At 33.7% G+C, this 60,948-nt stretch overlaps 2 protein-coding genes and 1 pseudogene across 2 annotated transcripts; 1 reads left to right on the top strand and 2 right to left on the bottom strand.

The window, feature by feature from the left end:
• Positions 1-3,453: 3,453 nt before the first annotated feature.
• Positions 3,454-9,108, bottom strand: LOC120163142 (annotated as a pseudogene).
• A 2,025-nt stretch (positions 9,109-11,133) lies between these two features.
• Positions 11,134-27,314, bottom strand: LOC120163055 (protein YLS7-like). Its single transcript, XM_039173080.1, has 3 exons — positions 26,722-27,314; positions 25,775-26,049; positions 11,134-11,955 (listed from the first exon to the last, which is right to left on the bottom strand). Exons 1-3 carry the CDS (start codon positions 27,242-27,244, stop codon positions 11,149-11,151), a joined length of 1,605 nt encoding a protein of 534 aa, XP_039029011.1. The 5' UTR covers positions 27,245-27,314; the 3' UTR covers positions 11,134-11,148.
• Positions 27,315-50,891: 23,577 nt separating this feature from the next.
• Positions 50,892-53,556, top strand: LOC120163039 (ATP-dependent Clp protease ATP-binding subunit CLPT1, chloroplastic-like). The gene is made up of 6 exons (XM_039173066.1): positions 50,892-51,129; positions 51,201-51,236; positions 51,393-51,502; positions 52,189-52,368; positions 53,176-53,303; positions 53,395-53,556. Exons 1-6 carry the CDS (start codon positions 50,936-50,938, stop codon positions 53,425-53,427), a joined length of 681 nt encoding a protein of 226 aa, XP_039028997.1. The 5' UTR covers positions 50,892-50,935; the 3' UTR covers positions 53,428-53,556.
• The last annotated feature ends 7,392 nt before the right edge of the window (positions 53,557-60,948 follow it).

Genomic DNA, 60,948 nt, shown 5'->3' with positions numbered 1-60,948 from the left:
AGAGGGGGGGTGAATTGGCAATAAAATTTTGGTGGAAGCTTTTGCAGAAAATTGAAAGAAATTGCACAGCGATTTAGAGTGGTTCGACTTTCTCAATCAAAGTCTACGTCCACTACCTTAGCTATCCACACTAAGGATTTTCCAACAAATTCACTAATTTGTTCTTTCTTTTGAGGCCAAAGAGATAACCTTACAACACCCTCAAGAATATACCCTAATTCTTGAGAACACTCTTTCCCAAAGAGAAGATTACAAATTTGCAAACTTACAAGGAAAACCTCACAAGGTAAGATGTTTGCACAATTCTAGAACAAGAAAAGAACACTCACAAATAATTACAAATGAGCACAAATGGTGTTCTTTGAAAGCAAAATGAATATTGAAAGGAAAATTGGCTTGATTTGCACAAACTTGGTGTTTGATGCTTTCACTCTTGTTTCTCTATAATTTCTTGTTGATCAAAGGCTTCAGAACTTGTTTAAATACACCTTGAATCACTTCTGAACGTTGGGGATTATTAGAGAAGATAATATAGATGTTTTAGTGTGAAAACAATTAATAAAACAGCTTGGAGCGTGGGGGGAATCGGTACCCCCTATGGGGAATCGGTTCCCTAAGTGTAAAATTCAAATATTTCGACCGTTATACAAGGGGGGAATCAGTACCCCCTGGGGGTGAATCGGTTCCCTCCGAGCATACTGGAATTCTCGGAGCCAAACCATTCAGGGGGAATCGGTTCCCTCTGAGTAATCTGGAATTTTTGGCTTTGAAATGATTCGAAATACTTTGTAAAATTATTTTGAAATTGTTTTAAGATTAAAACTTAATTTTACACTTGAGTAAGGATTAAAAATGATCTTTAAAAGATTTGGAGTAATGTTTTGATATTCGAATAGTTATATTGAATATACTTAGAAAATCATTTGGAAAATCTTAAAATTCATTTAACTTAATTTGTTATATCGAAATATCAAAATGTTTTCAACAATTTTTTATTTTTATTTTTTATTATATTTTTATTCCTAATTCTTAAATCATTTCACTCTAGTATTTTAAGTGTTTTTTCCCTTAAATTATTTCACCATAACATTCTAAATTCTCAATTTTCTTATATTATTTCACCTTAACATTCTAATTTTTTTAAATATTTATTTTAACTTCAAAATATTTTAAATTTAATTATGTTTATTTATTTCAATTTTTAATAAAATTTATCTTTCAATTATGTAATTTGAAATTTTAAACTTTTATGTGTAGAGTATTTATTATATTTTTTGAATTTTAAATTTTTTATGTGATTTTAAAAAATAATATAATTTTAAAAAATAAATTAAAAAATATGAATTGAGTACCCGTGATCCGGAAGTACGGGTGCCCGATTTCTACAAGTACTCAACTTACGGGTATCCAGACTTAACGGACCAAGTCATGAGTCGACATTTTAGTATATGAAAATCCCAAGTACTCGATATTTTTGATACCCGATTTTTGAACCCCACTAAACTTATAATCATGTAATCATAAATATAGATATAAAAAAAAGGTTTCATACAAAAATAAGTGACTAAACTTTATTTCGAAAAACGTTTTAATGCCTAAAGAAATTTTCGTTAAAAATAGTTGCCTAACATTTTTATCGGAGAATTTTAGGTGCCTGGACCGTGACGGTCGTTAAATTTGATCGTTAAATGACACACATCATGTTCTGGTAATTTTAAAAATTTATTTTTAAAAAACCCACAACCCCGTGTCAACCTCCTTTCACCCTTCTCTTTTCCTTCCCCTTCCCATTTTCACTTTGTATAGTTGTCAGTCGACCATCTATGATCGTCACCATCACCGCCACCTTCATCAGTACCAGCATCGGCCCCCGATCAAACCCCCGATCAAACCCCCATTGACTTTTCGTTATAAAGTGCCACCTTTTGTTGTAGAGAATCGTTCAAAGTTTCGTCGGATTTAAGCCACCGCCGTCACTATTTTTGTCGATTTCGACTGATTCCTACGTCCATAAGCCACACCGCCTCCACCATTCGAACCACTGTGCAATTTTGATCAAAACCCAAGTGTGACGACGATGGTGGCCGCAAATGGCCGTCGACCGTTGGTAATGGGGTTTAAATGAGATATTTTAGTTTTTGGAGTTTTTTTATAATTTCATTAAAAGTTTGGATTTTTTTTAAATAAATTAAGTTTTTTTTAAAAGTTTTTAAAAATAATATTTTTATTATTAAAAAATTTAAAATATTAAAAAATATGACGGTAGACACTTAAAAGTGTAACTAAGAAAACGTTAGACATCTATTTTTAATAAAAAAATCTTTAAGCACCAAAATATTTTTCGAAATATTATTTAGGCACTTATTTTTGTATCAAGCCTAGACAAAACATGAAAAGATGACAGGAAATAAAGGTAAATAAAATGTAATTTGATTTAAAAAATTTAAAAAAAAATTAATTAATGGTTCTGATTTTGAGTTAGAATTAAGCATGTTAGATTCACGTTGGATTTTATGCGCCATGTTGTTTCCAACAATCTTTACGTTTTTTTTTTTTTGTCTTCACTGATGATTGTGATGATCTTGAGTATAGATGGAGGGTCAGAATCAAAAATTTATTAAGGCAGTGTTAAAGTATTTTTCGTTTTTTATAAAAATAATTTTTTTAATTAAGGACCTGGTAAATAGGGATGGGTATAGGTTGGGGTTGGTCGAAACCCGAGCCGAGTTAACCTGAAATTTTACATCCCTCATCCGATTCTACCTGAAAAATATATACCCTCCACCTGAATTGAACCCGACTCGATTTTTTGAGATAAAATTCGAACCCGATCCGAACTAACCCGAAAATAAAACAATGATTTAATTAAAAATATATATAGAGGGATATTATTGTAATTATTCCTAAATATATAAGGTAAAATTATATTTTTTCCTGGTTGGGTCGGGTATTTTCACCATAAACCCGAATTCAACCCGACCCGAACATCACCTTTAAAAAACCCAGCTCGATCAGGTCGGAACCCATCGGGTTCAAATCTCATGCCCATCCCTATAGGTAAATCTTTATTTAATATTTTTCAATATTAGTTAATATTTAAAAAAATATAAGGGGCCAAGGCTCCTCTTAGCCACCACGAAGGTCCGCCCATGCATAAATATTCAAGATTATGAAATTTCTCTCTTATTAAACATGATCCCCTAAAATATTCAAATTTTCATATATTTTAAATATTTTTATTGAAAATTCATTATTTAAACTTGTATAAATTCATCTCCTAAAATATTACAGATTACTTCCTAAAATAAAATTATGCATCAATTTACCTAATACAAGAGTGGTCATTGGAGAGTAGAGAAGTTAGAAATGTGTATTTCATGTTAAGAGGTGCAATCTGAAAAAGCGTTGCTGGTAACTCATGATTTGATACTTATCATTCCGATGCAATCGTACAAGGCATAGCATAAAGAGTCAAATTATAATTGACTTTTGCCATTACAAACCGGAGATGAAAAGCAGCTAAAAGGTAAGATTCAAGCGTCAATTCAAAGGTTTCTGATTCATGATGCTGTAATTTGAGTCTTAGAAATCAGAAACACAAGCCTTCTTTCCTCGAAGGTCTGTTCAATCTCTTCGAATGGCTTGGTAATAGCGGACCGCATAGGTGCTGGCGTTATGGCTGTCTGCATCGGAACCGACACTGTGGAAGATGTGCATGGCATCGGCAATGGCATCATCACCTTCGGAGTCCCATTCTCTTCATCCACCAAAGAAATTGTCTTCAAAGGAGTAGTGTATGAGAGATCACTATTCGGATGAAGCATCCTGTGTAATGTGTCACCATTATCTTCAACTTCTAGTATGTTTGTCATATTGGTTTTCAATACTGCAGAAGTGATGGGCGAGAATGGCTTTCGAACTAACAACAGCGACTCCGGTTCATTAGCATTTACGACAGTGGGAGCTGAGTGCTTTCGTACTGGAGTGTCAGCAATGTCCAGGCCTCTCCAAACTGAAAATTAGTGGAAGGGTAAGAATACTAATATAACAAAACGCAGATTTCTAGTTATCCTAGAGAGTGATTGAGATGTTTCTTAAATGTAACAAAGCAGAGACAGAGAACTTACCAGCTGAGAAAGGTGGAATGGCATCATCCTGCCGATGATTTTGATGGTCATTTTGAAACATTCGCTCATTTTTCTTACGTGTTGTTTTCGGAGTAGCCTTTGAAGTGTGAAGTGAATCGGGTTTATGAGAGGGAATCATGGCTCCCCCTAAGGAGACTCTTCTGTTACTTGCACCTCCAGTTGAATACTGAGGACCATTTTTCACACTCTGGGGCTTCGATGGGCTTGGTTTTGACCCATAGAGTGCCTCCTGCTCTGCTATCAGCTGTCCCTGAAGTTTCTTCTGGTCCTGGAGCACAACAATAATGGCACACAACTATATTAGCTCCAATGAAAATGTCCATAACCACTGATTGCATTTGCACTACTATTGCGAAATAAGGTTAGTACCATACCCGTAGCCTACGCCGTTCTTGCTCTTCTCATGTCCTAAAATAGTGTACTCTTCGAGCATAGAAAGAAGAATCTGGGTAGAGTGCAAGCGTCAGTTAGATACCAAAAGTTTAAGCATATATGGAAACCAAAGTTTCTGAGTGTTCATTATTAGAGTCCTCAAGCCATCATACAAAAATTTAATCTCTCTCTCTTTCTCCCATGCCATTGTCTTTGAAGCCAATGCCTCCACCATTCCTGGTTTAAAATGATAAAACAACTTCAGCAGTGTTGAGTGATTGTAAGCAAAACAGGTAAAACATTGGGCTGCATGATGTGAAATCATAAGTAGGAAACCAAGCTTTGTAATGTAAGTTTACATTTCTCAACCTTTTATTGTTTACCTGGAAGTTTATTAACCAATGCACGGGCTTTCTCAGCACGCTTGAGTGTAAGATGAGCACCTTTTCCGGCATTATATCGGTTTTTATCCTGTGGAATTACAGACAATTAAGCAAGTCATACTAGAAGAACAAAAACAACTATACTCTGAAGCGATGACAAAAATACCCACCCTGTTGTACTCCTCAAACCAGCACTCCTCATCACAAGCGGTCAACCATTTCTCAACCTTTTCAAGTATTTCTTTCCTGCTAAAAGCTTCCTCTTTGACCTTAGCAATCTGAAGCTCAATTTGTTATAGTATGGTAGCAGCATCAACAAGCCCAGAATATAAAAATGTAAGATGGCAGTCAGTAGGAAGAAGGCGGCAGAGTGAGATATCATATTAAAAGATAGTATGAATCTTCATCAAGTACCAGACTCAATAGCTTCAATGGCATCCTCAATTGCACATTCTGAATCTGGAAGCAGGTGAGTCTTTCCACAGATCTCCTCTAGCTCTAACCTCTTCTTGAGGACAAGCTCTTTCATTTTGCATGACTTCAACTGTTCCAACCGAGAAACTTCTGCCTCGACCTACACGATATATCATGTTTACTTCTCTATCGGTATGGAAGAAAGCACGTTCTACCTTTAGAAATTTATAAAACCAAGAGAGGATCATGTTTAAACAAGCATCACTTACGTAGTTTATGAAATCCACGGAAATAGTGTAGGGTTCAGTAATTTCATGTTATGAAGTAGCTACATTACAGGTAGGGCTGAGCAATGAAACCGAGAAAACCGAAAAATCGACACGAACCGAATAAAACAGTTTGATTCTGTTCGGGTTTACCTTTTACGATTCGAATTTGAGTTGATTTAAACACTCAATTGTCTTAATTCGGTTCGGTTCAGATTTTTCATATGAAACTCATTTGTTCCATATTGAATCGAATAAACAAATTCAAACTAACGTCCAACCCATTTATTTAATATTTAGCTCAATTAAAATAAATACAAGATAAAACCCTAAATCTAAATTAAATCTTTTCTTCCTTTAGTTTTAGATTACAATTCCCGCTTCAGCCGTTTTCCACCATTTTCATTTGTGCCTTTCTTCGACATAGCTTCAAGTTCAAGCTTTTAACACTCAACCAGCTTTAAGACTTCAACAGATTGCTCTCTCATCCTCACTTTCCCTTCATCTTGGTATCTCGACTGTGATTTCATACGGTAAATAGTATTAAAAATATTTTGGTGGGTGAATTTTGGGGTTTGAATTTAGGAGTTTTTATTGTGGGTTTCATTGCTTATTGCTATTTTGATTGTTCTTATTCTTTTAAGTGGTATTGTTTGATGTGTGAATTTGTTAGGTGATATATCTCAAGAGGAACTAAGTGTTGATTCTCAATCTAATGTATCTAGGGTTGAGAATGATGAGCTGCTTGATTTGTTTGCTTATTCCAATATCAAGTACAAAAGAAGAGGGATGAAAGTGTGTTTAGTGAAGAAAAATCTTAACATGAAAAGTATTTGGAGGACAAAGTAGAACATGATGATAAGAAATTTGATTTGCTTGATGGTGGAAGAACAAAAGTAAAGTCTATCCTATAATTTCTTTAATAGCTCGAGATATTTTGGTAATTCCTATATCTACAGTGGCTTCAAAATCTGCTTTCAACACCGGAGGTCGTGTTCTTAACTCATTTCGGAGTTCTTTAACTCCAAAAATTGTTGAGTGTCTCATTTGTGCATAAAATTGACTGTGAGCATTACCTGTAGCAATCCAAAAAGAAGAACAAATTGAAGAAATGGATAACATTGAGAGTGATAAGTAATAATTATATAAACACTAGTAAATATATTCTCATTTCTGTAAATATTCTTATTTCTAAATATTTTTTGACTTTTAATAGGTTTCAAAGATTTAAGGCTAAATGAAATAATGATGATCATTGATGATTGATCGAAGATGGAACACTTACAAGGTAATTAAGAAATGCATGATTTTTTGTTTATAAAATGCAACAACCTGACTATAGATTGTTTTCAAGGATTATAATTGAATGTGTTAATGTTTAATAGGTTTCAATTTATAATTGAATGTGTGTTACTGTTTTCAAGGATTATAAGAAATGCATGATTTTTAGTTTATAAAATGCATTAGCCTGATTATAAAATTTATAGTTCCATTCTCATTCAATGCAGTATGCCCAAATCAATTTATTGCTCTTAGATTAATGCATTTATTTTAATTTTCAGTATGCAGCAGCATGATAAGAATATTTATGCTCTTATTTTAATTTTTAACTAATAGTTTATTTTTCTTATCTTAAGTTCAATAATTTATTTTTATTTGTTTGTAGGGTGTATACATAATGTCTACCGTTTGGAGAAGAATTCTTATTGTTCAAGAGTTGAATTGTGGATGAAATTTAAGAAATCATGATGATTATAGTTTCAAGTAACTTTTTGTTTAATTTTGATAGTTGAATTATAATTTGATTTGGTTGTTTAATTTGTAGTGTGAACCGAACAATATGATTATGTTTTTTATTTCAAGTAATTTTTTGTTTAACTTGGATTATATAGATGGACTTGACTTCGATGATTGAGTTATATATATGTGGATTATAGTTTTTGTATGAATTTTACATGTGTTTAATATTTTGAATATCTTATAAGGGGAAAAAGTGAATTTTTCATTTACAATCAAAGCAACCAATGATTTTTTCAAGTATGTCTAATAATATTTTCGGTTTATCAAAACCCGCATTATCGAACCGAACCGAAAAATTCGGTTTCACATATTTCGGTTTTATTCCATTCAGTTTCGGTTTTAATTTTAAAAAATCGTTTATTGCGGTTCAGTTCAACTTTTATTAAAAAATGAACGGAACCGAACCGAATACACCCCTAATTACAGGTAACATTCTGAAACATCTGTTGCTTCTCAATAGGTGTATCCATCAGATTCCATAATCCCAACATGGTAGTTGCAAGATCTTGTAGCTGCCAAGAGTCGAAGGATCATTATTACAGGAAGAGAGAAGGGGAAGTAGTGAGGAAGGGGAACGTTGCAATACACAAAATTCTAAACATAACATTTTTACCCTTTGCATCCTCTGTAGCTTAACTTCCCGTAAATTTTTTATCAATGTTGCCAACTGCTCAATTGTATTATTGCTGATACTCCTAAATCCATTGGGGTCACCTAAACTAGGATGGACCTCATTAACTGTGAGCTTGAAATCCATACCCATCACAGAGCAGAATGTGTTCAACGTGTTAAGGTAGTCCTGAACCTGCTTCAGACGATCACTCTGCACAAGAGAGAGATCAGTTAGTGACAGAAAAGATAAGCATCAGTTTCAAGAGGTGGGAGTGATAAAGACATGGGGAAGTTGACCTTCTCTTTCTGAAGTTCATGGAGCTGTCCATGCAATTCTTCAAGCTTCCTTAAGGATATGTCTGTTTCATCCACAACAGTTTTGGAAGAAATAGATACGGAGGATCCATATATTTCATTTGTGATCTTTTGTATTTCCTCTAAAACTTCTACAAATTGATTTCTTCTTTCGATCTTCCTTTTCTTCATTTCCTCCAATTGTGGAAGAATCTTGCTGAGCTCCTCCTTTAAGCTTCCAGCGTTTTGATCAGACTAAAAGAAAAACATATAACCATAATTAAATGGTTCAATCTACTCAGAAGAAATTTTCATCCAGAATTTGTTTTCATTTCAGACCTGCCTAATATGCACTGGCCTTTACCCCATTGCCGAGCATATGGCAGCAAGTTCGGCTTCGGAATCAGCAAGTGTCTGCTGTAGCTGAGCTCTGCAGCAATTTGCCTGATCCACCTTTCTTCTGTATACTTCCAGGCACTCTCTTTCGAGCTCGAGCAATATTTTATCCCGATCAGTATCTGTCTCCCCGACTTCATCCCAGATTATCCGATTTTTTTTCAAGGAATCATTAAAGGATAAATGTTATATGATTGTTCCCATTTTAAAAATTAAAACAGGACAGCTAGTAGGCATATACTCTGGCCAACAAAAAATAAGGAAGACTCGAAGGAATCTATTGTATGGAATATTCACCAGTACCTGTAGTTCATACAAAAGGGTTCCACATGTTGTTTCCACTTGAACAAGTGGATCAATTTTTGGAGTAGATATGTTGAATAATTCCTGCCGAAACCAATATCTTGAGAAATCAGAAGATACCCAAAGTTATAAACACAATAAAGCAAGCAAGGGAACGAAAAAATTATAGAATTTCCAGATGGGTTCAGATGAATTTAAGCTGGAATGAGAAGTGAGAACGAGGGAACTGGAAAAACAATCTGCAGCATACATTGAAATTTGTTACTATTTTGGGCAAATATAGTGTACGTGACTAGGAATTTAGACAAGATTTCTCTAAACTAAATATAAAATGAAACTAAAACTAAGAATTCATTGCCAAAAGCAAAGAGAAAACAACCATCAGAAAACCCTAATTCCATCAAATTCTTACTATAAAACTCAATATCGAGCTCCAAAGCATAAACCTAAGTAGGTAAATATTAAGGACCAGGGAATAAGAGAATCCACAAATCCTGGTTAATAATCATAAAAAATGTTCAGAATGAGCAATAACCTTAACCTAAAGAAGTAAAAGAATCTTCGTGATAATAATAAAAAAATAGAAGAAGGGAGCTTATGCATAAGCTTTGAGCTCCTCCTCTTGCTTCTTCCTCGTCATCCAAATTTAGCAACAAAAAGGAAAACATAGAATAAAAAATGGAGAGAAACCTGAAACAATTCTTCCACTGAAATGCTTGTTTTTCTTGGAAAGACTGACGATTTTGCCTAAGAAAATGTAGAAATTTTATCCAAAAGAATTTTGGATTTGCAACAGAAAGGAGTGTGAAGAATAAAGGACCGTTGGCGTTTATAGATTTGTTCTTGTTAACGATCCGCCATTTGAATTTCAATTCTCCTGAGGGGTGTGAAATGGAAATCAGAATCGCGTTCAATGGGTCAAAAAGGTACGAGCCGAAAAATTTAGACTTCATCAACCGACGGATGCGACAACAGACTACTGTAGACACGGTAACCGACGAACTCGTCCGTTAAGTTTTTAATAACAAAGTATTAAAATAAACAAAAATTAAACATTAAGTATGATTTTGAAAAAAAAATAAAAGTTAGGTACTAAAATGAAACAAAAGTGATAGTTTAAATATTAATTACGTAATTTACCCTTTAATTTATTGCTTAACAAAGCGACCAAATAGGATTTTGACACGTCACTGTCAAAACAATGGGGACCCTTTGTCGCATGGCTTCTGATAATTACCAGGATCAATGGTAATCTATAATAACAGTAAAATGGTTGATAGATAAAATAGTTGAAAAAAATGGAAAATAAGCTTTTGTTCACATATACATTAAATTGGTATCACAAAGGAGATGACAACAAATTATTAATATAATTTTCAGTTATTGATAATACATATACATTATATAGACATAGTTACTCGAATTCGATATTTTTAAATAGAATAATATTGTTTTAGTTCTAATTGACTATTATTCATCTTTTTAATTCTTGTAATGAAGTCTTTTTTTTTTATGAATTAATTATTATTTTGGTCATTTTAATTTATGATTTTATTCAATTTAGTCTTGTTTTATAGATTAATTATCATATTCACCCTTGAAGTTCTTTTTCTTATAATTTAGTCCTTTAATATTTTTATTTATTATTTTTTAATTATTATTTAACAATTATTATTATACTAACATATGTTTTTATTTATTTATTTTAACGAGACAACATAATCATTTATTTATGAACTAGTTTTTTTGATGTCGTGGGGGTGCTTAACATTTTCTACGTATAACCGACTTTTGAATATGAGTTTGATTACAATATTAAGCGCATTCCAAATTTATGGGTATTCAGTCATACCTAACCTAAAATTAACAATTTTTTCTTAATGATTACTATGTATTATCGGTAAATTAAATTTTGACACATCATTATAAAACCCTAAAGCTAAGTTCGTGTATTTCAATCATAATATTTTAATTTTTTTTTGTGATTTGTAAAGGTACATAAAATTATATATTATCAATGTATCAAATAATCACACTAAAATAAAAAGATAAACTACACACGATGTTACTAATATCCCTCACTCTACCCATACATCTCGCTCAATATATTACTGTTTCAGTAATTCAATTACAGAAAAGCACAATCGTGTCATGTAATCCTCATGGCGAAAAGTCTCGGTTGCCTTCAAATTCTCTTCTTATAATTTCAAGCACAATTTCGTTCCAGGTATCAACAGCACCCGGCATGCACCAGTGCAAGCAATCTTGCGGTGGAGGTTTCCCATCGGGGCCACGTTTTGTTATCTTATTTGGATCACGACTACGGTAGGGACCTGGATGAGCGTCATGCCGATACCCGAAAACTTCAATAATATCCATCAACCTCAACTTGGACCTCTTTGTTGCCTTCTTCAAAGCACGCTCGAAACCCATCACCTGTTTCTTGTGCATCACGTTTGTGAACCCATTCTCCACTAATTCACCAGCTGCAAGCGGCTTCACTTTTCCAGTGCATGATCCACCTGTATTCCAAGCTCCGCCTTCGTAATGATCCGGAGAAAAGGAATGTAGAACGGTCAGGCCAGTGTAATTAGGATGTGTAACAAGTGCAGACAGAATTGTCTCTGTAGATATTCCAAATGCGTCAACATTATTGACCTTCATAGGTTGAGAACGATCCGGCCACCATAATTGTCCTCCTACAATCTCGTTGTTCAGGATATAGACAGAGTGTTTGGCGAACCAGTGACCAGAAGAAAGAACAATCACATCAAACTGTGGGATGAATCCCATTAAGCCATCATCAGAAACATCAAGATGCAATTTGGTAACACCCTCTGAGGCAAAGTCAAACTTTTCAGTAGTGTGACGGACAAGCCAAGATGACCATATCCGAACAATCATTACAGATGATTTGAAATAATATCGATGCATTTTTCGGTTTCCTCGATTTTTCGGAACTTCAACCTGAAATAATCCCTTAAGTTCTGTCATGACTCATGAGAGAAAAATGCACAATACAAACCTAGTTTTTCTAACACTTACTAAAGCTAATAATTATGAAAACTCTAGCCTCATAAGCTTATCACAAAGCTATAGCCTATGTTGCTCCAACATGGGTATAGAGGTATGTGTCACGATGGAAGGAGAGTTAGGGTTTGAAGGTCTTAATTTGGGGAAAAATCGAAGAAGGAAATTAGGGAATCAACAGTAGAAAGGGGGAGAGGAGAGAAAGGAATTGGGGATCGAAGGGCGATTAGGGATTGAAGGGTTATCTGAAGAGGGAAAGGCTGAAATAATACAGGAGATGGGTCACACAGGATTGGGTATGGGTCAATAGAGTAACTGGGCTTTAACACTTAGACCCAATTAATATATCAGTAGGCTTATGAGTTAAAGGATTGGTATGTATGAATCTAAATCAGAAGTGAGAAGGGTGGATGGGTGAGTTATCATTTTAGACGGTTATTTTGTTAGATTGCTTAATTGCCAGCTGGAGGTACTGTAGATATATAATTGTACCCAGAATCTTTGAGGATTATCTTATGAAATGAAAATGCACGTTTTCTGTAACCTATTCTCTCTATTTTCTTAAATCCCTAAAAATTTCTTCTATCATTCTATCCTAAATCATAACAAATTGGTAATCAGAGCTGAGTTCTGTGATCCAAACCATTTTTCACCCTGGGAAAGACAAGAAAGATGTAAAAGACTGGAACCATTGAGATACCAGAACAAGCAGTAGAAGTGAAGGAAGAGACCTTACCATCTTGGTGGGTGGGGCAGAAAGCAGAGCTGGAGGGAAGGATACAGACCTTGGAGGAAAGAATGACTGAGAACAGGGGTTATTTGCAGAGAATCCTACAGCTGGTTAATCAAGCAGCTGAGGAAAAAGACTCACCTCAGTCAGCAAGGAGTCATCTACCAGCAGCTGAAAAGCAAAACAGAGGTGAAGGTAAACAACCATGTCTAGTTACGGTTCTTAGTGAGCATGAGAAGTATACTTTTAGACCTAACGAACCGGGGATATTAGCTGATAAACCTGCGGGGTCTACTGGTCCTCTACATTTTAATCAGAAATTGCAAGAAGAAAATATGATGGGCAGTTCTAGTGAGGTTAAAGTAGACAGTAAGGGTTTATTTGGGAGTTCAGGGCTTATGTTACCTCGACCTAAATTAGAACTACAGATGTTTAATGGTAGTAATCCCAGAGGATGGGTGAGAAAATGCCAAAAATACTTTAACCTTTTGGGAGTCCCCGAGGAACAAAAATTGGATGTGGCTGCAATGTATTTGATGGGGAAGGTTGAGACATGGTTTGATGGCTATATTATGCAAAAGCATAGAGTGACTTGGCATGAATTTGAGGCTGATTTGTGTCATAGATTTTGTGACAGAAACTATTCAGATATCATTGAAGAATTTAATAAGTTAATGCAGAAGGGTAGTGTAGAAGAAAATCAAGAAAAGTTTGAAGAGTTAAGACCCTATTTGCTACAACAACATATGTATTTAGGGGAATATTATTTTGTTTCCAGTTTCATTAGTGGTCTGAAAGAGGAATTGAAACATAAGGCAAAAATGTTGGAGCCCAGAAATCTGTCTGAGGCGTACAGGCAGGCCAAACTTTATGAGTTGGCTAATGAGATAGAAGGAAAGAAATATAAATATTCTCAAAAAAAAATTCCTTATACTTCTTCAAGTGGTCAACAGAACAGTGGGACTAAAAGTTTACAGCCTAAGACAAATCTTCCAAATTCAAATACAAGACAGAGTTTACTGGAATATAGAAGAGCAAATAATCTGTGTTTTAAATGTGGGGAAAAATTTGCTCCTGGACATCAGTGCAAAGTTAGACAGTTGAACAGTATGTGTTGAGTTAATCGATTGACGAATATGGCCAAGAGGGGGGTGAATTGGCAATTAAAATTTTGGTGGAATCTTTTGTAGAAAATTGAAAGAAATTTGCACATCGATTTAGAGTGGTTCGACTTTCTCAACCAAAGTATACGTCCACTACCTTATCTATCAACACTAAGGATTTTCCACAAATTCACTAATTTGTCTTTCTTTTGAGGACAAAGAGTAACCTTACAAACCCTCAAGAATTATACCCCAAATTCTTGAGAACACTCTCTCCCAAATAGAACAATACAAATTTGCAAACTTACAAGGAAATCCTCACAAGGTAGATTGTTTGCACAATTCTAGAACAAAGAAAAGAACACTCAAGAATGAATACAATTGAGCACAATAAGTGTTCTTGAAAGCAAAATGAATATTGAATGAAAAATAGGCTTGAAATGCTCAAACTTGAGGTTTGATGCTTTCTCTTTGATTCTCTCTTGATTCTAGTTGCTTGATATTTCTTGTTATTGATCAATGGCTTCTAAGCTTGCTTAAATACACATTGAATCACTTCTGAACGTTGGGGATGATTAGTGGAGTCAATATAGATGTTTAAGTGTGAAAACAATTAATTAAAACAGTTGGGAGCGTCAGTGCATCGATGCATACCCATGGTGCATTGGTGCATCAGTGTAAAATTCAAATATTTTGACCGTTGGACCCTTAGTGCATCGGTGCACTAAGAGTGCATCGATGCATCAAGTGCATTTGATGTTTCAAAATAGCCAGAGTGCATCGATGCATGGTTGGTGCATCGATGCATCAAATACATTTGATGTTTTCATAAAATCCTCAGTGCATCGGTGCATGGTATGTGCATCGATGCATGAAATGCATTCGATATTCAATTTAATTCATGGTGCATCGATGCATAGATTGGTGCATCCGTGCATCACTCTGAAAAATTGATTTTAAGCTTGATTTTGGTTCAAAATACTTTGTGAAAATTGTTTCAAAATATATTAAGTATAAAACACAATTTTACACATTTAGTAAGGTTTGAAATTGATCTTAAAAGACTTGGAGTAATAATTTGATATTTTGAATCGAATATATTTAGAAAATCATTTGTAAAATCTTAAAATTTATTTAAACTAATATGTTATATCGAAATACAAAAAATGTTTTCAACAATCCCTCTTTTTGATATAACAAAACATTTGTGTTATTTTAAGATTTTCTAAAAATTTGAAATCAATTTCAATTTAGAAAAATTACTCCCCCTTACTATAATACTTCTCCCTTTTAAAACATTTTAACACTTAACATTTTCCCCCTTTTTGTTAAATCAAAAAGACTTAAAATCGATTTAAACAAGGTTTTGAAAAATATAGCCAATTGATTAAATATCTATATATATATATATATAGCTTAAGCTGCTAAGATCACAATCAAAAGAGAGTTAGTCATTAGTTTCATAATCAATATTCATAATAAAAATGTGAAATGATAAATTGGTCATATTTTAACTAAAAAATAAATGATTCATATGTTGTAATAAACCAAAATATATATAAAATATCAAACAGACATCCAACAATCAAAGAAAGATAATCCAAAATGTTTTAACAATTCAAGTTCAACCCAAAAACAATAAAAGAAAGATAAGTCTATTCATCCATTGAAGGATCGGGAGGAGGAGGAGGGTAACGAGCTCTCATCTCAAGCGAGAGTGCATCCAAACGATCATTCATATCTTGTTGTCGAGCTCTCAAGGTAGAGAGCTGGGACTCAATGAATGTGAAGCGCGAATCTATGGACGCATACCGTAAATCAAATGTCTAAAAAAACGAACGAAAATACGGAGGCATTTGTTCTTCTTATGGAGCTGGTTCCGGTGCAGGCTCGTCATTAGGTACGTGATCATCGATGTCTTGCATAAGTTGTTGAAATTCAGGATCATCGTCATCAGCCGAAGCTGGAGGAGGAGGAGCACGAGAGGAGCTAGGAGCAGCTCGTGAGGAACTAGCTCCCGGAGTTTGCTTTTCGGGTCTAAAAACCCATTGACCGATAACCTCGTCTTGTTTCCAATCCTCTTTCTTCAAGGATGTGAGATTGATTTGATTTTGAAGTGGGATAGGATTGTCAAGAGAGACGTCTAGACCAAGTTTGATAAAGAGGTTACTAAGAAGACATCCATAAATCAATGTTTCAACATGTTTTGAAGGAACAATATTTATGATGTCCACTAGTTGACTGAATATAATGTGGGTCAGATTTATTTTGATTTTATTTTTAAGACAATCATCCACCATAAATCCCTAGCACGAAGTGTGGAGTACCTACCTCCGGATGGTCTAAACCACCAAAAGATCATCAAATGGAGAAAACGATCGTGATGAGATCGTAGAGTACTAACACTTGAGTTTGGAACATAGGGATATTCCACATTTTCACTTTCATTAGATACACCACTATCATCTAACCCAAATCGGAAAGCTATAGTCTCAGGGTCAATATTAATATATTGGCCTAAAAGATAGGATCTAATGGCTATAGTTTCACATTGAGTTTCATTTTGAATACACACCGCATTGGAATAGAAAATGCAGACCAATTGTTGATAGACGATAGGTTTAAGCTTAAACAATTTATCAAACTTCCAAGCTTTAAGAATCGAAAGGTATTCGAAATCAATGTCAACCATAGCTTGAAGCGAAGGAATACACTGTTCACGGATTCTATAAGTTTGGAAAGAATTTCTGTACCTAGAGTACAATTCGTCTCTACGACGCTCAGGCATGTTAAAATAAGATCCTAATAGAGATGAAGTTGGAGGAGGAACGAGATTAGGAGGTTGAGGAACGGGAGGACGGTTTTGGTTTGACCGACTCGAAGATGACCTAGGTTGTTTAGGATTTGACATGATTAAAGTAAATCGGAAAAAGGAATATCACCTACAATTTGAAACACATGTATGCATAATCAATCCCAAAACTCAAATGAGTCCTCAATAATTCAAGGTTCTCTAAACCATATCCTAATGGGCATGTTTTGAAAACTTTTTAATAATATTTGATAATCATAATATAGTTTTCATGAAAACAACACAATTAAATCAAAAATATTACTAATTTTCGAAATCTTGAAAATTGTTTTTTTTGACGAAATTGGTAGTAAAATCTAGTTTAGAACCAACAAACAATCAATGCCCGATATAATGTTAATCTTAGAACTAATCAAAACTAGTTCTAAAATTAAAAATCAATAAAATAGAGGTTTTTGAAATATTACCTTAAAAATTCGGATTGAGAGGGATGAGGAGTTGTTTTGCACGATTTAATGATATAAGCAGGTTTAAAAGTTGAAAAACTTGAAGATTCCAACGAAAAACCGTTGATTTTGAGCAAGAATGGAGATTTTTAGAGACAGAGGGATGAATGACGGGAGAGTTTTAGTTTTAGGGTTTGAGAAAATAAAGAAAATGAAGCATTTTAACCCAAAACCTGACGGATGCATCGATGCATGACCATGTGCATCGATGCACATTCAAGGCATGCATCAGTGCATCAACATGATGAATCGATGCACATTCAAAGGGATGCATCGATGCACTAAGCACAGAAATGACAAAAATCCGTTTTAAAACACTCAAAATACTAAATTAATTGGCTCTAGTGATATTGATAACTCATATATTGAAAAGTAATCATGTTCAATCAATCAAATTAATCCTTAAACAACTTTTGAACATAAAATTAATTTTCATCAAGCAACATAAACTCCCCCTAACTAATATTTTGGCAAATTATTTTCACAAAGCATGGTTCTAGCCATTTCTTCTAAAGTTTGATTTTTCCTCTCAATAACTCCATTTTGTTGAGGGGTTCTAGGTGCTGAAAAATTATGGCTAATACTCTTAGAATTACAAAACTCAATAAATCCAAGATTTTCAAATTCAGTGCCATGATCACTCCTAACACTAGTTATAGAGTAACCTTTTTCATTTTGGATTATTTTTGAAAATGTGATGAAATGTTCTAATGCTTCATCTTTAGTGCTTAAAAATAGAACCCAAGTATATCTAGAATAGTTATCTACCAAGACAAATGCATATTGTTTTCCACCAAAGCTAGTAGTCTTAGTTGGCCCAAAAAGATATATATGGATCAATTGTAATACTCTACTAGTTGATACATCATTAATGGATTTAAAAGAAACTCACTTTTGTTTTCCTTTAGCACAAACATCACAAATTTTATCATTATCAAATTTAAGCTTAGGCAACCCTCGAACTAAATCACCTTGAATTAGCCGTTGCAAAACACTCATACTAGCATGTCCTAGTCTCCTATGTAATAACCAACTATCATGTTCATCCTTAGCAACTAGGCACAAATTAGTCATATCAATAGAATCTAAATGCACCATGTATATGTTTCCTATTCTATGACCAACAAGAATAATCCGATTAGATGCAATGTCAATGACTTTACAACCATTAATATCAAACATGACATTGAATCCCTTATCACACAATTGACTAATACTCAATAGATTATGCTTTAATTCATTCACATATAACATATTTTTAATTTGTATGGAAGAGTTATTACCTATTGTACCTATACCTTCAATGTGACCTTTTGAATCATCACCAAAAGTCACTTCTCCTCTATTTTTGGTGTTAAGCTCTATGAACCGGTTTTTGTCCCCGGTCATGTGTCTCGAGCATCCACTATCAAGGTACCATGAATTTAGATTTGTTTCTCATGCCTTGTAGCAATGCTCCTTTTCCTACAAACATAGATTAATTTTTGATTTTTGGTACCCAAATTCTTTTGGGTCCATATTCATTAGTTTCCAAAATCCTAGTCCCCTTAGGTATCCATTTGTGTAAGATATCCTTATCTTTAGTAGTAATGAGTTCTTTAAGAACCCATATACTTCTAACGATTTTTCCATTAGAGGTTCTTTGGGGACCTCTATGATTGTAGTTTTTAAAACTTTTTCTAACAAAGTTAGATTTTGATTTTTCTCCATTTTCAAAACGTCTTGTTCCAACTTTATCAAAAGAAGCTTTAAGATCATCAATTTTCTTTTGATGATCATCATTAACCTTTGAAAGTAAATTTTGCAAATCCAAAATTTTCTTTTCAAACACTTCTAGTTTGATTTCCAAATTTTTAATTTTACTTTCAAGATCGTTGTTGGTTTTGGATATGAGTTTATTTTCATTTTTCAATTTTGAAACATCATTTTTATATTTTAAAAATAATTTCTCATAATCCGAAGCCAACCCATTATATTCCTCTAATAACTCATCATAGGATAAATCATCAAAATCAGATGAGTTAGAGGTTACCTTAGAATCTTCCCCTAATGCCATCAAGCACAAGTTTGCTACTTCTTGTTCCTCTTCATCGGAACCTTCTTCATCGCTCCATGTAGCCACATGAGCCTTGTGCTTATTATTTGATTGAACCTTTCTCTTCAATTGTGGGCAATCATATTTGACATGCCCCGGTTTTTTGCATTCATAGCAAATGATTGGGTCTTTCTCTTTTGGTTCATTTTTGAGGCCTTCATTTCGTTTGAATTTTCTTCCTCGGTAAGGTCTCATCATTTTTCTGAATCGTTTGGCAAATAATGCCATTTCCTCGTCATCGTCATCTTCATCCAAATCACTATCATCTTTCGTGGATTTGAGAGCAACTCCAATGTTTTTCTTCTTCTCCTTCTTCTTTGGTGTCTCTTCAATCTTATCGAGGTCCACCTCATCTTCAAGCATCATTTCATGAGTGAGGAGTGAACCGATTAACTCTTCAAGAGTTAAGGACGTTAGGTCCTTAGACTCGATGATTGCCGTCTTCTTTGATTGCCATGATTTTGGAAGGGAGTAAACTAACTTCCTCACAAGCTTTTCATTTGAAATGATCTCTCCATATGATTTGAGACCATTGACAATCGTTGAGAATCTATCCGTCATAGCTTTGATATCTTCATTTGGTTTCATCCTGAAATTTTCATAGCTATGCGTTAGAATACTAATTTTGGATTTATTTACCTCATCGGTACCTTCATGAGTGACTTGAAGTTTGTCCCATATTTCTTTGGCGGTTGTACAAGATGAAACTCTTCCGTATTCATCTGGTTCAAGAGCACAAAATATGATATGGATGGCGTTGGAGTTGAGCTGGAACATTTTTGTCTCTCATTCACTCTATAATCTTGGATAAGCGAGAGGCTTGAAGTATCCTTCTTCTACGACATTCCATGCTCCCATATCACTTGCTTGAATGAAGTACATCATCCTATTTTTCCAATAGGCATAGTTAGCCCTATTGAAGAAATGAGGCTTGTTGACGGGCATCGAATCAAGACTGGAGTCGAAGTTTGAAGTAGAGGCCATTGATGACTTTGATTATCGATGTAACTCTTCCCGAATCGACTCAAGAGGCGATTAAACCTTCAAATGAGTTAGGCTCTGATACCAATTGTTGAGTTAATCGATTGACGAATATGGCCAAGAGGGGGGTGAATTGGCAATTAAAATTTTGGTGGAATCTTTTGTAGAAAATTGAAAGAAATTTGTACATCGATTTAGAGTGGTTCGACTTTCTCAACCAAAGTATACGTCCACTACCTTAGCTATCCACACTAAGGATTTTCCACAAATTCACTAATTTGTCTTTCTTTTGAGGACAAAGAGTAACCTTATAAACCCTCAAGAATTATACCCCAAATTCTTGAGAACACTCTCTCCCAAAGAGAACAATACAAATTTGCAAACTTACAAGGAAATCCTCACAAGGTAGATTGTTTGCACAATTCTAGAACAAAGAAAAAGAACACTCAAGAACGAATACAATTGAGAACAATAAGTGTTCTTGAAAGTAAAATGAATATTGAATGAAAAATAGGCTTGAAATGCTCAAACTTGAGGTTTGATGTTTTCTCTTTGATTCTCTCTTGATTCTAGTTGTTTGATGTTTCTTGTTATTGATCAATGGCTTCTAAGCTTGCTTAAATACACCTTGAATCACTTCTGAACGTTGGGGATGATTAGTGGAGTCAATATAACCGTTTAAGTGTGAAAACAATTAATTAAAACAGTTGGGAGCGTCAGTGCATCGATGCATATCCATGGTGCATCGGTGCCTCAGTTTAAAATTCAAATATTTTGACCGTTAGACCCTTAGTGCATCGGTGCACTAAGAGTGCATCGATGCATCAAGTGCATTCGATGTTTCAAAATAGCCAGAGTGCATCGATGCATGGCTGGTGCATCGATGCATCAAATGCATTCGATGTTTTCATAAAATCCTCAGTGCATCGGTGCATGGTATGTGCATCGATGCATGAAATGCATTCGATGTTAAATTTAATTCATGGTGCATCGATGCATGGATTGGTGCATCGGTGCATTACTCTGAAAAATTGATTTTAGGCTTGATTTTGGTTCAAAATACTTTGTGAAAATTGTTTCAAAAAAAATATTAAGTATAAATCACAATTTTACTCATTTAGTAAGGTTTGAAATTGATCTTAAAAGACTTGGAGTAATAATTTGATATTTGATTAATTGAATCGAATATATTTAGAAAATCATTTGTAAAATCTTAAAATTTATTTAAACTAATTTGTTATATCAAAATACAAAAATGTTTTCAACAGTATGGAAGAGGAAGAAGATTCTGTTGATCAGGAATTAATAGAAGGAGAAAATGGAGAAGGGAATGATGTAGCTAAAGAAGCATTGAAAATTTCTATCAATGCTATTACAGGTAATGTGGGGTACACTACCTTGAGAATTCAGGGTTTTATCAGAGGAAAACCACTTAATGTGCTAATTGATAGTGGAAGCACACATAGTTTTGTGACTCCTAGGTGGGCCAAAGGAGTGGAACTTGTTCAGACTCAACCATTAGTTATTAAAGTAGTTAATGGGGAGAAGCTATTCAGTACTGCCAAAAGCAATCAAGTGAGTTGGAAGATGCAAGGCTATGAATTTCAGCATGATTTTAGAGTTTTGCCTTTAGGGGGCAGTGATATGGTACTGGGAATGGACTGGATGGAAGAGTTTAGCCCTATAATGATGGATTTCAAGGCCAAGACAATTAGTTTTGAAAAGGATGGAAAGACTGTTATGATTAGAGGAACTCAGAAATTGCCAACCATCAAACCCATCTCAGGTGAAAAATTACAGAAGTTAGTGGAGAAGGATACTGAAGTAAATGGAGAAATCTATTTGTTAAATGCTGAAGTGGAGGAAAGTAAAATTCCTCTACCCTTACAAGATTTATTAGAAGAGTTTCAGGAAGTGTTTGAGGAACCTAAGAGGATGCCTCCTAGCAGAAGACATGATCATGCCATTGTTCTGAAACAGGGGACACAACCAGTCAATCTAAGACCTTATAGATTTGCTCATCATCACAAGACTGAAGTTGAAAAACATATTGCTCAAATGTTAGCCTCATTTATCATACAAGTAAGTAAGAGTCCTTTTGCTTCTCCTTGTTTACTAATTAGAAAAAAAAGATGGAACTTGGAGGTTTTGTGTGGACTATAGGCAGCTTAACTCTTATACAGTTAAGAATAAATTTCCTATTCCTATAGTAGAAGACTTATTAGATGAATTACATGGGGCTAAATTTTTTTCAAAGATTGATTTGAGATCTGGTTATTGGAAAATTCGAATTAAAGAGGAGGATGTTCATAAAACTGCTTTTAGAACTCATCAAGGGCACTATGAATTTAAAGTTATGCCTTTTGGCCTGACTAATGCCCCAGCTACTTTTCAAGCTTTGATGAATGACTTGTTTGGAGCATATTTGAGGAGGTTTGTTCTTTTATTTTTTGATGATATTCTGATTTACAGTTCCAATATGATAGAGCATAAAACTCATTTAAGAGTGGTGTTGGAAATTCTGCCGAAGAATAGTTTGTATGGCGAAAAGAGTAAATGCTTTTTTGGCCAACAACAAGTAGAGTATTTGGGACATTTAATTTCAGCTAAGGGAGTAGCAACTGACCTTGAAAAAAATAAAGGCTATGCAACAGTGGCCTTTACCTAAAAATCTAAAAGCTTTGAGAGGAGTTTTGGGTTTGACAAGGTATTCTAGAAAATTTATCAAAGGGTATGGAGAATTGAGTAAACCCCTGACTAATATGTTGAAGAATGAAGGATTTCATTGGTCTCCAGAGGCTAAATTAGCTTTTGAGAATCTAAAAAGGGTTATGTGTGAAGCTCCAGTTTTAGCTTTACCAAATTTTGAGCAAATTTGTTTTGGAAACTGATGCTAGTTCCAGAGGTATTGGGGTTGTTTTATCTCAAGTAGGAAGGCCTATAGCTTATTTAAGTAAGGCTTTGGGACCAAAGCATGCAGACCTTTCTATCTATGAAAATGAATACTTGGCCATTCTAATGGTAGTATCCCATTGGAGGCATTATTTGAAAAGTAGCTCATTTGTGATTAAAACAGATCATGAGCATCTAAAACACTTATTAGAACAAAAGCTGACTACTACCATCCAAAAGAAAGGTCTGACTAAGTTACTTGGATTGGATTATACAATTCAGTACAAGAAAGACAAAACAAATAAGGTGGCAGATGCACTTTCTAGACAGCTACTGGATTCTGGTTAATTTTTGTAAATGGGGGTTACTGTTGTAATTCCTACTTGGAGACAGGATAACTTGGAGACAGGATATTGAACAGAGTTATGAAGGGGATCTACTAGCTCAAGAGAAGATTCTTATTTTACTTATTCAGCCCTACAAGATTGAGAATTGGAAGAGAATTAAAGGAGTCTTATACTTCAAAGATAGAATTTATGTGGGCAGCAGAGAAGATCTCAGACAAAATTATGGTGGCTTCACATGATTCACCACAAGGGGGTCATTCAGGTATTCAAGCTACTTATCAGAGGATTAAAGCTTATTTTTATTGGCCAAAGATGAAGCTTATGATTAAGGAATATCTACAACAATGTGAGGTTTGTCAGAGAACTAAAATTGAACACATTTTCAAGCCAGGTTTACTACAACCTATTCTAGTTGCAAACAATGCATGGGAAGTTATAACAATGGACTTTATTGAAGGATTGCCACCTTCAACAAAGTACAATTATATTTTGGTAGTGATTGACAATTTTACTAAGTATGCTCATTTTATGCCACTGTCACATCCCTACACAGTGGTACAAGTTGCTAAGCTATATTTGGATCAGGTTTATAAGCTTCATGGTCCTCCTAAGATAGCTATTTCTGATCGGGACAAGTCTTTTACTAGTCTATTCTGGCAAAAGCTACTTAAACAATTGGGGACAACTACACTTTTCAGTACTGCTTATCATCCAGAGACAGATGGGCAAACTGAGAGACTCAACCAGTGTTTAGAACAATATCTCAGATGTATGTGTTTTTTAAAACCTACATCTTGGTCAAAGTGGTTAGCCCAAGCAGAATGGTGGTATAACACTAATTACCACTCTGCTATACAAATGACCCCATTTGAAGCCTTATATGAATATAAGGCACCTATTCTGAGTTGGTCAGGGGACTCTAGAGTGGATGCAGTACAAACTATGATGCAAGATAGAGAGCAATTTAATGCTTTACTACGTGAACAACTACTTAAAGCCAGTAACAAAATGAAGCAGATTGTAGATAGGCATCGTACAAAAAGAGATTTTCAGGTTGGAGATGAAGTTTACCTCAAACTTCAGCCTTATAGACAGACATCACTTGCTTTAAGGAAAAACCTAAAGCTTGCTGCTCGATATTACGTTCCCTATAAAAATACAGAAAAAAATTGATCAGGTTGCGTATCAACTGGAATTTCCACAGGATTCTAAATTACATCCAGTGTTTCATGTTAGCTTATTGAAGAAGAGAATCGGAAAACAGAGACTTATCTCATTGAATCCTCCTGAGACGTCTTTAGATGGCCAGTTGAAAATTTACCCAGCAACCGTGTTGAACAGACGCGTGGTGAAATGACAAAAGCAAAATGTTACTCAACTGTTGATTCAGTGGATGAACATGGGACCAAATGATGCAACGTGGGAAGATGCTTCGGTGTTGCAGAACCAGTTTCCCGATTTCGATCCTTGGGGACAAGGATCGTCTGATGGAGGGGGTATTGTCACGATGGAAGGAGAGTTAGGGTTTAAAGGTCTTAATTTGGGGGGAAATCGAAGAAGGAAATTGGGGAATCAGTAGCAGAAAAGGGGAGAAGAGAGAAAGGAATTAGGGATCGAAGGGGGATTAGGGATTGAAGGGTTATCTGAAGAGGGAAAGGCTGAAATAATACAGGAGATGGGTCACACGGGATTGGGTATGGGTCAATAGAGTAACTACGCTTTAATACTTAGACCTAATTAATATATCAGTAGGCTTATGAGTTAAAGGCTTGGTATGTATGAATCTAAATAAGAAGTGAGAAGGGTGGATGGGTGAGTCATCATTTTAGACGGTTATTTTGTTAGATTGTCGAATTGTCAGTTGGAGGTACTGTAGATATATAATTGTACCCAGAATCTTTGAGGATTATCTTATGAAATGAAAATGCACGTTTTCTGTAACCTATTCTCTCTATTTTCTTAAATCCCTAAAAAATTCTTCTATTATTCTATCCTAAATCATAACAGTATGATCCTCCAAAGATCCTTCAAATACATGGGAAAACTTGGAAAGAATTGAACATACCCATGCCATATACATACCTGGGGTCGACTCACACCCAAATCCGAGTGACATAGGCTACAGTCAATTCATTCATAAACTGCTGGATGTTAAACAACAGGTTAAGATAATCAAGAAGGCCACGATATCCTTTGCAAAATTATGATGCAAACTTTGGACCAATTTTAGAGTTTACTGCAAATCATTTGTTTAGAAATAAATTGCACTTTAAGAAATGCAGATGCTTGCCTGCCAGAGAAGACACAATAGTGATTCCATCTGATTTCGAGCAACAGAATCACCAATGAAAGCAAGTGTTTTTCCTCTCATCAACTCTAGAAACTTCTTGGCATCGAATCTGGGGAGGTCACATTTTGAGGGTTTCCAACGCCAATTCTCATATTCCTTGTCAAGCCTTCCATTACCCTGGCAATTCTGCATCTGTGTTATGACTGGACAAGAGTTGTTTGTGTATGATGGTCCTTGTGGATCATAGAACCAATTTCCTTGGTACAGGTCACAGCCTAGAGAGAAACCAATGAAAACGAAAACCAGGACTCAACAAGGGAGCCGACAGAAAATATAACATGCAAAACAATTAGGAGGAACAATTTAAGCCATCATTGTTTCTTACATAGACAAGAGATCAAATAAGGATCAATACAGGAGATAGAATGTTATGGATCTCTCTCTCTCTCTATTCTCTTTGTAAATTATCAGATATTTCCAGTGGCAGCTTATCAGCAAATCAAGAAAATTACAATTAATTTTTTTATTTAAAAAAAACCATTATCAGATACTTCTAATAACAGATGACTGATTTTGGACCATCCATTTCAGGACATTGTTACGTAAAACAGATAACTGACCATAATGGCATCATGCATTTGTTCCCTCTGCTAGAAGGAACTTTGCACACAATCCGGGGATCAAATCTAAGCAAGATGTAAGGCTTGAAGAAATTTGGCACTATTCTTGACAAATAAAGCTAGTAACAGCAAGCTACCATGTTGGAGACCTAGCATTAACCGAGTGAGAAAACATATAAACCAAAATCAAGAAAGTCCTATATATTTCCGGTAAAGGATGCAGATTCCAGATCTTCTATAGCAAAAACGTCAAAACAAACATGTCGACAAGTGATACTAGATCTGAATCACATGTTCTATGAAACAAAGTGTAAAAAGAAATAATACCTGAATCAGATGAATTGCTCATAGACGCATTGCTAGATGCAAAGCTGGAAGTGCCCACCACCTTTTCTGTTACTCTAGATGACGAGTCTGGAATCTCTACAGGTTTCTTCGGCATCTTGTTAATTTTTGAATCAACCAAATCTTTAGGACTAGAGGGCAGTTCCTTGTTAGACTCAGTTGGTAGGAAGTCCTTATAAGTGGAAGATCTAATGGATGCCTTATCAACAACTGATGTATTTGAACTCATTGTGGGCAGTTCTAAATTTAACCCAGATGATGAGTTCTTGTGACTGTAATTTACATCCTTATCAGAACTTAGATCAAAGGTAGAATCAAGCAAAGTTATTTTCCTATCAACACCAAAGAAATACCCTCCAACAGCTGAACCAAAGGGAAATGGAACCAGAAGCAAAGAGGCAAAAATCAAGAATGTTGCTAGTACTATGACGGAGGCTGCAATGGAGGAAACGCTACGAGGTAAGGCAGTCATTTTACTAGAGCCTTTTGGGGAAGCCAATGTCATGGTTTCCTAAATAGGTAAAGTCCTAAAAAATCATCTAACCCAGAAACTATGAAGACCAATCAATCAACCAACTTCGTGTTATTGAAATGTTGATTTATTGAATATAAGAACTGGTATTTTCGGAAATGATCCGCCAACAAAAGATTTCTAAATTGGTAATTAAATGCATACGAACTTGTTCACATTCTCAACAATGCTCAAACCGACTTCTCCTTCCCATAGAAAGAAGGGAGATTTTTTTCTTTCTTTCTAAAAGTTTATTGAAATTATTTTCACTTATTGAGACTAATCTCAGAACAACAACACAATTGATTGGAGAGACTTGAATTCCTCCTATCCCGAGAAAACAAGATAAACCTCATACGTTAAATGGAAGAAGAAGAAGAAAAAAGAAATCAGAAACAAAGAAGCGTGATTGCTTAAACTTGGAAAGTCAAATAAAAAAAGGGAAAATCTTCAATTCATAACCGAATAAAACAATCTCTGAAGATACTTAGAAATTAGAATCTCTGATGTTTGACGATAATCACATTATGAATAAGGTAACCATTCGTTGAACATCTAAAAGGAGCTTCATTAATGACAATGCAAAATCAGAATTGGATTTGAATGTAGATAAGGAAACTTTTACAAATTACAAAAAAAGAAAAAAAAAAAAGAAAAGAAAAAAGAAAGAATCGGAAACGGAACTTCAAACTTACACTGTTCATAGAATACAAGGCGAGGAGGATTGGGTGAAATCTTTTGACGGGAAATTAATGGGAAATCTGAGAGCTGGGGATTTGATGCTTGCTTCTCTTGTCCCCTGAAAATCCCAACGAGAAGGTAATGGTTTATTTATTTATTTTTCCAATAGCCGCCGAAATGTTATATTTTTGCTTCGAATTTTTTACTCTAATTAACTTCCTATTTTATTATTTATTCCATTAATTAAAGCGCAAAGGACACAAATGACCCGACTATAAGATACTATTCTTTTAAGTCCCCATCTTTTAAAAGTTATAAAATAATCATCTGATTATTCATATATTCCAAACTCATCATTTTTTGATAAAAAATTGATAGTCATATAAGCTAGACATTAACATGTTGCCTGAGATATGATAGTCATTTGAGATTATTGGATCAAATTTTAGCATATTTCAGTCAATAGGTTAACGTCCAACTCATAATGTTGTCAATTTTTAACAAAAAATGATGAGTTTGGAACATATGAATAATCGAGTAATCATTTTATAATTTTTAATATTCAAGAGACTTAATAAAGTAATACCCTATCATTAGGGATCATTTGTGTACTTTACCCTTAATTAATAGGGCTAATTAAATTATTATAATATTAATAGGGTAAATTACAAATTTCATCATTGAACTTTACTCTCTCTCCTATTTTGCTCTCTAAACTTTACAATTTTTTAATTTTCTCATTAAACTTAGTACATTGGGTTTTTTTGTCTCTCTTTCGTTAAATAGTTAAATGTGTTAAAACAACATCATTTAAAAATACAAAATTTTCACCAAAACGATTTCGTTTTGCATCTATAGAACAACTTATTTATAACTTCGTTAGTGAGAAAATGATTGAGTGGTAAAAAAAACAATGTATTAAATTCAGTGAAGAAATTAAAAAAAAATTAAAGTACAATGAATGAAATAGGAGATAAAATAAAGTTTAGTTACCAAATTTATTATTTACCCATATTAGTATTAAGTTTAAAGGAATAGTAATCATTTGTTTGTTGAATATAACGCATAGCGAATGAATGTTGTATTTGGTGTGGGGTCCACACCGCAACGGTGTGAAGTATCCATTGAAAGAGCTGAGCTCCGTTTCAAAGTTTGATACCTAAAGTAGGTGAAGTCAAGCGTCCAATCAGTAGGCCCCAACTTTATCCGCGTAAATCTTAGATTATATTTGAGAATAAAATTATTAAAATATAAAATTAATATAAAAATATTGTATTGTTTTGTTCATTTCATTTAGTAAGAATATAAAAATAATAGTGTTTGATTAGAGGAATATAATATTAATTTCATGCATATTTTACAAAACTATATTTGTGATATATGTTTTTTTTTCAACAAGTAACACTTTAATATTAAATAATAAATATTTGAATGAAAATTTATAGAAATATTTTAATGGTTACGCTATCTAACTTTTTAGGAAAAAAATACATTTAGTATATAATTAATATATCAAACTTATACTTTTAAATAATTTTCATGAGTATCATATTTATTCATATAAAATATAATATAGTATAAAAATAATATTATGCTCTCGAGTAAATAAAGATATTATTTTTTTATATATAAGATATGTTTTTTAACAATTCAAAATTATATATTATTTTAAATAATTACATATTTTATAATAATATATTTTTACATCATAAAATTATAAATGATTAATATATTCAATATTAAAAATATAAAATAATCTTAATTATTCAGATTTATTAATATTTTATTAAATCAAACTTGTTATACATTATTATTGTTATTATTATTATTGTGTTTATAATTTTGAGGAAATCAAGAAGAATAAAATGGAGAATGATCCATATGAAAGAAATTTATTGTTCTAGGGTTAGGATTATTATAATACCTAAGAATTTGAAGGAAATGTCATTCCCACAGCTTTAACAAAAAAAATACTACTATTGATAATAAATTATTACCTTGTAATGATCTTTTTCGTGAACCAAACGTGTGAATGCAATTCCGAAAAAATTATTTCCTTTGATAATGATTCTTTTCAAACCAAATGCCCCCCAAAGGTCATTTTTTGATTCACTTTCTTTTAATTTTAATCATTTAATTTTATTAGATATGAAACTTGCTTAACCTATTTTAGGATGCTCATGTTGTCTCTTTTTTGGGTAGATTCGAGTGTTGACGTTTATTCTTAAAATGCAATATCTAGGGATGGGCAAGAGACTCGAATCCAACATATTCTAACTCGACCCTGTTGAGTCGAGTTTTTTTTATCTATGTTCGTGTTGGGTCGGGTTCAAGTTTAGGGTCGAAAATACTCGATATGACATGAAAATAGTATAAATATATTTTACATATGTAGGGATAATTGCAATAATACCCCTCTCTATTTTACTTTTTCAATTAGATCCTTATTTTGTCAAATAAAATTAAAATTTATAATATATGTGCATGTGCGTGCGTGCATGCGTTCGTTCGTGCGTGTGTGTGCAGGTTTTTATCTCGAAAGGCGAGTCAGGTTTTGAGTAAGGTGAAATCACCTTAAACCCGATCGAATTTTGGGTGGAAGATGTGATTTTATTTGGTTAAGTTCGAGTTTAAGATGAAAAATACAGGACCCAATCGGGAAAAAATATGTATTGCTTATATATTTAGGGATAATTGTAAAAACACCACTCTCTATATTAATTTTTCAGTTAGATCCTTAATTTATCAAATAAAATAAAATTATATCTAAATCTATGTGTGTGTGTTATCGGGAAGAATAGGGTCGGGTGCATATTTTATCTCAAAAAGCGGGTCGAGTTTTGGGTCAGGTGAGACTGTCCTAAACTCTGGTCAGATTGGATTTCGAGTAAAAGGTTTAATTTTATTGGGTTTAGTCGAATTAACCGAAAACCTGACTGAACTTGATTCATACTCATCCCTAATAATACCTCTTTACTTAATTAAAAAAATTTAAAATTTTAAAATTTGAAGTTGGATTTAATATTAATATTTGAATTATTTATTTGTTTCTAACAATCAAGTATCGATATTAGACTAAGCATTAATATCATAAATTTAAATTAGATTTTTCAGAACATCAAACCTTAAATTATTATTATTACCTTTAATTGATATTGATAACAGTCTAAGAGTATTGATAATTGATCCTTAAATAGAGTAAAATGCTATTTGGTGTTCGATAATTGTATGATTTACTTTCATATCCTCATATTTGTTGTGTTTTACAATCTAGTCCTTTAATGTATGATTAAGTGACATGCAATGTTTATAAAACCATAATTTGAATCTAATTCAATCTAATTTCATTCTGTTTTCTGAATGCAATATCTTCTGCTTATATCACATTCGGATCCTATCTCTATCTCTATATTATATGTATTAAATTATTAAATTTGTCCCTAAAAAATATGTATAACAATTTGTTAAATTTGATTGTAAAAAAAAGTGTATAACATTTTAGAATTTAGAAACCACTTAAATGTTATTTATTAAAAAATATTTAAGATCCATTATTATTATTATTATTATTATTATTAAATGAATGAAAATCCATTTTTCTTTGTTATTTCTGATTTCAAGATAAAAAAAAATATGTGTTTTACATGTTTGGCTGTTCATCTTTTTTGAGTTGAATATTTCAATAAGTTATCAAACATTCAACTTTTAATTTCATTTTGCTTGAAAGTAATTTTTTAAAAATATTGTTCAATTCAATTTATATTTATGATTTTCTTTCAAATGTCTATATTTATTATGTGGTTCATGAATTTTTATATCTAAAAATAAAACTTAGACACAATTCTATATTACTGTTGATGTATTTAGTTTCAATTTTTATGGAGACATATGAATTTTAAGGATTTATAATTTTTTATTAGTATGATATTTTGATATATAATTTACATCGATAAAAGTACTAAAACATTTTAACTAATATATATATATATATATATATATATATATATTAAAATGATCCCTATAAACTAATATTGAATTCCACAACTAGTTATACTTGTATGTGTGCATTTATCTAGCTTGTTGGTTTGTTTTGTGATTTAGGGCCGTTTTCTTAGGAGGTTTTGTAATTTATTTTGTTTGTTTTTCGATTCAAGGTTGCACTTTGTTATAAGAACAAGTACACTTCCACTATAAGAATTTAGGTTTGTTATTTAGGAACTTGTTCAAAATTAATACGATGATTTGCCATTGAGTATTTGATCAAATATAATTTTAAAATAAGTGCTTTTAGTAACATGGAGTGATTATAATGTTGGATTAAAATTTATAATTATGGGCACATATTTTTAATGTATATTGTTATCATAAACTATGATATAAATTAAGTGACCAATTATGTTATAAAGTCATAAGGTATTAGAAGTATCATGAAAATAAAAGTATAAATGCTATTAAAGTTGTATTTATAATTTGATGAGGGGTATAGTTATAAACATAGACAATAACTTATTCTTAAGTCAGTTATATAAAGGGGTTGTGGTATCCAAGAAATAGACATCTCGTATTTCTCTTATTCTCATCAGAGAGTTTTATACTCAAGAGAATTTTATCATCTTGGAAGATTACAATCAAAGATATACTCAAGGATTTCAACCTATAAAATAATTCAGGTACGCTTCTGCATCTAGTATTTTTATTATTGATGATTTGTCATGATTAAATTCTGGTTTAATTTTCATATTTATTATGATTTGGTTCTAACAAGCGGTATAATCGCCTCGTCATATTGAATCATTGAGAATCAATCGGTTTTTTATTTTATTGATACATTCATAAAGTTTCATGAATATTTTATTTTGTTTTTGTATTTGAATAAAATCTTGATATTAAAATTTTAGGTTATGTTTCCTTATGAAAAAAATAGGGTTAAAATATTTTTTCCCCCTTTTTTGGTTATCATCGCCGAGGCGTTTATGACATGAAAATCTTTGTTATGGTATAGTCATAGCAGTTTAGACATGAATCTTAGGCTACGCTTTGATGATGCAGTTGTTTCGGAATTTGCTGCACTGATATCGAATTTAACTCACGCAGTTCTAAAATCCCTTATTTTTGTTGTAAAGTTTATAATTGACATCACGAGTTTATCTACTTATGGTACTGGTTGAGAAAGTTTTGTTTATTTGGGTTGTTATTGAAGTTATTTTTTCCATAAATTTTGTTCTTTTTTTTAGTTTATGATAATATAGTTTAAATTTGATTATGGTACAACTGCAAATGTTATTATACGATTATTTTGTTATAATATGTCATTAAGCGTATAATATATTAAAATAGCATGTATCGTGTTTAAGGTTTCGATATTTACATTAATATAAATATTGATGTCTAGTTTACGATATGTGAGTGATTAATATTGCATGTTTGTTGCCCAAAACTATGTAATTAATTGTATAACTTCGATTTTTACTTTGGATTTAATTTGGGCATGTTATCATCACAATTCGTAACTATTTGGTTTTGGTTTTATGTATCAAGTTTTAGATAATTTGGTGAATTAATGATTAAGAAATTCTTGAGAAATAATAAAAAGTTTAGGTTTTCAGTTTCTAATGATGTTTTTTAGACAACCTTATTATGGATTACTTTAGAAACCATGACGTGATTAGAAAATTCATTTTTGGTTTTTGACTATTATGGATTATAGAATATATATTTGGCATTGATATATTCGATTCAGTTTGATTAAATATTTAATTCACTAGTATGTTTTTTGACCTTGACTTTTGATTAAGTATTGTTTTTTTTGTGAATTCGATTTGTCTATGATAATTTATGAAGTTATAAATTAATTGCATGTTTAAGGAATTTTTTCGAAAACAATTAAAGATTTAAATTTTCATTTTTTATAGCATCATTTATGCAACCTTATGTTGGGTTATTTCGGAAATTGTAGTGAAACTAAAAATTTCAGTTTTGATCTTTTATTGTTATAGAAATATTAAATTTGAATATTGATATTTATTTTGAAACACCTTAATTAAAGCGTTATGTCTTTAAAGTGACCTCTATTGTGGAAAATATTTTAGTTTTAAAATATGAAGATTATGTACATGTAACTTGAAATATGTTAGTATTGATCTGCCTAAATGAAGATTAATAGTTGACGTAATTGCATGTACGCCTTTGGTAATGAACATGTTATAATTATTCGGTTTAATGTGTGAGTAATAAATTGACCCAAATGAAGGTTTTTGCTTGACATGTTCTTATTATCAATGTTTGGTTACTACATCATATATCACTTAAGGTGAATATTTTATCTATAGATGAAATATTAATGGAATATCTGATATCTTGAGATGAAGTTTAAAATTATTTAAATTTAATATTATTTTGGTTATCTTTTAAGTAAAAGATAAAATTAAGAGAAATTGATTGGTTGATAATATTTATATAGTTTTATTTATATTGTTAATGCAATCTATATATATTCTAATAACAAAAAATCAAACTGAAATTTTGATCGAACCAAATTGAATATACAAATTAATTCATATTTTGGCAAGGTCTAATATTTGGTATATTAGTTTAAACAAAAGACCGCCAAAGTGACATCTTTTGTGTAGATTGATTTATTCGAATATCAAGATGATATGTTTCTTATAATTTATGCATTTATTAATTGTCCCAAAGGAAAGTTAATATTTGGTTGAATTTCAAGCGACACATGTGGTAATAATATGTGACAATTATAATGTATTTTATGTGAGCATTACACTACTCCAATGATTAGTCTATTGTTCAACATAGCTTATTGTCAATGTTTGATTACTACAACAAGAGTATTGTTTACTATTAATATTAATATCCAAAGACTTGATATTGACGTAGTGCTTGATATCTTGTGATGAGAATTAACCATTATTTTTTAATTTATTTGTTTACTTAAGAATATTAATGTGAGCTTAAAGTTTATTTATGTTTTGTTATATATTCAGCTAATTATTTATTTATTGCTATCACAATATCTGCTAATATACATTTTATAAACATGCTTAGGAAAACAAATCTAAAGGAATAAAAAAATTACACTTACATAAGGTTTGGTTGTATGAACATAGACTTTGCACTTAGGAAAGAACAATTTCCACCTCTCATGGGGATAACATCCTTAATTGGTATAACGGATTTTGAGAGGTGAAAATTTTCAAATTGCATGAGTTTAGTGGTCATGAAGTAACAACATTTTTTAGCCTTTAAGGGCACATAATCTGAAAAGATTATTTAAACCAATGGTTTTCTTGACGAAATTGAGAAATGTTTTCCTAAAAATAATAAGGTTTATATGACATCATTTTTGAATTCTTTAATATCTATAAAGTATAAGGGTCAAGGAAATGTGAGGGAGCACATTATGGATATGTTTCATATTACTTTAAGTCTTAAGGCACTTAAGATCAAGTTTTTCTAAAGAATTACTCATTCTTGTGATTTCAGTATCGCTTCCTATAGGATTTAATCAACTTAAAGGGAGAAATAAACTCTAAATGAGTTCATTTTCATTGTGTTCAAGAGTAAGAAAGATTGAAGTATAATAAGTTTGAAAGTACTCATTTGAAAAGTACATATAAAAATAAGGACAAAAATAAAATCAACATGTAGTTGATAGTGGTCCAACTCAAAAGAGACAACAACATGTTACAAAGGGTTGTTCTCTTTTTTAGATAAGTTAGGACATATGAGGATATAATAAATTCTAAAATAGTAAACTACTACTTTGGTTATTCCGAGTGATCTAGGGGTTATAAGTTTTATGATCTCATAATTAGGAATATTTTTAAGATGTGATCTATAGCATTAATTTTGAGAATGTTGAGTTTAGATGGAGAAATAAAGTTTATGGAATTGCTTTTGAGGGGGAATTAAATTATAACTCAATTTCTATTATCACTTTTGATGATATCCATGTGTACATACATGTCGTTAATCAAGAAGTCAATCTAGAATCTCAATAAGATAATATTGAACAACTCTCCATTTAAGATTAGAAATTATTATGGAAGAACAAACTCAACAACCTTAAAGAAGAAGTGTCGTTTTGAAGATCCACGAGATGAGAGAAATATTGTTTTAAATTATTATGTTTCTACAAGAAATAAGGATGATAGTGGAATGATGGAAGATGATTTAATCAACTTACGTCATGTCATAAAAGTTCTAACTCTCAAAGTGAATTAATGTCATGTAATAAGAGTATAAGTTTTATACAAGATAATAAAGTGTGAGAACTTGTCTTATTACCTGAAGGTGAAAAGATGATTGGTTGCAAATGAATATTTAAAACCAAGATGGATGCAAAAGGCGATGTTGACATATATAAGGCATATCTTGTATCTAAAGGATATACTCAGAAAGAACGAATTAATTTTGTAGAGACTTTATTTTTGGTTTCATTTAAAGTCTCTTTCAGAATAATCATGATACTTGTTCTTCATATTTGGTCTTGAGTTACATAAGTTAAACTTCAAAATTGTGTTTCTTAATAGTAACATTGATAAAATGATTTATATGGTGCAATTAGAAAATTGTCTAATGATACAAAATTAATGATATGCAAATTAAGAAAATCCATTTATGAGTTTAAGTATCACTCACATTAATTGTATAACAAATTTCATCAAGTGATTATCTCATTTGATTTTGAGATAAATATTATTGACTAGTATATATACTACAAGTTCAATGGGAGTAAACCAAGTGATACCTCTTATTGCTAAAGGAAACAAGTTTACTCTTGATCGGTGTCCTAAGAATGATTTTGTGTAACACCCTAATTTAGCCATGACATTTCAAATCGGGTTAAAATGTGGAAGAGGACCAATTTGAAATTAGAGTGGCATTTCGTGGGAAATCGTTCGTGGGAATTCGCATTTATTCGAAGTGGCGTTGAGAAATTCGATTGGGAGGTTAGTATTTTGCTTAATTACAATTTTGGGAGGTTAGAGTTATTACAAACCCTAAACTAAAATGACTTAAATTATAAACCCTAAACTAAAATAGCCCAAACAACCCAAAACTAATAAAGAAATCTTAAGCAAGGGTCAATTGGCACCGCCAACAGAAAAAGTCCCAACAATCACGTGAATGGCCTCTCCACTGGTCCCCAAAGACTCCACGTCAGCAGCCACGACAACAATCCTCCTTTCACGCCCGCAAGCAGCCACAGCAACACCAAATCGAATCCTCATCCGTAAACCAATATGCAAAACAGAAAACATGAAAAATTGTAAAAATGAGGAAGATAAAAACGGGAAGAAATTGTAAAAAGGGGACCTTTTTTCCCTTTCTTTTTTGACCTTTTTCGAAACCCTAAAGAAGAGGGAGCTCCCATATTTTTCTCTCAGAAATAAAACGTCTAAGAGGGGTTCCCCATTTCCCCCATTTTTCCCTGTTCAAAAATGAAAAAAGCAATAAAAAAGGCATAAAAAAACAAGAACCAAAGCAATAAAAAAAACAGAAAGAAAACCAGTTTTGAAGGTATTTTTGAAGTTCCCTGTTTTTTTTTTACCTTTTTAGCACTTGGCATGAACATTTATCCTTTTTTTTAGTGAGATAAAGGAGAAAGGTTGAGAGAAAACTGTCGTTACCCTCGGTTGAGCGAGCACCTGCCGAAGATAGTGCGGTTGCGTCGAGGAGTGAGGTAGCTGGTGGCCGTCGACCGTTTTGGGGAGTCGGGTTTTGGTTTGTTAGGACTCGATTTAGTTCCTTTTTAGAGGAGGGAAGGTTTCAGCTAGGCTTTGTTGGGGTCGTTTGCCACCATAGATAGTGGCCGGTGAGGAGAGAAGTCGCTCGTAAGGCAGTGTTGAAGGCTTTCTAGGCCTTTTCGGCCATTTGAAGTAGGGATGAGAGGGGAGTTGGAGCTGGCTGTTTAGCTCGTTTACGAGGGCCTCTTCGGTCTCTTGTTTGTTCGGTCGTCATTGGAGGGAGGAGAACGCGGTGGTTCGGCCGCTGGCGCAGCTGGGGATGGCTTTGAGATGCGGCCGACGACTAGGTTGTGTGGAGGGTGAGTGTTGAGAGAAAAGATGAAGGAAAAAGTGGGGGCGTGAATCTTAAGGTTTTAGATTTTTTTTACCTAAAGTAGAAAAGATAGGGTTTTGTTTTAAATATTAAGGGTTAATCGCACATCAAGTCCCCTAGTTTCAGCATGTTTCACGCTTTAGTCACCCATTTTAGGATAAAATCACTATTCAGTCCTCAATACTTTAGCGTGTTTTCACATTCTGGTCACTATTCCAGGAGAAAATCATGTAATAGTCCCTCTATTTTAGCCGTTTTTTTACATTTTGGTCCCTATGCATTTTTTATTTTATTTGTTATGATTTTGGTACCTTTTTTTTTGTTTTATTTCAATTTAGTCATTTATTTTTGTTATTTTCTTATTTCGAATTAACCATTGACCTTTTATTTTGTTGCATTTTAGCCACAATTTATTAATTTATTTCTTGTAATATTTGATTCGATATTGCGTGACCCGATACGGGGTGTGACCCGCATTATTATGATTTAAACTTTACTAATTTCTAACAACTAACTTTGCTAACTTCTAACCACTAATCACTGATTTTTATTTTTATGTTCGAATCATGAGACGACCTTGCGTCGACCTGCCACGGGGTACAACTCACATTATTTACTGTCCAGGTTAAATAACTAACTTTTTATTTTTATTGCTCTTTTTATTTTTGTTATTTAATTTTTATGCACCTTTAAATTTGTGCATTTTATTTTTCTTTATTTTATTTCAGTCATTAAATTTCATCACCTTAATTTTCTGTCATTTTTATTTCTGTTCTCTACTTTTCAGCAATTTAATTTCAGTCCTTTAATTATAGCAACTTATTTTTGTTTATTTTATTTTAGTTCTTTTTGCCTTGTTATACAATTTTCTGCTATTTTTAATTTAAGTACTTTAATTTCTTTTATTTACATTTGAGTACCTTTTATCTATTGCAATTTACTTTCAGCTCTTCATTATTTAAGCTTTATTGTTTCAGCACTTTAATTTTTTGTAATGTTTATTTTAGTTTTTATTTATTGTTTGTCAATTTAACGTAATATTTATACCTTGATTATTCACTTGAATTTAGTCAAAGTTTTATTTCCAGTATTGAGTAGCATTTAATTTCCATTTTTTCTTTAATTTCCTTTTTATTTGTTTCCAATTGGTATTTTAAATTTACTTCCCTTTTATATGTATGTTTGTTTGTGCATTTAGGTCTAGATATCTCGAATATGCATTATAGTCTCATAAGCATAACTCCACCAATTTTATATTTGGATTAAAGATAATTTTTATTTATTTTAAAATATTAAGAGGGGGATTTTAAGGTAACTATATGTCATATTATGATATTTTAAAATAAATAAATACCCTACTAGTAAAACTTAAAAGTCAAGTATGCTTAAATTTAATCATGATTAAATGAAAAAAGAAATGTTCGTTTATTTAAACTTGTTGAGACAATTCACCTACTTTATATTAGGGATTTGGTCTAGATCTTTTAAATAATTGAACATTTTTTTCTTTTCTAATTAAATAGGTAACTTGGATTACTTGGCAAAACTTTTATTTTGGTTGGATCAAATTATTTAATTTCAAAGTTCTTGGGAGAAATCATTATATTCTTTTTGTTTCAGTCAGAAAGAGAATTATTCGTCCTAAAGCACCGTAGGGATTATTTTCTCTTCGAGTGGAAATAGTGGAATATTTTCTCTTTCTCCTTAGAACTTCCCGCTAATAAAATTATATGATTGAATTTGAAATAAGAAGACCATAATTTAAATTTATATTTGAATTCTTAAACTTCCATTATTAGAGACAATTTATAAGCGACGACGTAGCAATTTTTTGTGTTGTGGGGGTTTTTATCCTTCCCCACTCACAACCGACTCCCAAACCCTTTTTAAATAAAAAATGAATTTTTGGTTACATGTAGGCTAATCTTATCCTTTAAAATAATGTTTTCCTAAAACTTAATTTAAAGGGAGATTTTTAGGTATTCGACCTACCTAACTCGAAAGGTCGATGGCAACTCCAAAATATTTCTTTTACAAAATTGATTTTTTCTCAAAATAAGTCGAGACTCGTTCTGAGCATAGGGACCATTACAAAATTTTGAAACTAAGGAAATGTAAAAGGGTTCCTTATACTTCAGAAATAAATGAAGATTTTAATGTATACTCAGGTTTGTACGCAATTAGTTGTAGCTTATGATTTTGAGATATTAAGCAAATATTTAACCAATTTTGGTATAAATCATTGGATAGCAATCAAATTGATTCATATGATACATTTAAGAACAAAAATATTACATGCTCACAAATCAGAGGTCTAATAAGTAAGAGATCATCAAGTTTATGGACTCTGAGTTATGGGAATATGGATGCAACATTTTGTCAGACGAACTGCTAATTATGGATTGATAAGAAAGACCGCTTGAGTTATTTTGTGAAAACAAAGTTGTAATCCTTTATTCCATATACAACAAAGTTGCACATAAATATTGTTTCTTATTGTTAAAGATAATACATAGTGGTTATGTGTTTATAGAGCATATTGGTATAAACTTATTATTGATCACTTATTAAGGAACTGTCACCCTAGGTCTTTCATGAGCACACTACTCATGTGAGTGTAATATCATTTAAGGATATTCATTTTTAGTTGGAGTTTGTAATTTAATTGCTCATTGGTTATAAACATAATTTTAGTTACTCCATTTTAAGGATATTTATTTTAAGGTTATTTTCTGCAAAAATAAAGTTAGTTTTGGTTTATCCACACTCTGATTTTGGTAAAATTTGATCTCACTAAAGAGGAATGTTTGTGTTTTGTGAGTACTAAATATGGACGCGAAGTATATGCAGGTATACACAATTGAACAAGTAATACAGTGATGAGTGAGTGTCGTATCGTATCCACAGGGATTAGAGGAAATTTAAAAGTTCAATCAAAGAAAATAACTACTTAATCTAAGTATAGTTAGTGTGATGGTATGTATTAATGAGTGTGCTGAGGCAAAATGAAATGAATGTTGGTGGGGATAAAATGATAGTGTAATGTGGAAACAAATTGATATGTCGTGGAAAAATAGATTGTGTGTAGAGTAATCAAATGAGAATATAAAGGCAAAACAAAATGTAAACACTGGATTTGAATAGAATGACTTGACAATCCGCACACAACAAACTACCACAGGAATGAATGATAAGAGTCACTTAGGAAACTTAAGTATATCTTCTCAGAATGGTCTTGCTTCTATGTCTTACTTGACTAACAGAGTTTACGAAAATATCCTATGTTATCTCAAGTCAAGGGACTCGACAAGTTGAGAATGCCATGGCAATATCTCTCGGCGTTAGCAGATGCAGGGATCTCATTGGTCCAGATCAACAGAATATGTCACGACAATACCACTCAGCGTCAGCATTAACATCTAACCTCTCTACCGAGAACTAATCCTTTTAGTTGATTGAAATCCTAACCTTATGTCTAAGGGTGGATTAGGTCTAGTTACTATCTAAAACCTTTTGTTTATTTTGATCCTCTTTAGTTTATCTCAAACACTAAAGATGAGCTACTTAGTTTCTCTCGAACACTAAGTGTTTTCCTAAGGAATGACTACTCTTATATCTTCTATAACCTTAAGTCATTAAGAACCATAAATAAAAAAATAAAACATAGAAAAAGAATAACTATCCATTAAAGAAAAAAAACTTAAACATCCATAGTGAACTCTCACCAAATAAAGCTAGTTCATGGTGGAGTTCGAATAATCCATGAAATAAATTATAAAATCCATTTGTTCCTTACAACGTGAATGTGATAAGAGAGAAAGAACATCAAAGTGATGGAGGAAAAGCCTTCAACGTGCACTGTCGGAGCTCCTCTCGGCTACCACAAACCGCCTTAGCTTGCTATCTCCTCTCGGACACCTAGCTTGCCACTCCCTCGAGCTTTTTAATGGAAGAACACCACGAAAAAGATGAATGGAAAGAAAAGGGGGTATTTTTTCTTCCAGCCACCACTTCTCTCTAAAGTTTCAACTCAAATGTTTCAAAATCAAGTCCCCTAAATATGGTGACCTCATATCCTATTTATAGTGGGGAATAAACCTAGGGATTTGTGTAAAAATTCCCATGGTACCCTAAGGTTCATTTCCTTCACGTGAGGGGTGGTACAAAGGTGGTAGTGGTCCCTTCCTAGGTGGCTATAACAGACAGTACGTGTAGACAAGTACAATTGGCTTTAATAAAAATATATTATTTTGTCTTTTCTGCCCAGAAATGTCGTCCAAGTTGTCGCGGTATTCACATTCTGCTTAGCATTTCCAATTTTTCGCGTCAATTCTCCTTTCATATCCTTGCTCCCAAATTATGCACATCATTAAACAACACACCTTCCCCATAATACAACTCTGTTTTCCAAAATAAAATGCCACGTCAAAATATATCCACCACATGCAACTATATGTTTTTAAATGCATCTATGATCCTATATGGACTTTTAGAAAATCAATAAATTAAGTGAAAATGCCCTAAATACAACCTTTTTACTTAGTTATCACACCTCCAAACTTAAGCTATTGCTTGTCCTCAAGCAATAGATAGTAGTTAGTAAGACAAAAATACTATGGCAAGTTCAGGTTCAAGCTAGTCATATGAGATAAAATTTCAGCTCTCAGGATAGTTGGCTTCAACACGCTAGAATAGTTTGAGAAATCAAATATTGTTCCCTAGGCCAAGATTCTTTGTGTGTGTGTGCATGATTTTATCTATTCCATGCTTAAACAAATCTAGAAAATTTCTAGGCTAGCTCTCTTGTTTTACCATGCCATTTATTAGTCACTTAAATGCAAGTTTACTCCCACAATGTTTTCTTTCTCTCTCTCTTTTTTAAACTGCTACTAGGGGTGTCAGCTCATCACCCCTACCATCCCACACTCTAGGTGAAAGGGAGCATACCTTTCACCCCCGAGCTAGTCAGGTAGAGTAATCCCATGACTACTTTTATTCACTCATATGCTGGGGCTGACATTTATTTAAATATAGTATACATGCAATACCATGGCATAGTGGAGTGTCCCTCTACAGTTATACCAAAACATGTATTCACAATTTCATTTTTCATCACATTTTTTAAAGAAAAATATGGGGTTTTCATCGTTCAAGGTCATTGTCAAAGTTTTATGTCAAGACATGCAATAGTTCTCTTATAAAAAAATTTCTAAGTCTTTTAAGCATGAAAAACATACAATAATGTATCAAAATATTACAAAGAAGCAAGTTTTAGAGTTGGTTCTATCATTTTTACTGTCAAGTACATTCAACTATAGACATAAAGTGTTCATCATTATCAGACATAATTAAATTTTTTCCAGAAAACTAACTCGAACACTTACTAATGTTATGGCATATTCATTCTATTAATACTATTATGCAATGATTTAATAACAACCCTACCCCCAAACTTGAGAGAAACATTATCCTCCATGCTTGATAAAAACTAAATTAAAACTAAACTACATACTATTCAATGCAATGCAAGGTACCTTGACTATTTATGGTTGTGGTGTGGTAGCAACTATGTGACACGAGCACTTGCGTAATAGTGTGGGACTGGAATGTTCAGAGTCCGTTGACAGTGCAGTAGGGGGTCCTAAGGCCTTCAGGGATCGGGGTAAATTGAGGCTCCTTACGTTCAAACATCTTCTTCGAACGACATTGTCTCCTTTTAAGGAGAGAAAAAGAATAAAAGAAGATGAAGTTGAAGTGAGAAAGTAAAAAGATAAAAATAAAAAGGGGAAATGAGGTTATTTAATGGGTGGATGAATGATGATTTAAAGAAATAGACAAAAAATATTGAATGCAAAGTAAAACCAAAAAAGAAAGAAATTTCAAAAAGCCAAAAGTAAAGATTTCCTTCATCTGTTTGTCTTGTTAAAATCCACTTCTCTGTCTTTAATCGTACTATCCTCACATACGATCTACGTGGTCCCTGAAAAAATAAAATTTACTCATATAACTGAAAAATAATTGAACAAATAATAAAATAAAATAAACTAAACGTGTTATTTATGCACATGAGTAAATCTAAAATGTTGTACAGATAGACTCAGGCATCTTGCAATAAGAGTGTCAATTCGTCACGCAAGGGCGGGGCTCCTTGGTATACTTTTAAACACTGACCATTGACTTTGAAAATAGTCTCATCATCTATGTTCCTTATATCAATAGCACGATGAGGGTAGACATGGTGCACTTCAAAGAGTCCAGACCATCATGACTTAAGTTTGTCGGGAAAAAGCTTCAGTCTAGAGTTGTAGAGGAGCACATACTGACCTATATGAAATTGCCTTGGCAAAAGCATTCGGTCATGCCACTTCTTGGTATTTTCCTTTTAAAGCTTGGCATTTTCATATGCTTGTACTCTAAACTCTTCTATTTCATTCAGGTCGAGTAATTTTTTCTCCCTAGCTAGTTGCACATCAAAATTTAGCTTATTGATAGCCCAATATGCCTTATGCTCTAACTCTACGTGTAAGTGGCATGCTTTTCCATACACCATCTTGAAAGGTGACATTCCCAAAGGCGTTTTGAATGCCGTTCGATAAGCCCAAAGTGCTTCATCAAGCTTTAGGGACCAATATTTTCTCTTCGTATTCGTCATCTTATCCATAATTTGTTTAATCTCATGGTTGAATACTGCAGCTTATCCATTGGTTTTTAGGTGCTATGCCATGACAATTTTGTGTCGCACTCCATATCGTTGCAATGCCTTGGCAATTAGCTTGTTGTCAAAATGAGTGCATTCATCGTTGATAATGGCTCTAGGAGCTCAAAATCGCGTAAAGATATTCTTGTGAAGGAGCTTGAGCACGTTTTAGAGTCATTCATTGGTGTTGAAATCGCCTCAACTCACATGGACACGTAGTCCACCGCAAGCAAGATATATAAGTCCCCAAAAAAGATGGGAATGGTCCCATAAAATCAATGCCCCGCACAACAAAGAGCTCGATCTCCAAAATTTTTTACAACTGTATTTCATTTTGTCTGGAAATGTTCCCAGTGCACTGGCATCTATCATACGTTTTGTAAAAATCATGAGCATCCTTGAACAGTGAAGACCAATAAAAGCCATATTGAAGGGCCTTAGCAGCGGTCATCATATCTCCAAAATTACCTCCATAGGGGGCTGTGTGACAATGGTGTAGAATGTACATTTTCTCATCTTCAAGGACACAAGGTTGAATCATTTGGTCTGCGTATTATTTGAATAAATATGGCTCGTCCTATAAATAGAACTTGGCATTGTGCTGGAACTTCCTTCTACCTTGGTTATTCAATTCATAAGATGAAATACCACTAACAAGAAAATTAACTATGTCAGCATACCACGAAATGTTCTCTAGCCTAAATAGATGGTCTGCAACCTGGTTCTCAGTACATTTTTCTATCTATCACCTCTAAGTCAAATTCTTGCTATAGTAATATTCATCTAATGAGTCTAGGCTTGTCATCTTTCTTGTTCACTAAGTATTTTATGGCTGAGTGATCAGTGTGAACAATAACTTTTCCTATCAAGTATGACATAAACTTGTAAAATGCAAATACAACGGTAAGTAATTCAGTCTCAATGGTAGTATAATTCAATTGTACTTTATTTAAGGTACGACTAGCATAAAATATAACATGGAAAATTTTACCTATTCATTGCCCAAGCACAAATCCCACAACATAAAATCATACATTAGCTCAAATGGTGACATTCAATCAGGGGGTACCACAATGGGTGCAGAGATAAGTCTTTGTTTCAGCTCAGTAAATGCATCATGGCAATTTTTATCAAACACGAAGGGTTGATTTTGTTGAAGCAGGGTGCACAGGGGCTTAGATATCGTGTAGAAGTCCTTGATGAATCTTCTATAGAACCCAACATGTCCAAGAAAACTCCTAATGCCCTTGACAGATATTGGTGGGGGTATCTTCTCAATCACCTTGATTTTGGCTTTGTACACTTCAATGCCCATATGAAATATCTTATGAGCACAATACCTTTGGTCACCATGAAGTGACACCTTTCCCAATTAAGCACAAGGTCAGCCTCCACACATCGTTTGAGTACCTTTTCCAGATTGCTTAGGCATTTTTCAAAGTTATCTCTAGAAACAGAGAAGTCGTCCATAAATATTTCTAGAAAATCCTTAATCATGTCAGAGAAGATAGCTTGCATGAATTGTTGAAAAGTTGTCGGGGCATTACAAAGTCCAAAAGGCATCATTCGAAAAGTATAACTACCATAGGGACACGTGAACATACTCTTCTCCTGGTCCTCTGGTGCAATGACAATTTGATTGTACCCAGAATATTTGTCCAAGAAGCAGTTAAATGTCTTACCCGCCAATCGATCTAGCATTTGATTAATGAAGGGCAAAGGGAAATTGTCCTTCTTGTTAGCCTTGTTTAACTTACGGCAATCCATGCATATCCTCTATCCGGTGACGGTGCGTGTTGGTAATAGCTCATTGTCTTCACTGATCACCACGGTCATGCCACCTTTCTTGGGCATGCATTAGACAAGACTTATCCATAAACTATTATATATGGGGTAAATCACTCTAGCATCAAGCTATTTGAGGATTTCTTTCATTACAACCATCTTCATGATGGGTTTTAGTATTCTTTATGGCTTTATGGATTTACCATAACATTCTTTCAGTATAATCTTGTGCATGCAAATAGTGGGACTTATCCCCTTCAGGTCTGCCATAGTCCACCATAAAGTATTTTTATGATGTGACAAAACATTTAGCAAGCTACGTTATTGGTCAGGAGTAAGGGTGGAAGAGATAATGACAGGTAAAGTTTCACCACTACCCAAATAAGCATATTTAAGATGTTGTTGCAAATTCTATATATTTAGGGTATGTGCATTTTAGAAAATGCTCTGACATTCTTATGTTGTGGCAAATGCTCTGGCATTCTTTGAACACAATGGTTAGCCACTCTCATGGCGAGCTCGTTCTTCTCACAATCAATAAGAATACACTCAGTAGCTAGGAAGGGTCTCCCCAATATTATGGGTGCCGTGGAATCTACCTCGCAATCAAGTATAAGGAAGTCTACTGGGAACACAAATTTATCCACCATCACAATGACATCCTCGACTCGCCCCTCAAGACGAATATGGAAGCGGTGGGCTAGTTGCAAAATAACAGAGGTGGGTCTTGCATTTCCCATTCTAAGCTTCAAGAAGATCGACTTTGGCATTAAGTTCACACTTGAGGCCAAATCATATAGTGCCTTTCCAACATAGCTTTCTCCTATCGAGCATGGAATAATAAAGCTTCTTGGATCTTGTAGCTTTGGCGGCAGCTTGCTCAAGGTAGAGTAATATGCTTTTGTCATGGCAATGGTCTCGTACTTCTCAAATTTTCTTTTCTTGGTAACAATATCTTTGAGAAATTTGGCATATATGGTCATTTACTCTACATCTTCAAGAAAAGGAACATTACTATAAAGATGGTCAAGAATGGCGATAAACTTATTGAATTAAATGTCATCCTTATACTTCTTCAGTCTTTATGATAAGGGTGACGGGGGTCTGACTTCTTCTGATGACTAGGTGGGAACAACTTTTGTTGTGGAATTTTTGTTTGCTCTCTCAATAGTTTCACTGGATGAACCCTCATCCTTATCCTTCTCAACTTTTGTCTCTTCTAGCATTTTATGCTCAGTTTGCACGGTTACGGGGGTTGAATCATCCTTCTTCCTTCCCTCAAACTTGTCTTGTACATTGATTTGGGTGATACTCCGTAGAGTTAGTGCACTATATTACTCCTTGCCATGAGCTTTAGTGACTTCAGTGTCACTTGGAAGACGATCTGGTTGACGTTCTTGTAATGCCACAACAATTTAACCAACTTGACCCTCCAAAGCCCTCAAATACGAGTTGTGGCTTTGATGAAAAGCTCATTAACTTTATAATAAGGCTAATTGGTTTTTGATGGATGTAGCATGATCTTGAAACATGATCTTCGTGGTTGCTATAAAATCTTGAATCGCGGCCTCCAAAGAACTTGTGTTGGATGAAGATGGTATTCTTTTGTTAGAATTATGCCATGGCATATTCGTTTGAATACCTTGGGAGTCATTGAATTTTTGCTGCCTTGCGGGCTGACTTGCATTGCTGATTCTTTGATTTCCCCATGAGAAGTTTGGATGCTAACATCATCTAGGATTGTAGGTGTTAGAATAGGGGTTGTTATTACCTCGATTGTAGTTTCCTACATGGTTGATGGACACTGATTGGTAGGACACTCGCTCTTATGGTGATTACCATGGCATAGTAGACATGATGAGTTGGCTTCTTGAACTTCTTTCATCACACTTGATCTTTGCAGATTCTTCAGCATATTTGTGATGGCAGAAAGTTGGGCGGGAACAAAATCCTTAGTATCCAACTTAAATGTCCCTGGCGCTTTTCACTCAGCTCTAAGCCTTGTAGATGAGAATTGATAATCATCGTTGGTAATCCTATCTATGATGTCAAATGCCTCTGTTGGTGATTTATCAAGCATTGTCCCATTTACTGAGGCATCCAATATCATCCTTGTGGGCACATTGAATATGTTGTAGAACTTTACTACTTGAGTCCAATCTTGAAAACCATGATTTAAACATTTACGAAGCAGTCCTTTATACCGATCCCACCATTCATACATTGATTCGTCATCAGCTTGACAAAAATAAACAATGTCATTCCTTAGTTGGGTGTTCATTTCAGCGGATTATACCGCAACAAAAAACTTTTGTATAGATAAGACCAATACTCCATCGAGCCAGCTGGAACACCACTCAACCAAGCCCTTGCTTGGTCATACAGAGAATATGGAAATAACTTTAACTTTAGTACATCCTCATTCACTCCTTGTTGTCAGAAAGAATCGTACACCTCCAAGAAGTTATGGATGTGCTGTCTGGCATCTTCAAGCGGTATTCCCCTAAACTGCCCTATCGAATTCAACATATTAAACATGACTGGTTTGAGCTCAAAATGGGCTGCATGAATTTCGAGTACCATAATTCTAGGATTTAAGTCGTCCAAGATAGGATTTAAATGATCTCGAATAACACGAGGCCTAACTGTATTCGTAGCATTTGAAATTGTCTCGACATTATGATATTCTTCTTGACCAATACCTTGATTGCCAATTTGATACATATTTTCTTGAGCATGTTGAGTATGTCTCCTTTACCTAAAAACCTCTCAATCTCAGGTTCAATTCGTTCTAATGTCTCGTTAGAATTTCTTCTGATCATACACCAACAAAATCCTGAAAAAGACAAGGAAAATAACAAGTAAAATTATATAAAAAAATATGAAGAAGTAAATTAAAAATACTATAACAAAATTAATTAACTTCCAGTTGCCAATCCCCTGCAAAGGCGCCAAAAACTTGTTCGGGTTTTGTGAGTACTAAATATGGATGCGAAGTATGTGCAAGTATACACAATCGAACAAGTAATACAATGATGAGTGAATGTCGTATCCACAATGACTGGAGGAAATTTATAAGTTCAATCAAAGCAAATAACTACTTAATTTAAGTATAGTTAGTGTGATGGTATGTACTAATGAGATTGCTGAGGCAAAATGAAATGTATGTTGGTGGGGATAAAATGATAGTGTGATGTGGAAGAAAATGGAGATGTCGTGGAAAAATAGATTGTGTGTATAGTAATCAAATGAGAATGTAAAAACATGATGATAAAGAAAAAGGAGGAAAAGGGGCCATTACCAAAATAGCGAGAGAAGAACAATGGCGTAGAGTTGAGCTACGAAGTGATCATAAATACGTTTACCAAAATAGCGAGAGAAGAAAATACGAAGTGATCATAAATACGAAGTTCAATCATCGTGTAGATAGTGTGATGTGGAAGAAAATGGAGATGTTGTGGAAAATATAGTCAGGGACCATATGTATAATTTACCCAAAAAATAAGTTTAATTGGATCGATTTTTTCTCACGAGATGGATAACAAAAATGATCACTCTTACATGATGTTTAGGAATAAATGATTATTGATAACGAGAAACAAAATATATGCCTTTATGCTGGAGTGAAGTATTGAATTCATAGTTCATCATATGCTTTTTATGAATGTCAATTTCGTAAGTAAATTAATTTCGATTATTTAATCATTTAATAATCAGATTCATTCTTTAACAAATATTCACTATATAAGGTGGAGAAAACACATTAAAGAATATGATTTTCTATCCTTGTCTCATTAGAGTTTTTAATCTAAGTAAGAAATATACTGTTATTATTATTAGAATGATTAATGATAAATTAATACTACTGAACAATAAAATAAAAAAATCAAGATTTACGTGAAAAAATCAAAAATAAAAAATTTTGTGCAAAAGAGAAAAAAAGTTTATATGAGAAAAATATAAGATATATTACAATTATTAAATTTAAACCCTAATACGTAATTACGTACTTTCTATTTACAAAGTATCATACAACTATTTTAATTATAATTTCATGGGTTGATTCAAAAAGAAATTATGTCATAACTCTAATATACATTCTCAATTTTTTTTAATTTTTTAAATTTATCTATTATAAATAAAAAATAGAACCCAAAAGATATTATTAATTATATTATAATAAAACAATAAAATACTTCAAAACAATTCATAAATTATGTTTTGGATTTTCAGTTCATCATTATCCTTCCTTTAAGACTTGCAGTGAGAGAAAATATCCAAACATATCTTCGACTTCCACGGCTCCCACTCCCAGAAACTGAGAGTGATCGGATTTGTTCTGAGCCGTCGTTGAAACCCATCGCCATAAATTTCTTATTGATTTTGATTCTTCTAAAAACCAATCTCAATTAATTTTTTTTTTTAATTTTCTTCCCTTTTCAATGGCTACCCATAGCCTCTTATCTCTCCCGTTTGCATTTTTGGCATATCATTCTCGGCCTTCCAAACGCCGTCTCTCTCTTCCTTTGACCTCTCTTTATGGCAATCGCCTTTTACTTCGACCCTCGACCCGTTTCGTTATTAAACACTATTCCTCGGTCACCACCGCCACCGTTTCGCTTAGCCTCCCCACTGCGTAAGTTTGAACCCAAATTTTTGCAATTTTGCTTTTTGGCATTGTGTGATTTTCTGGGTTTTTGTTTGCAGGAAACCGGATAGGGCCCCTTCGGAGAAATCCCCAAAGTGAGTTAATGCTATGCTATGTTCATATTTGCATGTCTACGGATTGTGGATGTAAATATTTAGGGTGTGTATTGGATGGTCTATGTACAAAATTGTATAATTTATATTGGGTTGTGAGTAATTAATTGTTTGGAATTGGATCATTATGGTGGTTAGATGGTCGTCAAGATCGATAAAGTCCTTTGCAATGGCGGAATTGGAGGCAAGGAAGCTCAAGTATCCAAATACTGGAACTGAAGCACTTCTTATGGGAATTCTGGTCGAGGGTTAGTTATTTCTTTGTCATTTTTGCTCACCACTTGCTGTTTTAGCATCATATAACACATGCCAAAAAATATTTTAATAGAGATTTCTTGTGGAATTTAATGAAACATGTTTTTGTTGGGGCATTGTTGTGAAGAAGTGCTACTTTATAGCAGCCCTTTTTTTAATTGATTCCCCTTAAAATTTACATAATTTGAAAGGTGATTTAGTCCTCGTGAGGTGGACGTTGTTTTGAATAATTTTATTGCTTCCATTATTCAATTAGCAATGGTGACAAACAAATAAACAATCGTTGTCAGTTTTTACTATTGCATTTATCTCTGATTGTTTCGAATTCTCACTTATGCATTGTGAAGCAGAAACTTGTAATTCTATACAAATAAGTAGGTTATCTTAATGCCTCGGATACATTCAACTTGCAAGAGACACGAAATTCTCCACTTTGGCATGTTAACTTCAGTTTTCTGATTAAAGCAGTCTAAACACACCTTCTCAGCTCCCATTCAGGGAGAAGGGGCAAAGATATTCCAAAATGAGCTAATATGGACAATAAACATATATTTTCTGTTAACCTAAAAGATGTTTTCATGAAACGAAGTCATACTGTGTCCCATTTAGTTTATATGGTGTTAAAAATCTTTTCAAATGTTTCCATTGTCTGTCTGTAATTCATCTTTTTCATATTTAGGAACAAGCCAAGCTGCGAAATTTTTAAGGGCTCATGGAATCACACTTTTCAAAGTACGAGAGGAAACAGTGAACTTACTTGGAAAGTCGGATATGTATTTTTTCAGTCCTGAACATCCTCCACTAACCGAACAAGCTCAAAGGGCTCTTGATTGGGCTGTTGATGAAAAGCTAAAGTCAGGTAAAAAAATTTTCTAATTCTTCATATGTTTATCATGTTATTCAAAAGTTTAGAGGGTAGTTGAGTATAATGCGAGTATTACTGATTTGTAATCTAAAACTAATACACAAATATTAATCAACAAATCTCATGCGACTAAATTTAAATATTAGTCACTGCCACAATTGTATGTAGGTGGAGTTTTTTATCTTGGATTCCATGAGTGACAGTTAGCCATTCATGATAATGTTTTTTGACTTTTTCAGAAGAAATGAGGAGGATACTATAAAATCTTCACTCCTTTTTATGGAAGTTACTAGGCTGAGCTATTCTTCTTGTTTATTACTGTTGAGTGGAATTCAAGTCTCTGAAGAAAGTAAAGCGTGATTTTTAAGAACGACTGTCTAATATTAAAATTTAACGATGACAATCATACTCGTGTATCCTTTTGGACGATGTGTGACTGGGTTGCCTTCTTATAATTTGAAAGTTCATGTACCTGTATCAGAACATTATGAAGCAGTAAATGGTTAAAACTAAAGTATCCTATCTGCCATGGTAAGATCTGAACAGGAGTTCAAGTTTACCTGTGCCAACTTCCACATTTCTTCACTGGCTTCTTTCTCTTCCTTCCTATACATTTCTAAATGTTTGAAATTTGGTATAATCTGAGCCGGCTGCTTTGAAATTTTTATAGTGTATATATTTTGTTTTGTTCGATATGTTATTCCTTATATGAGTCATGCATGTTTACAATCATGCTATTATCTTATTCTCTTTGAACTGTTATTCCTCCACATTTAATCAAGATATTGTTGCCAAGTGCAGGTGAAAGTGGGGAAATAACCACAACTTACTTGCTTCTTGGAATTTGGTCAGAGAAAGAATCTGCAGGCCACAAGATCTTGGCCACTTTAGGTTTTAATGATGAGAAAGCCAAAGAACTTGAAAAATATGTAAGTTGTAAGATACATAAGTTGCTTACCTTCTATATCGACTATAGCTTCGCGGCTTTGTCAGTGACGTCTTATTGTTTTTCTCGTGCAGCTTAATGAGGATATTGTTTTGGGCTATAAGTAGGTCAAACGGTTTGTGCAAGTTCCAACTTTGAACCAGCTATTTGATACTCCTCGGAGAAGATAACCTGTGAGGGTTTTGTCTTTCCTTAATTGTTCAAAGCTTAATGAATGGTACCCATTGTTTTATTTTCCCATTCTTTTTGTGTGAAATAACTGCAAATGTTGTGAGCTTTAAGTTGTCATGAATGACTTGGTGGAAAGAATGACTTTTTTATAATCAATGAAGATGAATTCCCCCTATTTCGGTTCAAAATAACTGTTGACCATGTTTAATAAATTATATTTAGCATTCTTAATTTTATTTATTTGGTGTTCAATAAAATTGAATGTTATATACTTATAATTAAAAAAAAGACAAAAGCATAGCTACAGGAACTAGGAGTGTGCAAAGAATTTCGACTTGATCTATTGATTCGATTCGAAAATTCAGATATTTGATTTGGTTTTTAATTTTTTGATAATTCGAATTGGATATCTGGAAAAATTGAATAATCGGATAGGCTAAAATTTAATTTTGGATTATCTGAAAATTTAAAAAAGAATGGGCCTTTAAAAAACTTTACCCAGGCCTAATGATATCAGTCGGCCCACCCGCACCTAGCTTGAAATGTTTGCGCTTCAGCCTTGAGCCGTGCAGATTAATAAACATTCCTTGCTTTGGTATGGATCACAATTTGAGAGATGTGATTTTTTGGAAATTCGAAATTTTGGATTGAATAATATCCAGTGTCAGTATACACCTCTAACTGTTGTTACTGTACGTAGCAAGATGCTGATGTGATATATTAAACCGGTGATCTTGCATTGTTTTGCTGCATGAGACGACTACACATGTTGAATGTTTGACTTTCCAAAACTTTTGACTGGCTGTTTGAAAAAACAAATCTCTTTTCTGTTCTTCTCCACCATGAACCGAAGAGTTCATCGGTGCAACAATTGATGGACGGAAAGGCCAAATTGGCCCATTACCGATCCCGGGTAATTTATTTAGCCCATTAGGGCACCCAAACTTTTAATTTGGGATCTACGGCAATTGCAACAGTCCGGCGTGACGAGTTCCATGAGATATAATTTTTTAATGGTTCGTGTCAAGTAGGCCCCACAGCCTGATTAACAAAAAGAGAAAATAACCTCAGTGACCAAAAATACCTTATAATATACAATTTTAACCAACTTTTTTTGGATTTGCCAAAATGACCAACTAAATCGCAATGCGATCGATAATTCGCAACGCGATCTCCGGTATCGCAAATCAGTTTCCAGGTTCGCAACGCGAACTTCGACTATCGCATTGCGATTTACATATTCGCATTGCGATAGTCGAAGTTCGCGTTGCGAATCTGGAAACTGATTTGCGACAGTCGAAGTTCGCGTTGCGATTTATTACAAATTCATTGCGATAGTCCAAGTTCGTTGCGATAGTCGAAGTTCGCGTTGCGATTTATTCCAAATTCGTTGCGATAGTCGAAGTTCGCGTTGCGATTTATTCCAAATTCGTTGCGATTTATTCCAAGTTCGTTGCGATAGTCGAAGTTCGCGTTGCGATTTATTCCAAATTCATTGCGATAGTCGAAGTTCGCGTTGTGATTTATTCCAAGTTCGTTGCGATAGTCGAAGTTCGCGTTGCGATAGTCCAAAATCGCAACGATTGGTAGTATTGCATTTGTTTCTTAAGAATTTTCTCTAAAAAAATAGTATTCGCGCGGACGTGTCGAAGACACGTATTACCACGACCACGACCCGACCCGACCCGACCCGGCCCGAGACGAGACAGACAGACGGCGGCGGAGCGTGAGAGTCCCCCTTGTTAGAAGTGAGAAAGCCAAGCCTTAAATACCATTCCCAATAGTGTTTCCAATACTATGTGGGATTGAGCATTACCAACACTTGTTTCCAATACTATGTGATTATTCAGGAAACAATTAACAATCATGCACCTTAAAACAACTGAATCAACAACCAATTGCATTAGTATTATACAATTAAATATGTCATAATTAAAATTCAATCTACAATCAATCGCGATTATTGCAATTTTAAGCAAAACATTCAAAAAAAATTGCATCACTCGCGAGAATAAAAAAAATTGTTATCGTGCAATTACAATCAATTGAAAATAAATTAGAATTGCATGAAAACTAAACGAACCACAAATACTTTTCATACAAGTACTAAAGTCATTAACTATAATTCACAAATAATATCACTATTTAAGGCTCAATCCCACATAGTATTAGGAACAAGTGTTGGTAATACTCAATCCCACATAGTATTGGAAACACTATTGGGAATGGAATTTAAGGCTTGGCTTTCCCACTTCCTTGTTGAGTGATAGAGAACAAGGGGGACTCTCGCGTGCCGCCGTCGCCGCCATCTTGTCTCGTCTCGGGTTGGGTCGGGTCGTGGTCGTGGTAATACGTGTCTTTGACACGTCCGTGCGAATACTATCTTTTTAGAGAAAATTCTTAAGAAACAAATGCAATACCACCAGTCGTTGCGATGAACTTGGAATAAATCGCAACGCGAACTTCGACTATCGCAATGAACTTGGAATAAATCGCAACGCGAACTTCGACTATCTCAACGAACTTGGACTATCGCAACGCGAATTTGGAATAAATCGCAACGCGAACTTGGACTATCGCAACGAATTTGGAAAATCGCATTGCGATAGTCGAAGTTCGTGTTGCGATAGTCGATGTTCGCGTTGCGAATCTGAAAACTGATTTGCGATACCGGAGATCGCGTTGCGAATTATCGATCGCATTGCGATTTAGTTGGTCATTTTGGCAAATCCAAAAAAAGTTGATTAAAATCGTATATTATAAGGCATTTTTGGTCACTGAGGTTATTTTCTCTAACAAAAATTCAAGAGGGACTCGTTACACGGACGACTCCCAGTAAAAAAAAAATAATTTTTTTATATTTTTTTAAAATAAAATTTAAAAAAATAATATTTTGTGGAGATGGAACTCGTCACGCCGGCGTGACGAGTTCTAACGGCTTAAATTTTGACTTTTTTGACCGTTGGATTGAACGTATCGGTACCATTACTCAGAGTATCGATACTACTAATCTAAGTAGTATCGATATCATATATGGTATCGGTACCATTCTATCATTTTGTTTTGACAGTATCAGTACTGCATCAGCAGTATCAATACTACTACTCTATGTAATATCGATATCATATATAGTATCGGTACCATTTTAGCATTATGTTTTGACAGTATCGGTACTGCCTGAGAATTATCGGTACTATAACTATAAGTAGTATTGATATCATATATGGTATCAGTACCAATTTAGCATTCTGTTTTGACAGTATCGGTACCATAACTCAGAGTATTGGTACTACTACTCGAAGTATTTAAAAAACTTTTCAAGTATAGGATTCAAATTTTCAACATAAATAATATCCAAAATATAGCGGGCATGATCATAAACATAATAAAAGGTAACATGGTAATTAAGAAATGCGAAATATGATCAATATAAATTCAATCATCCAAATCACAATTTTGTAACCAAATCAAAAATATCAAAATATTAAGTAATTTAAGGTTCCACGTATGATATTTGAAACATCAACAAAAGTACAACTAGCATAGCAATTGTATTATCAAGCATCTGATGGTGGATCGAGATTCGAACGAGGTGTACGAAAAGATGCAACATCTTGAGAAAGAGTATCAAGCTTGTCATTGACTGCGTCGAATCGAGAATGGGTGTCGCATTACAACTCGGTCAGTTGAGTCCCCAAGGCAGTAAAATGAGACTCCATGGATGCAAACCTCAGATCCAATGTCTCCATTAGCGATTGCAAATAGGGAGGCATCACACTACTATCTCTAGGTGGCTTGTTAGGGATGCGATTTACAGAATCATCTACATCTTGTAAAACATCATCGATATGAGAAGGAGCTGGAGCCGGAGCTGCCTGTGAAGAACTAGCACCAGGTGTCTTTTTAGTTGATCATTCCCAATTTGTACCAACTTGAGTCCATCCGGACTTGCGGAGAGACGTAAAATCAATTTGGGTACCTAAAGGGATGGCAACATCTAGGTTGACTCTAAGACCGACTTTGATGAATAAATTACTAAGAAAACAACCATACACCAAAGACTCGACTCTCTTAGAGAGAATATGGTTTATGGTGTCCACTAGCTCACTGAAAATGATTTGAGCAAGATTAATTCTTTTATTGTTATGAAAACAGTGTATCCACCAAATGTCGGCACTTCGGAAAGAGGAGTATTTTCCTCCGGATGGTCGAAATCACCAAGAGATAATTAAGTGAAGGAAACGCTCGTGAAAGTCAAGTATACTAGCACTCTTTCCTACTTCTAAGGAAGAAGGGACAAAATCTCGCTCATTATCTATCCTGATGTTTTCAAGACCAAAGGCATGAGAAATAGAGTCGGAATCAATTGTAATGTATTCACCCAAGAGATAGGAACGAATACTTTTAGTTTGAGTACAATATTCATTTTGAATGCAAAGCGTATTAGAATAGAAAATGTGGACAAGTTGGTGAAAGACAACGGGTTTTACTTTGAATAGGTTGTCAAATTTCCAAGCTTGGAGAAGAGGTAGGTATTTAAAGTTCATCTCATGCATTGCCTTAAGAGAAGAAAGATGCTCACCCCTAATAGTGTAAGACTCAAATGATTTAGGTATTGGGATTATAGATTTCGACGATTTGGTTCATTAAAACAAGAGTTTACGATTGTCATTTAAGTTGGATTGGGAGGAGGATTTGGCGGAGGGTTAGGAGGTGGATTAGCACGAGAGGATGATGATCTAGGACGTTTGTGATACATTTTAATGAAAACCGGAATAAAGATTATACCTACAAGGATAAACAATACATATGTATGCAATCAATTAATCCCAAAACTCAATATGATTCCACAATTCAAGGTATTCTATAACTAAAATATTATTATTAATAATAATAATATAATGTGCTAAAAAATAACGTGTTTAAAAAAAATTATGAAATTTTTTTATGAAAAAAGTATGTATGTATATATATATATAAACAAACGAAATATTATTATTATTTAATTAAAATTTTGAAATTTGAAGATTTTGTTGAAAAATTGTAGATTCTAGTGTAAAAATACAAAATAAGTAAAGCCCATTAACTAATTTAAGCAAAAACTAACTAAAACTAGCCCTAGATTCGAAAAGAAAAAAATTAGGGTTTAAAAAAATTACCTAGAAAATTAGGATTCAGATGGAATTTGATGATGCTAGCAGGTTGAAGAGTTGAAAAACAACGCAAATCTAACTTCAAAATGATGGAATGAGGCAATGTTGAGAGAGGGTTCATCAGTTGAGTGTTGTTTTTAGAGTTTGGGGAAAAATTGTTATATCTTAGGGTTTTATAGGCTGAACCTGACGGGTAGTATCGATACTACAAAGGGAGTATCGATACTTCAAAGAAAAAACTGACTGGTATCGTATCGGTACTGGATGAACATTATCGATACTAAGTAAGAACAATATCTGTCACACCCCAATTTAGGGGCTAAATTTTAGAAATTATAAAGTATTGAATTAAAGTGGTATTTTGGAAGAAATTGAGGATTAAAGTGAAAAATCACAAAGCTAGCAAATCATTTTAGGAAGTGTAGAAAAATTCAGGGACTTAAACCTGAATTTACCCATTTTTGTTAGATGTTGAAAAATAAAACCCCTCCCCCGAGTATTTTGGTTTTCTCTAGAAGCTTGCCCCAATTTTCCTCCCCCGTCGGTCCATCTTTGAAGCTTCGATTCTCCACCGTCCGACCACTATTCGTCGATCCGAAACCACCAATCGACTCACCATCGAACGGTGAACAAAACCCGACCTCTATCATGTCGTAAATTGGCATTGTTCACCATAAAAATCAACCAGAAGCTTTCATCAGTTTTAACTCGATCGCCGTCGATTTTTCATCGATTTTGGTTGATCCGGCCACCCGTTCATCACACCTCCTACACTATCGGACTCACCATCACCGTACGCTGTTGTTGCTCCGTTGTCCTCACTCGTCGATCACCATCGGACAAGCTGGTACGTTTTAAAATTCTACAATCCGTTATATTTTGGTGAAAATAACACTTGCAAAACACTCCCGGGGTGTCTATCTACAAGTCTGAAAATTTCATGTCGAGCCGACGATCAGAGCCTCTGTATGTTCTGCACACGCCACGCCCTGAGAGTGGGCTTCGTTTGACAGCATGGGGAGTGGGCTGAACCGGTCTGAACCAACTGGATCGGTCTGGTCCAAGCCAAGCTAAGCCGAGCTGCTGAGCCACCTAGCCGTTGACCGTTGATCGCCGTTGACCGTTAGCCACCGTTGACCAGGACGTTGACTTTTTCCGGGTACACCTATCCTAATATTTTTCGACGTCTTGAGTCTGTTTTTTAGGTCCATTTTATCAAATTTAAACCCGATATGCTATTTTTCACTGATTAATCACCCGTTTCAATCATTTGTTTTCGTAATTAAGCTCTGTTTTTGATGAAATTTCTATTGATATATATCTGAGGAATTATTGGAAGTTGATTTCAAGATCGAGGGCGTTTAAATGGAGTTTAAATGGTCGATCAACATGGCATGGAAGTCGAGGTAATACTATACTACCTTTTGTATACTTTTCAGAACTCATGGATAAATGGTAATTGCTTGATTGAAATAATTGGTTCGTTAGAGTAGTTAACTATCTTTGGTCATAGACAAAAATTAGATTAAGGACGAAACACTTTATAAGACTCTTAAGGCTCGACAAAGAGATTGGTACACTGATTGGAAATCTCAGTTCAATGAATAAATCAGTGAATCAATCAATCTTAGAACGCATAATTTCTAATTAATCTCGTTAAGGGTTAAATGTGGGAAATATTTGGGTATGAAGTTACCGAAAAAAGTGTTATGGACAAATTACGAAAATGCTCTTGTACTGAAAAAGGGCCAAGTCATTCCCTAGTTATGAAATTAGCCTCCAGTGAGCAAATGAGCAAAGGACTTTGATCTTTATTGGAATTAGAATACTTTCAAGCCTAATTTACCCAAAGTAATGCCATTAACGGAATTGAATAAAATTTTGATAATACCCTTAAAGTGTAAAACAAAATATGGATGACTATGACAATGAAAATGACATGAGAACTCATACCATAATTCATTGGAACCCTGGAATCATCGTATTAATTTCTGGATCTATATTGGAATTATAGAAATACCCCTAAAGTGTAAAATGACCAAATACCCCTAAAGTGTAAAATGTCCTAAATTATCTCTAAACCCTGGAATTTCTAATACCCACAACTCTGAAATGAACAGAATGGAAGTACTATATGTATCTGAATCATTTAAATGACTGAATTACTCTAGAAATTCTGAAGTGATCGAGATAGACTTGACTAATAAATGCATTAGCAACCTCAATGATTGAGAATTAAGTAAATAATTTAGATAAATCTGGAAACTCTGATGAACTTACATGATGTACTATTACTATGGTTTA

Source organism: Hibiscus syriacus, unplaced genomic scaffold, assembly GCF_006381635.1.
Source record: "Hibiscus syriacus cultivar Baekdansim isolate YM2019G1 unplaced genomic scaffold, ASM638163v2 tig00111427_pilon, whole genome shotgun sequence".
Lineage (NCBI taxonomy): Eukaryota > Viridiplantae > Streptophyta > Magnoliopsida > Malvales > Malvaceae > Hibiscus > Hibiscus syriacus.
Note: the sequence above shows the minus strand (reverse complement) of the source record. Positions and strands in the feature narration are given on the sequence as shown.

Coding starts and splice junctions, on each gene's coding strand:
- LOC120163055 (XM_039173080.1), bottom strand. CDS start 27,244: ATGACATTGGCTTCCCCAAAAGGCTCTAGTAAAATGACTGCCTTACCT. Junction 26,050..26,721: donor GAGCAATTCATCTGATTCAG/GTATTATTTCTT, acceptor GTTTCTCTCTAG/GCTGTGACCTGTACCAAGGA. Junction 11,956..25,774: donor TATTGTGTCTTCTCTGGCAG/GCAAGCATCTGC, acceptor GGATTATTTCAG/GTTGAAGTTCCGAAAAATCG.
- LOC120163039 (XM_039173066.1), top strand. CDS start 50,936: ATGGCTACCCATAGCCTCTTATCTCTCCCGTTTGCATTTTTGGCATAT. Junction 51,130..51,200: donor TCGCTTAGCCTCCCCACTGC/GTAAGTTTGAAC, acceptor TTTTGTTTGCAG/GAAACCGGATAGGGCCCCTT. Junction 53,304..53,394: donor CCAAAGAACTTGAAAAATAT/GTAAGTTGTAAG, acceptor TTTCTCGTGCAG/CTTAATGAGGATATTGTTTT.